Below are 57524 nucleotides of genomic sequence, written 5' to 3' on the forward strand. Positions count from 1 at the left end.
TGTGCGTTCCTTGTTCAGATCATGGACATATATTGAAAAATAAGCAAGGGAAGCATTAATTAACAACCCTTATCCAGGTTGGTCAATATCTCCAACATGATTACTGTGCTTAATTCCCAATATTAATTAGCTGATAGCCTGATGCTGACATATATCAAGTTAAATATGATAATGTTACGGTTCAATATATAATTGAGATTTGGAAAAAGAAAAAAGTGCTTAAAGAATGTCTTTTGTTGCATTCTCATTCAGGCAACAGGTTTTAAATTCTGTACAAAAAAGAAAATGCCATCTGTACAAATTTGCCTCATCTAATCTATCTCAGTCTCCGTTAGCATGAATTACAGCTCATTCAAGTGAGCGGTAACGTTTAGGAATTCCTCTTCTTTGCATGGTATTGTTAGACCACCCATTGGATGATCGTATCCGAATTCTTCTTCTGCTTGACTGAGTAATTCTTGAAATGAAGGTTTGTTCAAGTATGATACTGGAATTGTGAACCGTCTCATCTTATCTCCAACATAGACTGCAGCATAGCCTTTTGGTACGTCAACCCTCTTGGAGGCTGCTTGGGTTGTATAAAACGAAGTCCGCCTAACAATACCTGCTATGCGAAAACCCATTATTTTCTGTTGCTCCACACAACAAGTATTATACTGATATCAAAGAAGTCGTATGCGGAAGAAATTTTTGAGTTCTGATACTTCAGGAATGGGATGACTTGTGTTGCTTGGAAACCCAAGAAATTGTGTATATATAATGTCTAGGACCTCTGCAATCCAATTTCACAGTGGGCCATGATGGGGTCTATTGAGGGAGAAAGGATCACATGGTATTGTCTCAGAGGTCTCTTTCAAGGAATAGGAAGTTCAATAGGAGTGCATACGTACCTCACCTTCTGAGTTAGTGGCCACCAAATTACCCACCTGACAACCTAATGTTTGTTCAGGCATCGTGGTATGGCTAATCCAATGGTGGATATGCTTAAGACATCTCACATGCTTCTTCAAATCATTGTAAGCTGACAATTATTTTGATAAATATATCTACCATGTGACCGATAGCAACCAGTAAACCTTAAGCCGACCAAATTGACAGCTCTGAATAAGTTTTTTGGAGGTAAGAAGAAAACCAATACTGAATACATGATCATAAAGTACTATGAACCACATTTTTTATGTACGAAATATTCTCACCGACAGCAGGCTACAATTAATTTCCACACATTAAGTTTATTGTCTCTGCCCCCCTTAATTAGTAATTGTCAACATGATCCACTTTGATTTTTTTTTCTTCATATGTGGTTTCTAAAAAGTTGGGAAATCTGTTAGCCTTCACTCGATAAGCTGGGATAGTATTATCTTAATTCTTGGGAAAGTCCTCAAGACAACACCATATGCCCTTGTCTCTAAGTTGGTCCCATTTATCTTTTCTCATAGCTCTCCTTCACCAATAATTCATACAGCCGATGCTTTCTTACATATGCTTTTCTATATATATATTCATGGCAGCAAGCATTTAGCACCAACACAAATCATTCACATCCCAAAGCATTCAAAATTCTCAACACTTTTCTTAAGAAATTCTCTTTTCAAATCAATACAACAATGGGTTTTCGTTTACCTGGTATCAGAAAGGCATCAAATGCGGTGGATGCGCCAAAAGGCTATCTTGCAGTCTATGTCGGGGAGAAAATGAAGCGGTTTGTGATTCCCGTATCATACATGAACCAACCTTCATTCCAGGACTTGTTGAATCAAGCGGAGGAAAAGTTTGGATATGATCATCCCATGGGTGGCCTCACAATTCCTTGCAGTGAAGAGGTCTTCCAACGTATAACATGTTGCTTGAATTGACAATAAATCTCACACTGTAGGAGACTAACATAGATTAGTGAAGACATTTGGTACAATAGGCGTCTTCTCACCTTGTAAAAATCTCCGTTTCTTGAGCAGGAGGGGGGAAGGACCATTAGAATGACAGATTCATATTTCATGGAGCATGTCTCAGTGTGTTTAAGCAACACGCTGTATCATTGTAGTGACTACCAATACATTTTTTTATAGAGAATTGGTTTCTCACTCAGGATGTCTGCCTTTCTACTTTTCTCTTCTTTCTGTTTAGGATTTTACACCTTTAATTAGCTTGTATTTTATAACTCATCAGTCATAACCATGACTCATTTTTCATTGCAAAGTAATTGATTGATAAATGATAACAAGTACAGTGTACAATGTTGTGTTCACGCAGGAGATACAGTGGTATACGCGACCTATATCAGGAATCAATGCTTAAAAAGATACGTATAATTGTATCCAGATTTAAGATTATGCACTAGGGTAAGATGCTTGCACAGCTATGCCACACAGTGCTTCCTCAGAATCCACACCCCTTTGTATCCTAATGTAACCTTCTTCACCCCACTCGGTTCCCCACGAGTTCTTAACCAACCAATATTCAGTCCCATCATCACTAACACCATACCCCACGGCAGTGACACCGTGATCCAACTCAGTTCCACAGGAACCAGTGAAGACACCACTCTTGTAAAACTGAAAGTCAGAGCCACTGGCATCAATAGCTTCGGAAACCGGGTTATTGGCCACAGCTTTTTGAAGTATGTGCCTTCTCATTGTTGGCAGGGACATCCTCATACCCAGTAATTAATAGTAGCAGCATTCTTGGCTGCTTCATTTGCATTGCACTTTCCATCAACACCCTTATATAGGGGTAATTGGCTTCAGTGTTGAGTCCATGATTTTGGATGATGAATTTGAAAGTATCATCCATAAGACCACCCTGACAATCTTGGTCCACACCCTTTGTGTCACAATCAACAAGTTCTTGTTCTGATGACAATAAGATCAATTTTCCAGCTCACAGCGCATGAATTCCTTCAGTTGCTGCAACAGCGGAAAGCGCCCAAAAACATCCTACAATACAAGGTAAATTAGTGGTTAGATGACCATTCAAGTTAATTTGATTTGTGAAACAAATTATCAAGAACTTACCACATTGACCTTGGTCCTTGATGGGTGTAACTGCTCCCTTTTGCCTACAATCCACTGTGGATGGTGTTGCGGTCACGTTTTCAAACTTAAAAGTAGTTATTCTTATGATTGAGGAGCACATATGCCCCTTGAATCTATTTCTGGGTGCAAATTGATTAATGCCTCGCTTGTAAGGTTTATTGGCGGCATTGTTGCAGGCTTCAATGTAATTTACATTTTCCTTAAAATCTTTTCGGAGGATCCTTATACACCTTGCCGTAACGAGTCATCCGTTGCTCATGCCTCTCATACATGGATGCATCTTGGAGAGTGCGACATGTGACTTGAAAAGCCAAGAATGCCATGCAGAGAAGCATTGCAAATGCAATATGGTAGAAATGATTTTTGGCAACCATGCTAGTGTAGTGTGTGTGACAATTAAGGAACATGTTGAAATTGCTAAAAATTTCTAGAATATTCTTAAATATAATATGTATGAAAATGGTAGAATATCCTAGAACTATAGTGTGTATGAATATGGTAGAACAATCTAGAACTATAATGTGTATGAATATGGTAGAACAATCTAGAACTATAAGTGTATGTATAAGATAGAAGAATCTAGAACTATCATGATACTAATCTATCATGAAAACTCTAGAAAGACCTAAAGTAATGTAGAAACATTCACCACCATTGAGAGGTTGGTGACTTGTGTCTATAAATAGGCAATTGGTATGTTGTAATTGATAATCCATGAAATCAATGAAATAGCCTTCTTTCTAAAACAATTCTCTAAAACTATCAACTATCATCTAATCAACTACCAACAGTGGTATCAGAGCTACGTTCGGTCATACATTGGGCGTAGTTATATTACCTACCTACCATTCCAAAATCCTCCCAACTACTTCAAAAATTTCCTTTGTACTATTAACCCACTCCAATAATATATTTTTTTCTAAGCTATGGATAACACTACTCAATCGTTAACTATTTCTGTCCCTATCTTCAATGGTGAAAATTATGATTTCTGGCGTGTTAAAATGGAAACATATTTTTCATCTCAAGATTTATGGGACATGGTAGAAGAAGGCTTCACCGTTCCCACGGATACTTCAGCTCTTAATGCAACTCAAGAAAAAGAGTTGAAGAAAAATAAACAAAAAAATTCAAAGGCGTTGTTCACCTTGCAACAAGCGGTGACTGATCCAATTCTCCCAAGAATTATGGGAGCTAAGACTGCCAAAGAAGCGTGGAACACATTGCAAGAGGAGTTTCAAGGAAGTGTTAAGGTACGTGCCGTTAAACTTCAATCTCTAAGAAGAGATTTTGAACTATTGAAGATGAAGGAGTCTGAGACAGTTAAAGATTACTATTCTAAAGTTAAAGAAATAGTTAATCAAATGAGAGCTTTTGGGGAAGATATTCTTGACAAGAAAATTGTTGAGAAAATTCTAATTACTATGCCCCAAAAGATTGACCCAATCGTGACAACGATTGAGGAAACCAAAGATCTGTCCACTCTATCAAAGATAGAACTTGTGGGCTCTCTTGAAGCATATGAGCAAAGACTGTATAGGCATATAGAAGATACACTTGAAAATGCCTTCCAGTCAAAGTTTAAATTTCAGCCCCAAAACAAAGAAAATGGAGGAAAGAAAAATTATGGAGAAACTTTCAGAAGAAGAGAAGGTTCTAGGAATTTCCTTAAGAACAAAACAGATAAAAATTCTCCATGCAATATATGCAAAAGGAAAGGCCACGCAGAGAAAAATTGTTGGTTCCGTAATATGCCACAATGCAACCATTGCAAGAAGTTCGGGCACGTAGAGAAAAATTGTCGCAACAAAAATAGGCATCAAGCCAATATCGCAGAGGAGCATGATCAAGAACAATCTATGTTCTATGCCACTCAAGACTCAATAAAAGAAAAGGGAGGAAGCTGGTACTTGGATAGTGGATGTAGCAATCACATGGCCAAGGATGAGACTATTTTCAAAAGCATTGATGAGTTTGTCAAAGTCAAAGTTCGACTGGGAAACGGAAGTGTGGTTGAATCAAAAGGCAAAGGCACTGTCATGGTGGATACAGATAAAGGTTCGCGACTCATCCATGATGTCTTACTAGTTCCCAGCCTAAAAGAAAATCTTCTAAGCATTGGCCAAATGATGGAGAGAGGCTACACACTTCACTTTGAAGGAGATGTATGCAAAATCTTAGACAACAAAAATAAAAGGTCTGAGATAGCCCAAGTAAAGATGAATAAGAGCAATAGAAGCTTCCCTCTAAATTTAAAATATGCAACAAACATTGCCATGAAGGTACAAGTTGATGATTCATGACTATGGCATCGAAGATTTGGCCACTTCAACACACATGCCTTGAAGTTGTTACATGAGAAGAACATGATGAGAGATCTTCCAAGCATAAAGGAGAACAATGAAGTGTGTGAAGGATGTCTTCTTGGTAAGCAACACCGATTTCCTTTCTCAACAAGCGGAGCATGGAGAGAGAAAGATCTATTGGAGCTGATACATACGGACGTCTGTGGACCAATGAGGACGCCATCACATGACAACAACAGGTACTTCATACTCTTCATTGATGACTTCTCTAGAATGACATGGGTATATTTTCTAAAATAAAAATCAGAAGTCTTTGGAGTATTCAAAAAGTTCAAGGCCCTTGCTGAAAATCGAAGTGGAAAACGGATAAAAGTACTAAGAAGTGATTGCGGCAAAAAGTACACCTCTCGCGAGTTTAAAAGATTTTGTGAGGATGAAGGCATTGAGCGACAACTTACAGTCTCATATTCTCCTCAACAAAATGGAGTGTCCGAGAGAAAGAATCGCACAGTTATGGAAATAGCTAGATCGATGCTCAAGGAGAAGGGACTACCTAACAAATTCTGGGCTGAAGCAGTCTACACTGCTGTTTAGATACTCAACAGATGTCCAACTAAGTCTGTAAAAGACAAGACTCCAATTGAAGCTTGGAACGGGAAGAAGCCATCAGCAAAGCACCTAAGGGTCTTTGGATCTATATGCTACATTCATATTCCAGACGTGAAGAGGCACAAGCTTGAAGACAAGACTATACGAGGTATCTTCCTTGGGTATAGCAATATCTCTAAGGGCTACCGTGTCTACTACTTGCAAACTAAGAAACTCGTCATCAGTTGAGATGTTGAAGTTGATGAGTACGCTTCTTGGAATTGGGATGAAGAAAAAGTGGAGAAGAACGTTCTTATACCCGCTCAACTACCTCAAGAAGAAGCTGAGGAAGAAGACCTAGGTGAACCACCTTCACCTCCACCACAACAACAAGATCAAGAACTATCATCACCAGAGTCTACTCCAAGACGAGTAAGATCTTTGGTGGACATATATGAAACCTGTAACTTGGCCATACTTGAACCTGGAAGCTTTAAAGAAGCGTCAAAGCAAGAAGTATGGGTCAAGGCAATGGAAGAAGAGATACAGATGATCGAGAAAAACAACACATGGGGGTTAGTAAATCATCCCCATGGAAAAGATATCATTGGGGTTAAGTGGGTCTAAAGACAAAGTTCAACCCTAATGGCACCATACAGAAATACAGGGCGAGGCTAGTAGCTAAGGGTTACTCACAGCAACCCGGAATTGACTACAATGAGACATTTGCACTAGTAGCTCGTCTTGATACCAAAAGAGCTCTAATAGCTCTTGCGTCACAAAAAGGATGGAGTATCCATCAACTAGATGTCAAATCCGCCTTCCTTAATGGCGTACTTGAAGAAGAGATCTATGTGGAGCAGCCATAAGGATTCGTGTCTGAAGGCAAAGAAAGCAAAGTGTTAAGACTAAGAAAAAGCACTCTACGGTTTGAAGCAAGCACCTCGAGCATGGTATAGCAGAATCGACCAGTATTTCATGGATCGAGGATTCAGGAGGAGCAAGAGTGAGCCTACACTTTACATCAAGTCTCAAGGTCAGTACACTCTTTTACTCTCTCTATATGTAGATGATCTTATCTACACGGGAAACAATACTAAGATGATGATGGAGTTTAAAGAAGACATGACGAAGACCTTTGAGATGACCGACCTTGGTTTGATGAGTTACTTCCTCGGCATAGAGATAAGTCAGAGAAATGAAGGGATATTCATCTCGCAAAAGTAATACACAGAAGGCTTACTTAAGAAATTCAAGATGTATGGTTGCAAACCTGTTGCTACTCCACTCATAACAAATGAGAAACTACAGAAGAATGATGGAGCACCAGAAGCTGATGCATCCAAATACCGAAGTCTAATTGGAAGCCTCCTATATTTGACAGCTACAAGGCTTGACATAATGTATGCCACAAGTCTTCTATCAAGATTCATGCAAAGCCCAAGTCAAATACACTTTGGAGCAGGAAAAAGAATTTTGAGGTATCTACAAGGAACAAAAGAGTTCGGTATATGGTATACTACCAAAACCAACTCAAAATTACTTGGCTACACCGATAATGATTGGGCAGGTTCGGCAGATGACATGAAGAGTACCTCTAGCTATGCTTTCTCACTAGGATCGGGAATGTTCTCTTGGTGTTCGGGAATGTTTCTCCCCAACATACACTGCAAGATAGCCCTTTGGAACTTGTACAGATTTTGAAGCTGCTTGGCTAGCCGTGAATGATGCCCGTCGAACAGCAAGTAAACGGAAACACATTCTATTTTGCTTGATTGAAGGAAGAAGAACAATCTCTAATTTGAAAAGAATGATCCAAAATGTCGAAGCTTGAGAAATGCAATGGCTTGTGTTATTTGTGTTAACTGAAGACCAAGAATTGTGTATATATATAGTTTGTAAGATTCTTTGGAAACCCAATTCCCAGAGAAAATGACTGTCAATGGATGCAGGGCATACGCATGAGATATCACACGGTGTTGTCTTCGGTCCAACTATGAAGGATAAGTTGTGAAGACTTGTGTAACCCCACCTTATCAAACATTAAGTGGCCAGCATAAAGCCTCCACATGTAACAAAATCTCGATATGGTTTAACAAATAACACATAGTATCATTGTCAAATTTAAGTTGTTGATATGTATCGGCATGATCAGACTATCAGCTATACATTAATTGCCATAATTCTGTTGGAGATACAGGGCAACCTTGATAAGGTTGTTAATTACTAAACTGACCTATTGTATTTCAATATGTGTCCATGATCTGAACAAGAAATCCACAACACTTTTTTGTCTTCAAACAGTTTTCGCCACTTGTTGCCACATTTTTCTATAACATGTGCTTCTTTATTTCTCTCTTTAAGCACCACGATTTAATTATATATCTTCGGTTGAATTATTACTCCCTCCCACTCTATCATCACTGCAAAATCATTATCGTTGTCCAAAGGTTCATCAACTCTTTCATTTTCCTAAACAAGCAGCCATGGAGTTGTTACTACTATGGTATTGCCATGGAATTATTACTACGTACCATGGTATTGCCCCAAATTTCACAGCAATAACAGAACAGATCGCCAACTTTTGGTGGACATAAAATAAGAACTCCGATCCACACAGTCTCGAACTATTCTTCTTGCATGGTATGGTCATATATAGTTTCATTTTATCTGGTAGACCGAAGTTATGGAAAAAGCATTGGTTCCTCCACTTCTCCCTATATAGGGTTAGTGAAAATGGGCCATACCATTCGTGAATATCATACAATAGAAAGTTTTTGTCACGAGAGTAGGCCATGTCTATTCAAGGAAGAAAATAAACCTCGGTGTTAGTCCAATTGTATTTTGCACCTGCTTCGGCAGGGAAGGTACCTCGTGTGCTTCGGACCTTGCAGCTCAAAATTATAATTTCATAAAAATAATTATTATTAGAATACATTTTAACTTTTTCTGCCAAATTATTTTAACTATCCTTGGTCCGAGGGAAAATACTTCTGCTATACCCTTCTTGGAAATCATTTGTGTACCATTACTGATTTGAAATTTATCAACTTCTAACAGAATATTGATACCTGGCTCATACAGAGAGAAGGGAAGATTGAAACAAATAAACATAAAGTATAGAGATCGAAGCTGCTTGAGTTCCTGAATTCATTGTAATTAATCAAAAGAATAAAATATTATGTTTGTATTTCCTCTCTCTTGAGAAAGGGGGATCTGTACACTTAGAGAAGACGCCTATTATACAAAATTTCTCCTCTAATCTATGTCAGTCTCCTATACTGTGAGATTTCTGCTCAATTCAAGCAAGAAGTTATACGTTGGAAGACATCTTCACTGCAAGGAATTGTGAGGCCACCCATGGGATGATCATATCCAAACTCTTCCTCAGCTTGACTCAACAAGTCCTGAAATGAAGGTTGGTTCAAGTATGATACGGGAATCACAAACCGCTTCAATTTCTCTCCGACATAGACTGCAAGATAGCCTTTAGGTGCGTCCACTGCTTTTGATGCCTTTGTGATGCCAGGTAAACGAAAACCCATTGTTGTATTGATGTGAGAAGAGAATGGTTAAAGAGAAGTGTTGAGAATTTTGAATTTCAAACACTTTATGATGTGAATGATTTGTGTTGGTCCTCAATGCCTGCGGCCATGAATATTTATATAGACATAAGGATATGCATGGAAGCATTAGTTGGGCACTTAAATTATTGGTGATGCGGGGACATCAGATAGGAGTCATGGGACCAAATGAGAGACATGGCATATGGGGTGTTGTCTTAGAGAACTTTCTTAAGAATCAACGTAACAAGTGATTGTAGATAACATGAGTCCCACCTTCATTTGATCTTGTTGACAGAAGCTTATTCAGCGTGATGGGGGCCAGAAATTTCATTTATGCAAATTTCATGCAGTACTGCTACTTAGAATTTGACGTTCAGAAAAATAATGTGGTTCAGGATGCCTGGTGATATGATCATGCACTCAGTGTTAGTTGTCATCTTATCAACACAGTTTCAGAGCTATCAACTCCGATACGACAGCTCCATATGCCCTTGTTTTTTCCAAAAGTTGTTTTGACGTGTGTAACACCACCTTATCAAACAATGGCAAACATAAAGCCTCCACTTGTAACCAAATGAGACGTGCCTAAGTGTATCCTCGCATATTTTAGTGCATTAATCGGTATTCCATACTTTTGCAGGCATGCTTTGGACATGTTTTCTTCATGTTATGCAGGAGTACAACTGGAAGGTATTTTCTGACTGATGAATTATAAGGCAACACACATAGATTGCGAGAGATCATAGGCCATTATATTTCTGAGGTTTGACATTATACATTTGTTTTATTTCAAGCGGATTCACACCAGAAAATTAGATATTATTATCTTAACTACTATAACATGCAACGTTAATTCTTGATAAAGTCCTCCAAGGCAACACCATATGCCCCTGTCTCCTGTCGGTCCCATCACTTATCTCATTGCCTTCCCCCCACAATAATTCATGTAGCCAACTGTTTGTTACAAATTCTTTCATCTATATATATTCATGGTTGCAAGGTTTTACCACAACAAAAATCGTTGACATCCTAAAGGATTCACAGTTCAAAAATTCCATCTTCAATTTACAAGTCTTTTTGGACACTCTTTCCCTAATTTCAACACATACAACAATGGGTTTTCGTTTGCCTGGTATCAGAAAGGCATCAGTTTCTGCAAAGCAAGCATCTTCGAAAGCTGTGGATGTGGAAAAGGGCTACCTTGCAGTCTATGTCGGAGAGAAAATGAGGCGGTTTGTGATCCCCATATCTTACTTGAACAAACCCTCATTCCAGGACTTGTTAAGTCAGGCTGAGGAAGAGTTTGGATATCATCATCCCAACGGTGGCCTCACAATTCCTTGCAGTGAAGATGTCTTCCAACATATAACTTCTTTCTTGAATTAATAAATGTCAATTTAGGAGGCTGCATAGATTAGCGAAGAAATTTTGTACAATAGGCGTCTTCTCAACTTGTAAAGATCTTCCTTTTTTGAGAAAGAGGGAAAACAAAGATTATAGAATGACAAAAGTCAGTATTTCGTTATTTTTTTTGGTGTAATGACAATGAATTCAACTACTCAAAGCAACTCCTCTGTGTTTTCTGTTATCTTTTTACAATGTTCACTTCACCCTGTATGATCAAGGTTGGTTTCTGTAAAAAAAAAAAATACTTTAATTTGTTCCGATAAATTTTACAACGGAAATATAACACATAATTCCTACCAAGGGTAGAGCAAAAATATTTTTACCAAGGACCATGAGAAAGATAAATTTATTTGGGAAAAGTAAAAATATATTTCATTTAAATTTTGGTGCAAAGGCAGGTGTAAAATAACAATGGGCTTAACCTCCACCCACATGTTTGGTGAGAACATTTCTTATTTTAAGTAGTAATCACATTGAAAGTTAGTAAACAGTCACATAACCCCTCAAAACATCGTGTGTTCATGCTTTGATCAGACACTTTAAATTTGATATGACGCTTTAAAGTGCAAGGCCAAAAGGTGATGTTTGGATTAGGGTGGGAATGAAGAGATAAGAGAAAATTGTGTATTCTTCACACGGAATTCATGTCTTTTACACTCTACTTGAATTTTACAATTATCTTCTATTTTCCTCCTCTAAATCAAACACATCCGAAGTATCTTAGAAGTGTAAACAAGACCGTTAAACGACTTGTAAAAAAATGATCATTTTGAATTGAGATTATCTCCGGTAATTCAGAGATAACTTCTTACTAGCTATTCGCTCCATGCTTGGAACCCTAGGTTCTTATCAAAGATTAACAATATTTGTGGTGAATCCTCTTCAACCTATCAATCCTTTTGGGATTGTGGTTTTGTTCTTCCATTCTCCTCTTAATACAATTTTTTTTCTTTTCAATTTCTTGAATATCATCTATCCTAAACGAGAACATGTATGCACATGCCTCTTTCAAGTAGTCATGTCATCACTAAATAACTTTTAATCATAATCATCAATACGGTGTGATTATATGACCAAGATTTGTAGCTCCCATATTCTTATAGTATTGACCGATAGATTATTATATTGATTGACCATTGCAACTACTAAATCTACTGATTCCTTAACCGATATATCAACACTTTAATTTCATTCGAAATTCTGTCATGCTTTAATGAAAATGAAAATCGTTATAGGTGTTATATCAAAAGGCCAGCTGGTATAAATTATTTGGAACCACGGGCCACGATAAGTCGAAGAGAAACAATGAGCTGAGTTGAGATGGTACTTCAATTTATACAGCTCACAGTTTAAAATATACCATATATATACATGCCTCGTGTGGCACTATTATTTGATATATAATTGATATATCTCAATAAAAAGGTGTACGATTGGGGTCTTGAATTTTAATATTATGTGTTATTATAGAAAGTAAAAATCATTTAATCCCAACCCGAATTATTAAATTCATGTTCCTAGCTCTTAGTTTCTACCAAAATACTATTATCGCTTTTCCTTGCTGTGAAGCATGTGGGCTGTTATATATATAACAGTCATGATTTTTTTTTTCCAGCATGAGAAACCTCTTAATAGTGCCTATATATCGTTCTAATAGCTAGCAGAAGGAAGTGAACATTAATGTAACTGATAAAAAGAAATGCATAGCAATTGGATTTGTTGTCATTACTCAAAAATTGGTAATCTTTACAAGTTGAGAAGATGCCTATAGTGTAAAATGTCTACTAATCTATGTGAGTCTCCCACAGTGAGATTTGTGGTCTCAATTCAAGTGAGAAGTTATATGTTGGAAAACATCTTCACTGCAAGGAATTGTGAGGCCACCCAAGGGATGATCATATCCAAACTCTTCCTCAGCTTGATACAAAAGATCTTGGAATGAAGGCTGATTCAAGTATGATACGGGAACCACAAACCGCTTTTGTTTCTCCCCAACATACACTGCAAGATAGCCCTTTGGAACTTGTACAAATTTTGAAGCTGCTTGACTAGCCGTGATTGATGCCCGTCGAACAGCAGGTAAACGAAAACCAATTCTATTTTGCTTGATTGAAGGAAGAAGAACAATCTCTAATTTGAAAAGAATGATCCAAAATGTCGAAGCTTAAGGAATGCAATGGCTTGTGCTATTTGTGTTGACTGAAGACCAAGAATTGTATATATATATAGTTTGTAAGATTCTGTGGAAACCCAATTCCCAGAGAAAGTGACTGTCAATAGATGGAGGGCATACGCATGAGATATCACATGGTGTTGTCTTCGGTCCAACTATGAAGGATAAGTTGTGAAAACTTGCGTAACCCCACCTTATCATACATTAATTGGCCAGCATAAAGCCTCCACATGTAACCAAATGAGACGTGCCTCAGTGAAACGTAACGTCTATTCAAGCATTGATTGGTATTCCATATTTTTGTAAACATGCTCTGGGCATGTTCTGGAAGGTAATTTCTGGCTGATGAATTATAAGGCAGCGGATAGCGAGAGGTCATATATCATTTTAATTATTTCTGATGCCTGACATCTATTTTATTTCACGCGAGAAAGTCCTCCAAGGCAGTCCATATGCCCTTGTCTCCCTGTCTGTCCCATCCAATCAGTCTTGTCTTATAGTCCTCCCACCTCAGTGATTCATGCAGCCAACGATTCCTCTCCAATTATTTCTTCTATATATGTTCATGGATGCAAGCATTTAGGACAACAGAAGTTATTCACATCCTAAAGCATTAGAAGTTCAAAAACTTGCATCTTATTCACAATATTCTCTTCCCAAGTCTCAACTCATACAACAACAATGGGTTTTCGCTTACCTGGCATCAGGAAGACATCAATTGCTGCAAACCAAGCATCTTCCAAATCTGTGGAGGTGCCAAAGGGCTACCTTGTAGTCTATGTTGGAGACAAAATGAAGCGGTTTGTTGAATCAAGCTGAGGAAGAATTCGGGTATGACCATCCAATGGGCGGTCTCACAATACCATGCAAGGAGGATGAGTTCCTAACCGTCACCTCTCACTTGAATGACCTGTAAATCATGCTAATCGATACACGGATAGATTAGATGAGGCAAATTTGTACAGAAGAGGCATTTTCTTTTATTGTTAGGGATTTCTATTTTCTACAGAAGTTGAAACCTGTTTCCCGAATGAGAATTAATGCAGCACAGGACACGTATTGTTTAATCACTTTTTGCCTTTGCCAAATCTTGATATGGTTTAACAGATAACACACAGTATCATTGTCAAATTTAAGTTATTGATATGTATCAGCATGATCAGACTATCGGCTTCTAAATATTAGGCATTAATTGCCGTAATTCTGTTGGAGATACAGGGCAACCTTGATAAGGTTGTTAATTACTAAACTGACCTATTGTATTTCAATATTTGTCCATGATCTGAACAAGAAATCCACAACACTTTTTTGTCCTGAAACAGTTTTCGCCACTTGTTGCCACATTCTTCTATAACACGTGCTTCTTTTAGTTCCCTCTTTAAGCACCACAATGTAATTATATATCTTCGGTTGAATTATTACTCCCTCCCACTCTATCATCACTGCAAAATCATTATCGTTGTCCAAAGGTTCATCAACTCTTTCATTATCCTAAACAAGCAGCCATGGAGTTGTTACTACAATGGTATTGCCATGGAATTATTACTACGTACCATGGTATTGCCCCAAATATCACAGAAATAACAGAACATATCGCCAACTTTTGGTGGACATAAAATAAGAACTCCGATCCACACAGTTTCGAACTATTCTTCTTGCATGGTATGGTCATATATAGTTTCATTTTATCTGGTAGACCGAAGTTATGGAAAAAGCATTGGTTCCTCCTCTTCTCCCTATATAGGGTTAGTGAAAATGCGCCATACCGTTCGTGAATATCATACAAGAGAAAGTTTTTTTGTCACGAGAGTCGGCCATGTCTATTCAAGGAAGAAAATAAACCTCGGTGTTACGTCCAATTGTATTTTGCACCTGCTTCGGCAGGGAAGGTACGTCGTGTGCTTCGGACCTTGCAGCTCAAAATTTTAATTTGATAAAAATAATTATTATTAGAATACATTTTAACTTTTTCTGCCAAATTATTTTAACTATCCATTGTCCGAGGGAAAATACTTCTGCTATACACTTCCTGGAAATCATTTGTGAACCATTACTGATTTGAAATTTATCAACTTCTAACATAATATTGATACCTGGCTCATACAGAGAGAAGGGAAGATTGAAACAAATAAACATAAAGTATAGAGATCGAAGCTGCTTGAGTTGCTGAATTCATTGCAATTAATCAATAGAATAACATATTATGTTTGTATTTCCTCTCTCTTGAGAAAGGGGGATCTGTACACTTAGAGAAGACGCCTATTATACAAAATGTCTCCTCTAATCTATGTCAGTCTCCTATACTGTGAGATTTCTGCTCAATTCAAGCAAGAAGTTATACGTTGGAAGACATCTTCACTGCAAGGAATTGTGAGGCCACCCATGGGATGATCATATCCAAACTCTTCCTCAGCTTGACTCAACAAGTCCTGGAATGAAGGTTGGTTCAAGTATGATACGGGAATCACAAACCGCTTCAATTTCTCTCCGACATAGAATGCAAGATAGCCTTTTGGTGCGTCCGCCGCTTTTGATGCCTTTCTGATGCCAGTTAAACGAAAACCCATTGTTGTAAGAATCAACGTAACAAGTGATTGTAGATAACATGAGTCCCACCTTCATTTGATCTTGTTGACAGAAGCTTCTTCAGCGTGGTGGGGGCCAGAAATTTCATTTATGGAAATTTCATGCAGTACTGCTACTTAGAATTTGACGTACAGCAAAATAATGTGGTTCAGGATGCCTGGTGATATGATCATGCACTCAGTGTTAGTTGTAATCTTATCTACACTGTTACAAATTCTTTCATCTATAAATATTCATGGTTGCAAGGTTTTAGCACAACAAAAATCATTGACATCCTAAAGCATTCGTAGTTCAAAAATTTCATCTTCAATTTACAAGTCTTTTTGGACACTCTGTCCCTAATTTCAACACATACAACAATGGGTTTTCGTTTGCCTGGTATCAGAAAGGCATCATTTTCTGCAAACCAAGCATCTTCGAAAGCCGTGGATGTGGAAAAGGGCTACCTTGCAGTCTATGTCGGAGAGAAAATGAGGCGGTTTGTGATCCCGATATCTTACTTGAACAAACCCTCGCTCCAGGACTTGTTAAGTCAGGCTGAGGAAGAGTTTGGATATCATCATCCCAACGGTGGCCTCACAATTCCTTGCAGTGAAGATGTCTTTCAACATATAACTTCTTTATTGAATTAATAAATGTCAATTTTGGAGGCTGCATAGATTAGCGAAGACATTTTGTACAATAGGCGTCTTCTCAACTTGTAAAGATTTCCCTTTTTGAGAAAGAGGGAAAAGAAAGATTATAGAATGACAAAAGTCAGTATTTCATTATTTTTTTTGGTGTAATGACAATGAATTCAACTACTCAAAGCAACTCCTCTGTGTTTTCTGTTATTTTTTTACAATGTTCACTTCACCCTGTATGATCAAGGTTAGTTTCTGTAAAAATTAAAAAAATATAATTTAATTTGTTCCGATAAATTTTACAACGGAAATATAACACATGATTCCTAGAAGGGTAGAGCAAAAATAATTTTACCTAGGACCATATATGACAAAGATAAATTAATTTGGGAAAAGTCAAAATATATTTCATTAAAGTTTTGGTGCCAAGACAGGTGTAAAATAACAATGGGCTTAACATCGAGGGTTACAATTATGACGGACAAACAATAATATCATAATTACAGCATCCCAAAATACTTTATGCAGCTTGACTTTGAAATCGGTGATCCAAATTCTCAATTTAAATTTAACAAACAGAAATAAGTTGGAAAGGGAAAAATTATTGGCCATGCATAATAGACTGCTGTTTACTATTCATTAAAATTGAATGGATTAGAGTTCCTATTTTGGGGCAATATCACAGTACTGACAATCCATGCTTTCCTGCCCAAGTAACAACTAATAATCAATCTTGTTTAGGAAAATAGAAGAATGAATGACCCTTGGAAAATGATAATGCTTTTGGGGTGATGATAGAACGGAAGGGAGTACTAAATTAACTCAAGATACACAATTACTTTGTGTTGCTTAAACCAGGAACTGAATGAGCCACATATTAAATAGAAAATAAAGCAACAGGCTAGCGGCAAAAACTGTTTCAGGAAAACTAATGCGTTGTGCGTTCCTTGTTCAGATCATGGACATATATTGAAAAATAAGCAAGGGAAGCATTAATTAACAACCCTTATCCAGGTTGGTCAATATCTCCAACATGATTACTGTGCTTAATTCCCAATATTAATTAGCTGATAGCCTGATGCTGACATATAACAAGTTAAATATGATAATGTTACGGTTCAATATATAATTGAGATTTGGAAAAAGAAAAAAGTGCTTAAAGAATGTCTTTTGTTGCATTCTCATTCAGGCAACAGGTTTTAAATTCTGTACAAAAAAGAAAATGCCATCTGTACAAATTTGCCTCATCTAATCTATCTCAGTCTCCGTTAGCATGAATTACAGCTCATTCAAGTGAGCGGTAACGTTTAGGAACTCCTCTTCTTTGCATGGTATTGTTAGACCACCCATTGGATGATCGTATCCGAATTCTTCTTCTGCTTGACTGAGTAATTCTTGAAATGAAGGTTCGTTCAAGTATGATACTGGAATTGTGAACCGTCTCATCTTATCTCCAACATAGACTGCAGCATAGCCTTTTGGTACGTCAACCCTCTTGGAGGCTGCTTGGGTTGTATAAAACGAAGTCCGCCTAACAATACCTGCTATGCGAAAACCCATTATTTTCTGTTGCTCCACACAACAAGTATTATACTGATATCAAAGAAGTCGTATGCGGAAGAAATTTTTGAGTTCTGATACTTCAGGAATGGGATGACTTGTGTTGCTTGGAAACCCAAGAAATTGTGTATATATAATGTCTAGGACCTCTGCAATCCAATTGCACAGTGGGCCATGATGGGGTCTATTGAGGTCTCTTTCAAGGAATAGGAAGTTCAATAGGAGTGCATACGTACCTCACCTTCTGAGTTAGTGGCCACCAAATTACCCACCTGACAACCTAATGTTTGTTCAGGCATCGTGGTATGGCTAATCCAATGGTGGATATGCTTAAGACATCTCACATGCTTCTTCAAATCATTGTAAGCTGACAATTATTTTGATAAATATATCTACCATGTGACCGATAGCAACCAGTAAACCTTAAGCCGACCAGATTGACAGCTCTGAATAAGTTTTTTGGAGGTAAGAAGAAAACCAATACTGAATACATGATCATAAAGTACTATGAACCACATTTTTTATGTACGAAATATTCTCACCGACAGCAGGCTACAATTAATTTCCACACATTAAGTTTATTGTCTCTGCCCCCCTTAATTAGTAATTGTCAACATGATCCACTTTGATTTTTTTTTCTTCATATGTGGTTTCTAAAAAGTTGGGAAATCTGTTAGCCTTCACTCGATAAGCTGGGATAGTATTATCTTAATTCTTGGGAAAGTCCTCAAGACAGCACCATATGCCCTTGTCTCTAAGTTGGTCCCATTTATCTTATCTCGTAGCTCTCCTTCACCAATAATTCATACAGCCGATGTTTTCTTACATATGCTTTTCTATATATATATTCATGGCAGCAAGCATTTAGCACCAACACAAATCATTCACATCCCAAGGCATTCAAAATTCTCAACACTTTTCTTAAGAAATTCTCTTCTCAAATCAATACAACAATGGGTTTTCGTTTACCTGGTATCAGAAAGGCATCAAATGCGGTGGATGCGCCAAAAGGCTATCTTGCAGTCTATGTCGGGGAGAAAATGAAGCGGTTTGTGATTCCCGTATCATACATGAACCAACCTTCATTCCAGGACTTGTTGAATCAAGCGGAGGAAGAGTTTTGATATGATCATCCCATGGGTGGCCTCACAATTCCTTGCAGTGAAGAGGTCTTCCAACGTATAACATGTTGCTTGAATTGACAATAAATCTCACACTGTAGGAGACTAACATAGATTAGTGAAGACATTTGGTACAATAGGCGTCTTCTCACCTTGTAAAAATCTCCGTTTCTTGAGCAGGAGGGGAGAAGGACCATTAGAATGACAGATTCATATTTCATGGAGCATGTCTCTGTGTGTTTAAGCAACACGCTGTATCATTGTAGTGACTACCAATACATATTTTTATAGAGAATTGGTTTCTCACTCAGGATGTCTGCCTTTCTACTTTTCTCTTCTTTCTGTTTAGGATTTTACACCTTTAATTAGCTTGTATTTTATAACTCATCAGTCATAACCATGACTCATTTTTCATTGCAAAGTAATTGATTGATAAATGATAACAAGTACAGTGTACAATGTTGTGTTCACGCAGGAGATACAGTGGTATACGCGACCTATATCAGGAATCAATGCTTAAAAAGATACGTATAATTGTATCTAGATTTAAGATTATGCACTAGGGTAAGATGCTTGCACAGCTATGCCACACAGTGCTTCCTCAGAATCCACACCCCTTTGCATCCTAATGTAACCTTCTTCACCCCACTCGGTTCCCCGCGAGTTCTTAACCAACCAATATTCAGTCCCATCATCACTAACACCATACCACACGGCAGTGACACCGTGATCCAACTCAGTTCCACAGGAACCAGTGAAGACACCACTCTTGTAAAACTGAAAGTCAGAGCCACTGGCATCAATAGCTACGGAAACCGGGTTATTGGCCACAGCTTTTTGAAGTATGTGCCTTCTCATTGTTGGCAGGGACATCCTCATACCCAGTAATTAATAGTAGCAGCATTCTTGTCTGCTTCATATGCATTGCACTTTCCATCAACACCCTTATATAGGGGTAATTGGCTTCAGTGTTGAGTCCATGATTTTGGATGATGAATTTGAAAGCATCATCCATAAGACCACCCTGACAATCTTGGTCCACACCCTTTGTGTCACAATCAACAAGTTCTTGTTCTGATGACAATAAGATCAATTTTCCAGCTCACAGCGCATGAATTCCTTCAGTTGCTGCAACAGCGGAAAGCGCCCAAAAACATCCTACAATACAAGGTAAATTAGTGGTTAGATGACCATTCAAGTTAATTTGATTTGTGAAACAAATTATCAAGAACTTACCACATTGACCTTGGTCCTTGATGGGTGTAACTGCTACCTTTTGCCTACAATCCACTGTGGATGGTGTTGCGGTCACGTTTTCAAACTTAAAAGTAGTTATTCTTATGATTGAGGAGCACATATGCCCCTTGAATCTATTTTTGGGTGCAAATTGATTAATGTCTCGCTTGTAAGGTTTATCGGCGGCATTGTTGCAGGCTTCAATGTAATTTACATTTTCCTTAAAAACTATCCGGAGGATCCTTATCCACCTTGCTGTAGCGAGTCATCCGTTGCCCATGCCTCTCATACATGGATGCATCTTGGAGAGTGCGACATGTGACTTGAAAAGCCAAGAATGCCATGCAGAGAAGCATTGCAAATGCAATATGGTAGAAATGATTTTTGGCAACCATGCTAGCGTAGTGTGTGTGACAATTAAGGAACAATTATATTACTTGAAGTTTTTGAGTGAAATGTGAGAAAGATGTGTTGTGCCGGTACCCAAGATTATTTGTGGTTTTTATATATAGTAAAAGTTAACGTTGAATGGTAAATTCATCTTCTTGTTTTTCAACTCAAATCTGAAAGATCCTTTCTCTAAATGTTGCAATGAGAAATTTTTGAATGTGACTCTTGTATTGAATGCATATGCAGGTGTAGTTACTACGGACAAATTATTTGTCACGCATAACGTAGAGGCAGTCATTGGCATACAGTATCATAGTAGTTTTCAAAACCATGCCTTGTGTGTATTTGAAATCTTGGAATTATAAAAATTCAAGTTTCAATTTTTTTGTTTCCTATGCGTGCATATATTGCTAAAACATAACTGAATAAAATATGATGCATTCTTCTGGTGTCCTAAAACTAAGATTCAACACGACAATAAATGGAACTTGTTATTGTTCGTTGTTCTAGTATTTTTCTTGTGTAGCAAAGAAAACGGACTTTTAAGCGGATAACTATTCAAATAATAATTATGTCTATTAAAACCTTACTCGGAATAAGTTACAACTAGACAAAGACCTGTGCGATGCACAGGTTTTTAAATAATTTAAAAAATATTTAAATAAATAATTTGATTGATAAATAAAAATTAAAAATATAATTATTAATGATATTTTATATCATTGACAGTTAAATGAGTTTAAAAAAATTATCTATAAATTAAGATAATTTGATTTATCCATATATTTTAGGAAATATTTTAAAATTAGAGTATGATCACTCTACTAAAGTTGAGTAACATGAAGATAAAAGTAAATGTTATGCATAAATATTATAAGCGTAATATAAGAATAAAGTGAAATTGACATAATAAAGCACATAATGTTAAAACACATAATGTGAAATATATATAATGAAAGGAAAATAGTCAATCATAATCTTAAAACACATAAATATTATGCTAATAAAACTCCCAAAATTGTTTGTTTAAATAAACCTTTTGTATTTATTTCCTTTTGCTGGCGACCTGTTGTTGAATTTTGTTTTCTTTGTTGTGCTTCTTTTTAAACATTGAAGTGAGATTGGCTCATCAGAGGATGTTAAAACAGTTTGTTTATTCGTCTTTCTTCTTAGTGGACTTTTTGAGATTGAATAAATTTCATTTGATGATGAAGATGCATCTTTTGACTTCTTGCATGCTTGTAGCTTGGAGCTTTTGCTTATGACATATTTTTTTTCCACATTTTTCTTTAATGAACTTTCTTCTTCTTTTGATGATGAAGATGTATCTCTTGACTTAGATAGTTTTAGCTTTGGTCTTTGAGTTGTGTCATCTTCTTTATTTGCCTTTTTTCTTAAATGAGTTTGTGAGATTTCATAAACTTCCTCATCAGATGATAAAGATGTACCTTTTGACTTGTTGGAAGAGGCAAAGCTGTGTTGCTACATTTGGACCAATTATTAGAATTTATGAAATTAAGAAGGTGAAATGAAATATGGAGATAAATAAATTAACAAAAATATATAATGACTTTATTTGTTAAAATTAACGTATTTTAATCCAAGACAAAGGCGACATTACAGGTTTGTTATTACATTAGCTAAAATTACATTTTTGATGATCTGCAGTGTTTATACTCACCTTTATTATCATTCAAGTCAATCTCGCCATGGGATAGAAAGTATAGGGATCGATCATACTGTAGATCACCTTATGCATCAAGAAGCCGCAACAGAAGTAGGAGTTATAGCATAAGCAATAGTTACAGTACGAGCTTGAGCCAAAGTCCAGGCTACTCTAGGTGATTAACTTGATAACCATGGTGGTGGATGCGCTGGAAAATGCTTTAGTTTTCATATATGTATTTTGTTAGAACAAAAACAAAAAGAAAGGAGAAGGAGCATGGATACTAAGTTGCATACAACATGATCAAATATGGTCTAATGTTATGATAGCATTAATACTAATTATAAACAAAGTGACTGCTACACACTTTCGAGCATGGTCGTGAAATTTAAGCACCAGGTTAGCAACCCAATTTCGAGCATTCTCACCGTTTGGAATTTCGAGCATTGTAGTCTTTTCCTTTCCCGCAGAAACCCAGAGTTGTCTCGATAAAACTACGATTCCAGTTTCGTTAACCGTTGGATTGTTGTGAAATTTGGGTATGTTGTTCACGATCCAATTCCACACACCTCCACCGTTGGGATTTGCAAAGAAATGTCTGTGGAGAGAGAAATATGCATCGCACGAAGTAGTACAAAATGGAGGCTTCAATCCCTTCTCTTTCTCTCTAACGTTTGGGAACTCTATCAGAGCAATCAGCGGAAAAATTGAAGAATCTCAGAAAATTGCTAGAGATGCCACTATCGCTGTCAGAAGACACATGAGCCCGCTTAGAGGTAAGGGATGAGTTATTCACAATTGTGGATTAGTGAAAACATGTGTAGGGATCCTTAGAGGACTAAATTGATGTTTTATTTTGGGATATTTATTAAATTTCAATTTTTTCTTTATGATTATAAATAAAATATTGATGTTCTGATGAGAATTGCTTGATAAATTGCGCTCTTGATATTTGTATATTTTGACCTATGATTTTGATATAATTGTGTAATATTATTTGAGGGATTTTCGTCCCCAGGTTGTGATAGTCTTTTGTATAAATTGTTATATTGAGGATATGAAATGATGATTCAAATTGTGAGTATGTGGTGAATTGAACATGTGATGAATGATAGAATACATGTATATTGAAATATGTATTGTGTTGTGAGCTATGAATTGTGTAATCACACAACTGTAAGACCCTTTAAGGGCGACGAGTTTTGCGCGACGAGTATTATGATGGGATTCATTATGGGAACCCAACGAGTTTAATCACAAGCGTGACGAGTTAAAATGATTTTAAAAATAATTGAGTAGTTGTGTATATTGCATAGTTCACAGGTAAAGTGAATATGATTCATGAGGTATGATAACATGCTATTTTGAGGTTATACCATTTTTATTGAGATCGAGTGTATGTGATAAAATGAGTATGCACGTGATTGAGATGTTGTGTGCATTGAGTTGTAAACTCTGGATTGTACAATCACACGACTATAAGATTCTTTAAGGGCGACGAATTAATGCTAACACCCTTTAAGGGTGACGAGTTAATGCTAAGTCCTTTTAAGGGCGACGAGTTAATGCTAAGTCCCTTTAAGGGCAACGAGTTAATGCTAAGACCCTTTAAGGGCAACGAGTTAATGCTAAGACCCTTAAAGGGCGACGAGTTAAAAATATTTGAGAATAATTGAGGATTCGTGTGTTTTGTAAAGTTCATAGATAGAGTCTATGTGCTAAAATGTTTTCTGGGTTGGACCTGAATCAGGAGGGAGAGGCCCTAACGGACTCTTCGGAGTGTAGGCCTTGGGGGTCACCCGGTTTGAGTGTTCTTTAAGCCTATGTTGATCCCATATGGTTGGAGCATTCTTACAAAACATTGTGACCCTGACTGGTCTCCCTGTGATATTACCTAGTGAGAGTGACTTGACTTGCTAGTGTGTGGTTTGTCTTGTCATTTACATCTAGGCACCCGACGAGGTTTTTCACTGACATGGTACCACATTGCATATAGGATTGAGTCTTAGTGTATCTGCTGCATAATGCTTGTGTATTGTTCTATATTGATTGATTTGATGATATTGTGTTTTGACTATTGAGTATGCGAATGTTGTGAAAACGAATGAGACGTGTGGTGAAATAACGTGAGTTATGCTCAAGTAAATGGTACTTTGTTATATAATATTTATACCTATATGTTGTTTTATTTTTCTTTATTAGTTAGGAATGTGATAACTCACTCCCTGTGTGTTGTTTGTGTTTGGATCCTGTGATTATCTTGAACCTTGTGTTCGAGGGAGCACATGGCTAGGTGAAGTAATTTAAGGAACCTTGTGCTGAAGGACGTCGGGACACAATGCTCTGATGGGATGTGACATTAGGATATAGGTTCTATATTAATTGTATGAAGCTTAGACGACCTTGTTTGAGTAGAGATAACTTTATTATTTATTTGGACAAGTTTGAATATGATGTAGAAGAAAGTGAATGTGAGTCTTTTACCCCTTTGAAACGCTTTTATTTAAAAATGTTTTTAAAATACTTTTAATTAGTATTTGAATTTTTATTCCTTTATTAGTATATATGTGAGGGGTAGAAGGTGTCACAGTTTTCATATATGTATTTTGTTAGAACAAAAACAAAAAGAAAAGAGAAGGAGCATGGATACTAAGTTGCATACAACATGATCAAACATGGTCTAATGTTATGATAGCATTAATACTAATTATAAACAAAGTGACTGCTACACACTCTCGTTACATACTAATCAATTATAGTACATGCTTGAGTCCAAAGTAAATTATAGACAAGGTTACGAAATAATCATAAATTCACCTTTGACATAGCATATATTCCTAAAGTTAAAAAATAATCATAAATTCACGTTTGACATAGAATAGTGGAAGACCAATAGGCCAAAGTTGCGAGATTTCATAAACTTCCTCATCAGATGATAAAGATGTACCTTTTGACTTGGTGGAAGAGACAAAGTTGTATTGCTACATTTGAACCTATTATTAGAATTTATGAAATTAAAAAGGAGAAATGAAATATGGAGATAAATAAATTAACAAAAATATATAATGACTTTATTTGTTAAAATTAACGTATTTTAATCCAAGACAAAGGCGACATTACAGGTTTGTTATTACATTAGCTAAAATCTCATTTTTGATAATCTAGAGTGTTTATACTCACCTTTATTATCATTCAAGTCAATCTCGCCATGGGATAGAAAGTATAGGGATCGATCATACTTTAGATCACCTTATGCATCAAGAAGCCACAACAGAAGTAGGAGTTATAGCATAAGCATGAGTTGTAGCATAAGCAAGAGTTATAGTAGGAGCTTGAGCCAAAGTCCAGGTTACTCTAGGTGATTAACTTGATAACCATGGTGGTGGATGCGCTGGAAAATGCTTTAGTTTTCATATATGTATTTTTTTAGAACAAAAACAAAAAGAAAAGGGAAGGAGCATGGATACTAAGTTGCATACAACATAATCAAACATGGTCTAATGTTATGATAGCAATAATACTAATTATAAACAAAGTGACTGTTACACACTTTCGTTACATACTAATCAATTATAGTACATGCTTGAGTCCAACATAAATTATAGACAAGGTTACAAAATAATCATAAATTCACCTTTAACATAGCATATATTGCTAAAGTTACAAAATAATCATCAATTCACGTTTCACATAGAGTAGTGGAAGACCAATAGGCCAAACCAACAGCTGAATATCAGCCACTCATGAAGTATCATATCCCAAAATATTAAAATTAAATCATATTAGCAAGCACACCCATGATATTGTATATTCATTTAAAAGTAACATTTATGCAAGTTGTGTCATGCTAATCATGGTTAGGTTGTCATGGTAAAATATAATATAATGCACATTACCTTGCTATGAAAATAGGAGATAAAAAATTGACACTCAGCTACTCAGTATAGTTGAATAATTTATTTGTATTGCTCAATGAAAGAATAATTTAGAGCTGTATTAAAAAAAATATGGAGATAAATAAATTAACAAAAATATATAATGACTTAATTTTTTAAAATTAGCGTATTTTAAGTTTATGGGTGATACACGTTCAAATGTTGATCTGATGGCTTTGAGTTATACATCTAACTCTTATGCTTATTTTTCTCCAGGACAATGTTCTCTTGCTGTCAACCAAGGACTAACAATATATTTTAAAATGTCTACATGTATCCCTAAAGTGAGGCAATGTGATTATTTAAACAAAGGAACATTCCGAAGACACAAATTCATTAACCTTATTAATTAAGCCTAACAAAAGTTCACATTCACTTAAAATTATATAGAACACTAATAGTTAAACTTTCACAGAAGTGTGTGTGTGTGTGTGTGCACGTGTCTGTGCATTTGGTTCTTGGCTCATAAAATGTCAATATTAAAGAAGGGGAAAGAAATCAAACACTTATGTCTATTAGATTTGAATTTAAATACGAATGACTAATTTGAATTTGAATTTCAATTTAATACAAAAAACAATTTGCATATGAAGAAATAAAAATTGTTTACATACCATCATTTGGATGCACCTCTCTGCTAATCACCTTCTTCTTTCCAAGTTATATTGTTCTTTTGCGGTGTCTACCCTCTTTTCATATTTTTGCATCTATCTTTTGAAAAATTTGTAGCAGAATTATTTTTTACAACAGGAAAATCTATGCATCAGAAAAATAAATAAATCACACAAGTGAAAAATAAAAATCAACAAAACTCAGTATCAAAAGTCTTGCCTGTTTGTAGGTCCAAAACTTTGAAGTATGCGATTATGGAGAGACTCTCACTATACAATGCAGTATGCGATTGGGGGAGTGCCCTGTGATTCGATCTTTCATGTGAAGATGCTTGCAGCTCCCCAAATTCGTTTGACCGAGTTTTCATCGAGTGTCGCACTATTCAGAGAGTCTGACCGAGGTTTCATGGAGTGTCATGTGATTTGGTGTTTGATGCGAAGAGGCTCGCACAACCCCAAATTTGTCTGATTGAGGTTTCGTCAGTTGCCATACGTGATTCGAGGTCCTGCAATTCGGTCTTTGATATGAATATGGTTCACGAAATACTACTGCTATAACATCATCATCATAATCGCGAACGTAGAATCTCTAATATTGACGAAAATCTAAAGAAAGCTAAATGCGAATGAGTGAAGCGATCAAATCTCAAATAGTTCTTATGCGCCAAAGATCTAGGAGAGGATGAAGTTGTATGTGCAAAACCTTGAGATGAAGAGCAGGTACGTAGAAGGGAATGCAGAAGATCGGGGCATTTGGAGACGAGTATCACTTAATTGAAATGTATTGTATAGGATTTTGGAATATTGTAAGTATCACTCAATAGAAGAAAGCTCTTCTTCTTCCACATCATCATTTTCGCTGACGTGGCATATGAAATAGCTCCGCTTTTATATATTATAAATAGATAGTTTAACTTAACATTTTTTTATTATGATCAATTTTTAATATTTTTAATTATAAGTATATATCAGCATTAATATAATAATTAGTTACATTATGGTAACGTGTATTTTGTGTCTATTTATGATCCATATATGTCTAATAAAATATATTCTTGTAACTTAGTAAGAATTAATTTTTCGATACATTTCTATTTTCACAGGAGTTTATAAAAATAACTAAAAATAAAAACTTAAAACTTCGTTGTATTTTTCTTTTAGTTTTAACATTCAAATATGATCTTTTAAGTCTAAGTTATAGTTATAATTTCTCACGATAAAAAGAGTTATATGTGAGTGTGAGTGAGTTGTTTTGTGAACATGTTTGTCTCTGTCAAACATGATAAATTGACACTAGAAGTCAAATTTTACACTGATATCTATACCACATACTGAAATACAATTTTAACAAATACTTTTCTAAACTTAAATATAAAAAGAAAATTGTGATGTATGACAGACGTAAATATAAATAAATATAATTACTTTAGTCTATTTAATAATACAATTCTTAAAACAACTTCATTTAATAGCGATTTTATTTTTAATTATTCATTTTTATTTATGATATCAAATTTCAATAATGAAGGACATTTTAGAAAGAATAAAAAGCATTTGAATTGAGATTAATAAAATTAAATAATGTTAACTAACTTTTTATTAATTAGTATGAAATTAGTTCAGAGTGAGTATAACCATTGAATCATTTAGTATGTTTTTTTTTACCAATTCTAGGAAAATATATTAAATGCAAGAAATTGATACACAGTGTGAATTGATTCTGTCCATCTATCAATAGATAACATCCACCCACATGTTTGGAGAGAACATTTCTTATTTTAAGTAGTAATCACATTGAAAGTTAGTAAACAGTCACATAACCCCTCAAAACATCGTGTGTTCATGCTTTGATCACGACACTTTAAATTTGATATGACGCTTTAAAGTGCAAGGCCAAGAGGTGATGTTTGGATTAGGGTGGGAATGAAGAGATAAAAGAAAATTGTGTATTCTTCACACGGAATTCATGTCTTTTACGCTCTACTTGAATTTTACAATTATCTTCTATTTTCCTCCTCTAAATCAAACACATCCGAAGTAACTTAGAAGTGTAAACAAGACCGTTAAACAACTTGTAAAAAAATGATCATTTTGAATTGAGATTATCCCTGGTAATTCAGAGATAACTTCTTACTAGTTATTCGCTCCAAGCTTGGAACCCTAGATTCTTATCAAAGAATGACAATATTTGTGGTGAATCCTCTTCAACCTATCAATCCTTTTGGGATTGTGGTTTTGTTCTTCCATTCTCCTCTTAATACAATTTTTTTCTTTTCAATTTCTTGAATATCATCTATCCTAAACGAGAACATGTATGCACATGCCTCTTTCAAGTAGTCATGTCATCACTAAATAACTTTTAATCATAATCATCAATACGGTGTGATTATATGACCAAGATTTGTAGCTCCCATATTCTTAAAGTATTGACCGATAGATTATTATATTGATTGACCATTGCAACTAATAAATCTACTGATTCCTTAACCGATATATCAGCACTTTAATTTCATTCGAAATTCTATCATGCTTTAATGAAAATGAAAATCGTTATAGGTGTTATATCAAAAGGCCAGCTGGTATAAATTATTTGGAACCACGGGCCACGAGAAGTCGAAGAGAAACAATGAGCTGAGTTGAGATGGTACTTCAATTTATACAGCTCACAGTTTAAAATATACCATATATATACATGCCTCATGTGGCACTATTATTTGATATATAATTGAAATATCTCAATAAAATGGTGTACGATTGGGGTCTTGAATTTTAATATTATGTGTTATTATAGAAAGTAAAAATCATTTAATCCCAACCCGAATTATTAAATTCATGTTCCTAGCTCTTAGTTCCTACCAAAATACTATTATAGCTTTTCCTTGCTGTGAAGCATGTGGGCTGTTATATATATAACAGTCATGATTTTTGTTTTTTTCAGCATGAGAAACCTCTTAATAGTGCCTATATATCGTTCTAATACCTTTCAGAAGGAAGTAATCATTAATGTAACTGATAAAAAGAAATGCAGAGAAATTGGATTTGTTGTCATTACTCAAAAATTGGTAATCTTTACAAGTTGAGAAGATGCCTATTGTGTAAAATGTCTACTAATCTATGTGAGTCTCCCACAGTGAGATTTGTGGTCTCAATTCAAGTGAGAAGTTATATGTTGGAAAACATCTTCACTGCAAGGAATTGTGAGGCCACCCAAGGGATGATCATATCCAAACTCTTCCTCAGCTTGATACAAAAGATCTTGGAATGAAGGCTGATTCAAGTATGATACGGGAACCACAAACCGCTTTTGTTTCTCCCCAACATACACTGCAAGATAGCCCTTTGGAACTTGTACAGATTTTGAAGCTGCTTGGCTAGCTGTGAATGATGCCCGTCGAACAGCAGGTAAACGGAAACCCATTCTATTTTGCTTGATTGAAGGAAGAAGAACAATCTCTAATTTGAAAAGAATGATCCAAAATGTCGAAGCTTGAGGAATGCAATGGCTTGTGTAATTTGTGTTGACTGAAGACCAAGAATTGTGTATATATATAGTTTGTAAGATTCTGTGGAAACCCAATTCCCAGAGAAAGTGACTGTCAATGGATGGAGGGCATACGCATGAGATATCACATGGTGTTGTCTTCGGTCCAACTATGAAGGATAAGTTGTGAAGACTTGCGTAACCCCACCTTATCATATATTAATTGGCCAGCATTAAGCCTCCACATGTAACCAAATGAGACGTGCCTCAGTGAAACGTAACGTCTATTCAAGCATTATTTGGTATTCCATATTTTTGTAAACATGCTCTGGGCATGTTCTGGAAGGTAATTTCTGGCTGATGAATTATAAGGCAGCGGATAGCGAGAGGTCATATATCATTTTAATTATTTCTGATGCCTGACATCTATTTTATTTCACGCGAGAAAGTCCTCCAAGGCAGTCCATATGCCCTTGTCTCCCTGTCTGTCCCATCCAATCAGTCTTGTCTTATAGTCCTCCCACCTCAGTGATTCATGCAGCCAACGATTCCTCTCCAATTATTTCTTCTATATATGTTCATGGATGCAAGCATTTAGGACAACAGAAGTGATTCACATCCTAAAGCATTTGATGTTCAAAAGCTTGCATCTTATTCACAATATTCTCTTCCCAAGTCTCAACTCATACAACAACAATGGGTTTTCGCTTACCTGGCATCAGGAAGACATCAATTGCTGCAAACCAAGCATCTTCCAAATCTGTGGAGGTGCCAAAGGGCTACCTTGTTGTCTATGTTGGAGACAAAATGAGGCGGTTTGTGATCCCCGTATCATACTTGAACCAACCATCCTTTCAAGATTTGTTGAATCAAGCTGAGGAAGAATTCGGGTATGACCATCCAATGGGCGGTCTAACAATACCATGCAAGGAGGATGAGTTCCTAACCGTCACCTCTCACTTGAATGACCTGTAAATCATGCTAATGGATACACGGATAGATTAGATGAGGCAAATTTGTACAGAAGAGGCATTTTCTTTTATTGTTAGGGATTTCTATTTTCTACAGAAGTCTAAACCTGTTTCCTGAATGAGAATTAATGCAGCACAGGACACGTATTGTTTAATCACTTTTTGCCTTTGCCAAATCTTGATATGGTTTAACAGATAACACACAGTATCATTGTCAAATTTAAGTTATTGATATGTATCAGCATGATCAGACTATCGGCTTATAAATATTAGGCATTAATTGCCGTAATTCTGTTGGAGATACAGGGCAACCTTGATAAGGTTGTTAATTACTAAACTGACCTATTGTATTTCAATATTTGTCCATGACCTGAACAAGAAATGCACAACACTTTTTTGTCCTGAAACAGTTTTCGCCACTTGTTGCCACATTCTTCTATAACATGTGCTTCTTTTAGTTCCCTCTTTAAGCACCACAATGTAATTATATATCTTCGGTTGAATTATTACTCCCTCCCACTCTATCATCACTGCAAAATCATTATCGTTGTCCAAAGGTTCATCAACTCTTTCATTTTCCTAAACAAGCAGCCATGGAGTTGTTACTACTATGGTATTGCCATGGAATTATTACTACGTACCATGGTATTGCCCCAAATATCACAGAAATAACAGAACAGATCGCCAACTTTTGGTGGACATAAAGTAAGAACTCCGATCCACACAGTTTCGAACTATTCTTCTTGCACGGTATGGTCATATATAATTTCATTTTATCTGGTAGACCGAAGTTATGTAAAAAGCATTGGTTCCTCCACTTCTCCCTATATAGGGTTAGTGAAAATGGGCCATACCGTTCGTGAATATCATACAAGAGAAAGTTTTTGTCACCAGAGTCGGCCATGTCTATTCAAGGAAGAAAATAAACCTCGGTGTTACGTCCAATTGTATTTTGCACCTGCTTCGGCAGGGAAGGTACCTCGTGTGCTTCGGACCTTGCAGCTCAAAATTTTAATTTGATAAAAATAATTATTATTAGAATACATTTTAACTTTTTCTGCCAAATTATTTTAACTATCCTTGGTCCGAGGGAAAATACTTCTGCTATACCGTTCCTGGAAATCATTTTTGTACCATTACTGATTTGAAATTTATCAACTTCTAACAGAATATTGATACCTGGCTCATACAGAGAGAAGGGAAGATTGAAACAAATAAACATAAAGTATAGAGATCGAAGCTGCTTGAGTTGCTCTATTCATTGCAATTAATCAATAGAATAACATATTATGTTTGTATTTCCTCTCTCTTGAGAAAGGGGGATCTGTACACTTAGAGAACACGCCTATTATACAAAATGTCTCCTCTAATCTATGTCAGTCTCCTATACTGTGACATTTCTGCTCAATTCAAGCAAGAAGTTATACATTGGAAGACATCTTCACTGCAAGGAATTGTGAGGCCACCCATGGGATGATCATATCCAAACTCTTCCTCAGCTTGACTCAACAAGTCCTGGAATGAAGGTTGGTTCAAGTATGATACGGGAATCACAAACCGCTTCAATTTCTCTCCGACATAGACTGCAAGATAGCCTTTTGGTGCGTCCGCCGCTTTTGATGCCTTTCTGATGCCAGGTAAACGAAATCCCATTGTTGTATTGATCTGAGAAGAGAATGGTTGAAGAGAAGTGTTGAGAATTTTGAATTTCAAACACTTTATGATGTGAATGATTTGTGTTGGTCCTCAATGCTTGCGGCCATGAATATTTATATAGACATAAGGATATGCATGGAACCATTAGTTGGGCACTTAAATTTTTGGTGATGCAGGGACATCAGATAGGAGTCATGGGACCAAATGAGAGACATGGCATATGGGGTGTTGTCTTAGAGGACTTTCTTAAGAATCAACGTAACAAGTGATTGTAGATAACATGAGTCCCACCTTCATTTGATCTTGTTGACAGAAGCTTATTCAGCGTGGTGGGGGCCAGAAATTTCATTTATGCAAATTTCATGCAGTACTGCTACTTAGAATTTGACGTACAGCAAAACAATGTGGTTCAGGATGCCTGGTGATACGATCATGCACTCAGTGTTAGTTGTCATCTTATCTACACTGTTTCAGAGCTATCAATTCCGATAGGACAGCTCCATATGCCCTTGTTTTTTCCAAAAGTTGTTTTGACGTGTGTAACACCACCTTATCAAACAATGGCCAACATAAAGCCTCCACTTGTAACCAAATGAGACGTGCCTAAGTGTATCCTCACATTTTTAGTGCATTATTCGGTATTCCATACTTTTGCAGGCATGCTTTGGACATGTTTTCTTCATGTTATGCTGGAGTACAACTGGAAGGTATTTTCTGACTGATGAATTATAAGGCAACACAGATAGATAGCAAGAGATCATAGACCATTATATTTCTGAGGTTTGACATTATACATCTGTTTTATTTCAAGCGGATTCACACCAGAAAATTAGATAGGATTATCTTAGCTACTATAACATGCAACGTTAATTCTTGATAAAGTCCTCCAAGGCAACACCATATGCCCCTGTCTCCTGTCGGTCCCATCACTTATCTCATTGCCTTCCCCCCACAATAATTCATGTAGCCAACTGTTTGTTACAAATTCTTTCATCTATATATATTCATGGTTGCAAGGTTTTAGCACAACCAAAATCATTGACATCCTAAAGCATTCGTAGTTCAAAAATTCCATCTTCAATTTACAAGTCTTTTTGGACACTCTGTCCCTAATTTCAACACATACAACAATGGGTTTTCGTTTGCCTGGTATCAGAAAGGCATCATTTTCTGCAAACCAAGCATCTTCGAAAGCCGTGGATGTGGAAAAGGGCTACCTTGCAGTCTATGTCGGAGAGAAAATGAGGCGGTTTGTGATCCCCGTATCTTACTTGAACAAACCCTCATTCCAGGACTTGTTAAGTCAGGCTGAGGAAGAGTTTGGATATCATCATCCCAACGGTGGCCTCACAATTCCTTGCAGTGAAGATGTCTTCCAACATATAACTTCTTTCTTGAATTAATAAATGTCAATTTTTTTTGGAGGCTGCATAGATTAGCGAAGACATTTTGTACAATAGGCGTCTTCTCAACTTGTAAAGATCTCCCTTTTCGAGAAAGAGGGAAAAGAAAGATTATAGAATGACAAAAGTCAGTATTTCATTATGTTTTTGGTGTAATGACAATGAATTCAACTACTCAAAGCAACTCCTCTGTGTTTTCTGTTATTTTTTTACAATGTTCACTTCACCCTGTATGATCAAGGTTGGTTTCTGTAAAAAAAAAAAAAAAATACTTTAATTTGTTCCGTTAAATTTTACAACGGAAATATAACACATGATTCCTAGCAAGGGTAGAGCAAAAATAATTTTACCTAGGACCATATATGAGAAAGATAAATTAATTTGGGAAAAGTCAAAATATATTTCATTAAAATTTTGGTGCCAAGGCAGGTGTAAAATAACAATGGGCTTAACATCGAGGGTTGCAATTATGACGGACAAACAATAATATCATAATTATAGCATCCCAAAATACTTTATGCAGCTTGACATTGAAATCGGTGATCCAAATTCTCAATTTAAATTTAACAAACAGAAATAAGTTGGAAAGGGAAAAATTATTGGCCATGCATAATAGACTGCTGTTTACTATTCATTAAAATTGAATGGATTAGAGTTCCTATTTTGGGGCAATATCACAGTACTGACAATCCATGCTTTCCTGCCCAAGTAACAACTAATAATCAATCTTGTTTAGGAAAATAGAAGAATGAATGACCCTTGGAAAATGATAATGCTTTTGGGGTGATGATAGAACGGAAGGGAGTACTAAATTAACTCAAGATACACAATTACTTTGTGTTGCTTAAACCAGGAACTGAATGAGCCACATATTAAATAGAAAATAAAGCAACAGGCTAGCGGCAAAAACTGTTTCAGGAAAACTAATGCGTTGTGCGTTCCTTGTTCAGATCACGGACATATATTGAAAAATAAGCAAGGGAAGCATTAATTAACAGCCCTTATCCAGGTTGGTCAATATCTCCAACATGATTACTGTGCTTAATTCCCAATATTAATTAGCTGATAGCCTATTGCTGACATATATCAAGTTAAATATGATAATGTTACGGTTCAATATATAATTGAGATTTGGAAAAAGAAAAAAGTGCTTAAAGAATGTCTTTTGTTGCATTCTCATTCAGGCAACAGGTTTTAAATTCTGTACAAAAAAGAAAATGCCATCTGTACAAATTTGCCTCATCTAATCTATCTCAGTCTCCGTTAGCATGAATTACAGCTCATTCAAGTGAGCGGTAACGTTTAGGAACTCCTCTTCCTTGCATGGTATTGTTAGACCACCCATTGGATGATCGTATCCGAATTCTTCTTCTGCTTGACTGAGTAATTCTTGAAATGAAGGTTCGTTCAAGTATGATACTGGAATTGTGAACCGTCTCATCTTATCTCCAACATAGACTGCAGCATAGCCTTTTGGTACGTCCACCCTCTTGGAGGCTGCTTGGGTTGTATAAAACGAAGTCCGCCTAACAATACCTGCTATGCGAAAACCCATTATTTTCTGTTGCTCCACACAACAAGTATTATACTGATATCAAAGAAGTCGTATGCGGAAGAAATTTTTGAGTTCTGATACTTCAGGAATGGGATGACTTGTGTTGCTTGGAAACCCTAGAAATTGTGTATATATAATGTCTAGGACCTCTGCAATCCAATTGCACAGATGGCCATGATGGGGTCTACTGAGGGAGAAAGGATCACATGGTATTGTCTCAGAGGTCTCTTTCAAGGAATAGGAAGTTCAATAGGAGTGCATGCGTACCTCACCTTCTGAGTTAGTGGCCACCAAATTACCCACCTGACAACCTAATGTTTGTTCAGGCATCGTGGTATGGCTAATCCAATGGTGGATATGCTTAAGACATCTCACATGCTTCTTCAAATGATTGTAAGCTGACAATTATTTTGATAAATATATCTACCATGTGACCGATAGCAACCAGTAAACCTTAAGCCGACCAGATTGACAGCTCTGAATAAGTTTTTGGAAGTAAGAAGAAAACCAATACTGAATACATGATCATAAAGTACTATGAACCACATTTTTTATGTACGAAATATTCTCACCGACAGCAGCCTACAATTTATTTCCACACATTAAGTTTATTGTCTCTGCCCCCTTTAATTAGTAATTGTCAACATGATCCACTTTGATTTTTTTTTCTTCGTATGTGGTTTCTAAAATGTTGGGAAATCTGTTAGCCTTCACTCGATAAGCAGGGATAGTATTATCTTAATTCTTGAGAAAGTCCTCAAGACAACACCATATGCCCTTGTCTCTAAGTTGGTCCCATTTATCTTATCTCATAGCTCTCCTTCACCAATAATTCATACAGCCGATGTTTTCTTACATATGCTTTTCTATATATATATTCATGGCAGCAAGCATTTAGCACCAACACAAATCATTCACATCCCAAAGCATTCAAAATTCTCAACACTTTTCTTAAGAAATTCTCTTCTCAAATCAATACAACAATGGGTTTTCGTTTACCTGGTATCAGAAAGGCATCAAATGCGGTGGATGCGCCAAAAGGCTATCTTGCAGTCTATGTCGGGGAGAAAATGAAGCGGTTTGTGATTCCCGTATCATACATGAACCAACCTTCAATCCAGGACTTGTTGACTCAAGGTGAGGAAGAGTTTGGATATGATCATCCCATGGGTGGCCTCACAATTCCTTGCAGTGAAGAGGTCTTCCAACGTATAACATGTTGCTTGAATTGACAATAAATCTCACACTGTAGGAGACTAACATAGATTAGTGAAGACATTTGGTACAATAGGCGTCTTCTCACCTTGTAAAAATCTTCGTTTCTTGAGCAGGAAGGGGGAAGGACCATTAGAATGACAGATTCATATTTCATGGAGCATGTCTCTGTGTGTTTAAGCAACACGCTGTATCATTGTAGTGACTACCAATACATATTTTTATAGAGAATTGGTTTCTCACTCAGGATCTCTGCCTTTCTACTTTTCTCTTCTTTCTGTTTAGGATTTTACACCTTTAATTAGCTTGTATTTTATAACTCATCAGTCATAACCATGACTCATTTTTCATTGCAAAGTAATTGATTGATAAATGATAACAAGTACAGTGTACAATGTTGTGTTCACGCAGGAGATACAGTGGTATACGCGACCTATATCAGGAATCAATGCTTAAAAAGATACGTATAATTGTATCTAGATTTAAGATTATGCACTAGGGTAAGATGCTTGCACAGCTATGCCACACAGTGCTTCCTCAGAATCCACACCCCTTTGCATCCTAATGTAACCTTCTTCACCCCACTCGGTTCCCCGCGAGTTCTTAACCAACCAATATTCAGTCCCATCATCACTAACACCATACCCCACGGCAGTGACACCGTGATCCAACTCAGTTCCACAGGAACCAGTGAAGACACCACTCTTGTAAAACTGAAAGTCAGAGCCACTGGCATCGATAGCTACGGAAACTGGGTTATTGGCCACAGCTTTTTGAAGTATGTGCCTTCTCATTGTTGGCAGGGACATCATCATACCCAGTAATTAATAGTAGCAGCATTCTTGTCTGCTTCATTTGCATTGCACTTTCCATCAACACCCTTATATAGGGGTAATTGGCTTCAGTGTTGAGTCCATGATTTTGGATGATGAATTTGAAAGCATCATCCGTAAGACCACCCTCACAACCTTGGTCCACACCCTTTGTGTCACAATCAACAAGTTCTGGTTCTCATGACAATAAGATCAATTTTCCAGCTCACAGCGCATGAATTCCTTCAGTTGCTGCAACAGCGGAAAGCGCCCAAAAACATCCTACAATACAAGGTAAATTAGTGGTTAGATGACCATTCAAGTTAATTTGATTTGTGAAACAAATTATCAAGAACTTACCACATTGACCTTGGTCCTTGACGGTGTAACTGCTCCCTTTTGCCTACAATCCACTGTGGATGGTGTTGCAGTCACGTTTTCAAACTTAAAAGTAGTTATTCTTATGATTGAGGAGCACATATGCCCCTTGAATCTATTTCTGGGTGCAAATTGATTAATGCCTCACTTGTAAGGTTTATCGGCGGCATTGTTGCAGGCTTCAATGTAATTTACATTTCCTTAAAAACTTTCCGGAGGATCCTTATACACCTTGCTGTAACGAGTCATCCGTTGCTCATGCCTCTCATACATGGATGCATCTTGGAGAGTGCGACATGTGACTTGAAAAGCCAAGAGTGCCATGCAGAGAAGCATTGCAAATGCAATATGGTAGAAATGATTTTTGGCAACCATGCTAGCGTAGTGTGTGTGACAATTAAGGAACAATTATATTACTTGAAGTTTTTGAGTGAAATGTGAGAAAGATGTGTTGTGCCGGTACCCAAGATTATTTGTGGTTTTTATATATAGTAAAAGTTAACGTTGAATGGTAAATTCATCTTCTTGTTTTTCAACTCAAATCTGAAAGATCCTTACTCTAAATGTTGCAATGAGAAATTTTTGAATGTGACTCTTGTACTGAATGCATATGCAGGTGTAGTTACTACGGACAAATTATTTGTCACGCATAACGTAGAGGCACTCATTGGCATACAGTATCATAGTAGTTTTCAAAACCATGCCATGTGTGTATTTGAAATCTTGGAATTATAAAAATTCAAGTTTCAATTTTTTTGTTTCCTATGCGTGCATATATTGCTAAAACATAACTGAATAAAAAATGTTGCATTCTTCTGGCGTCCCAAAACTAAGTTTCAACACGACAATAAATGGAACTTGTTATTGTTCGTTGTTCTAGTATTTTTCTTGTGTAGCAAAGAAAACAGACTTTTAAGCGGATAACTATTCAAATAATAATTATATCTATTACAACCTTACTCGGAATAAGTTACAACTAGACATAGATCCGTGCGATGCACAGGTTTGTAAATAATTAAAAAAATATTTAAATAAATAATTTGATTGATAAGTAAAAATTAAAAATATAATTATTAATGATATTTTATATCATTGACAGTTAAATGAGTTTAAAAAAATTATCTATAAATTATGATAATTTGATTTATCCATATATTTATAAGGAAATATTTTAAAATTGGAGTATGACCACTCAACTAAAATTGAGTAACGTGAAGGTAAAAGTAAGTGTTATGCATAAATATTATAAGAGTAATATAAGAATAAAGTTAAATGGACATAATAAAGCACATAATGTTAAAACACATAATGTGAAATATATATAATGAAAGGAAAATAGTCAATCATAATCTTAAAACACATAAATATTATGCTAATAAAACTCCCAAAATTGTTTGTTTAAATAAACTTTTTGTATTTATTTCCTTTTGTTGGCGACCTGTTGTTGAATTTTGTTTTCTTTGTTATGGTTCTTTTTAAACTTTGAAGTGAGATTGGCACATCAGGGGATGTTAGAACAGTTTGTTTATTCGTCTTTCTCCTTAATGGACTTTTTGAGATTGAATAAATTTCATTTGATTATGAAGATGCATCTTTTGACTTCTTGCATGCTTGTAGCTTGGAGCTTTTGCTTATGACAGATTTTTTTTCCACATTTTTCTTTAATGAACTTTCTTCTTCTTTTGATGATGAAGATGTATCTTTTGACTTGGATAGTTTTACCTTTGGTCTTTGAGTTGTGCCATCTTCTTTATTTGCCTTTTTTCTTAAATGAGTTTGTTAGATTTCATAAACTTCCTCATCAGATGATAAAGATGTACCTTTTGACTTGTTGGAAGAGGCAAAGCTGTGTTGCTACATTTGGACCTAATATTAGAATTTATGAAATTAAGAAGGTGAAATGAAATATGGAGATGAATAAATTAACAAAAATATATAATGACTTTATTTGTTAAAGTTAACGTATTTTAATCAAAGACAAAGGCGACATTACAGGTTTGTTATTACATTAGCTAAAATTTCATTTTTGATGATCTACAGTGTTTATACTCACCTTTATTATCATTCAAGTCAATCTCGCCATGGGATAAAAAGTATAGGGATCGATCATACTGTAGATCACCTTATGCATCAAGAAGCCGCAACAGAAGTAGGTGTTATAGCTTAAGCAATAGTAACAGTAGGAGCTTGAGCCAAAGTCCAGGCTACTCTAGGTGATTAACTTGATAACCATGGTGGTGGATGCGCTGGAAAATGGTTTAGTTTTCATATATGTATTTTGTTAGAACAAAAACAAAAAGAAAGGAGAAGGAGCATGGATACTAAGTTACATACAACATGATCAAACATGGTCTAATGTTATGATAGCATTAATACTAATTATAAATAAAGTGACTGCTTCACACTTTCGAGCATGGTCGTGAAATTTAAGCACCAGGTTAGCAACCCAATTTCGAGCATTCTCACCATTGGGAATTTCCGTATCATGTCTGAGCTGAGAGAGATACCCTTTGCATTGTAGTCTTTTCCTTTCCCGCAGAAACCCAGAGTTGTCTCGATAAAACTACGATTCCGGTTTCGTTAACCATTGGATTGTTGTGAAATTTTGATATGTTGTTTGCGATCCAAGTCCACACACCTCCACTGTTGGGATTTGCAAAGAATTGTCTGTGGAGGGAGAAATATGCATCGCACGAAGCATTACAAAATGGAGGCTTCAATCCCTTCTCTTTCTCTCTAACGTTTGGGAACTCTATCAGAGCAATCAGAGGAAAAATTGAGGAATCTCAGAAAATTGCTAGAGATGCCGCTATCACTGTCGGAAGACACGTGCTCCCGCTTAGAGGTAAGGGATGAGTTATTCACAATTGGGAGTTAGTGAGAACATGTGTAGGGATCCTTAGAGGATTAAATTAGGGTTTTATTTTGGGATATTTTTTAAATTTCAATTTTTCCTTTATGATTATAAATAAAATATTGATGTTTTGATGAGAATTGCTTGATAAATTGTGCTCTTGATATTTGTATATTTTGACCTATGATTTTGATATAATTGTGTAGTATTATTTGAGGGGTTTTCGTCCCCAGGTTGTGATAGTCTTTTGTATAAATTGTTATATTGAGGATATGAAATGATGATTCAAATTGTGAGTATGTGGTGAATTGAACATGTGATGAATGATAGAATACATGTATATTGAGATATGTATTATGTTGTTGATCCCATATGGTTGGAGCATTCTTGCAAAACATTGTGACCCTGACTGGTCTCCCTATGATATTACCTAGTGAGAGTGACTTGACTTGGTAGTGTGTGGTTTGTCTTGTCATGTACTTCTAGGCGCCCGACGAGGTTTTTCATTGACATGGTACCACATTGCATATAGGATTGAGTCTTAGTGTATCTGCTGCATAACGCTTGTGTATTGTTCTATATTGATTGATTTGATGATATTGTGTTTTGACTATTGAGTATGCGAATGTTGTGAAAACGAATGAGACGTGTGGTGAAATAACGTGAGTTATGCTCAAGTAAATGGTATTTTGTTATACGATATTTATACATATATGTTGTTTTATTTTTCTCTATTAGTTAGGAATGTGATAACTCACTCCCTGTGTGTTGTTTGTGTTTGGATCCTGTGATTATCTTGAACCTTGTGTTCGGGGGAGCAGATGGCTAGGTGAAGTGATTTAAGGAACCTTGTGCTGAAGGACGTCGGGACACAATGCTCTGATGGGATGTGACATTAGGATATAGGTTCTATATTAATTGTATGAAGCTTAGACGGCCTTGTTTGAACTGAGATGACTTTATTATTTATTTGGACAAGTTTGAATATGATGTAGAAGAAAGTGAATGTGAGCCTTTTACCCCTTTGAAAGGCTTGTATTTAAAAATGTTTTAAAAATACTTTTAATTAGTATTTGAATTTTTATTCCTTTATTAGTATATATGTGAGGGGTAGAGGGTGTCACAGTTTTCATATATGTATTTTGTTAGAACAAAAACAAAAAGAAAAGAGAAGGAGCATGGATACTAAGTTGCATACAACATGATCAAACAAGGTCTAATGTTATGATAGCATTAATACTAATTATAAACAAAGTGACTGCGACACACTTTCGTTACATACTAATCAATTATAGTACATGCTTCAGTCCAAAGTAAATTATAGACAAGGTTACGAAATAATCATAAATTCACCTTTGACATAGCATATATTCCTAAAGTTACAAAATAATCATAAATTCACGTTTGACATAGAATAGTGGAAGACCAATAGGCCAAAGTTGTGAGATTTCATAAACATCCTCATTAGATGAGTTTCTGAGATTTCATAAACTTCCTCGTCAGATGATAAAGATGTACCTTTTGACTTGGTGGAAGAGGCAAAGTTGTGTTGCTACATTTGGACCTATTATTAGAATTTATGAAATTAAAAAGGTGAAATGAAATATGGAGATAAATAAATTAACAAAAATATATAATGACTTTATTTGTTAAAATTAACGTATTTTAATCCAAGACAAAGGCGACATTACAGGTTTGTTATTACATTAGCTAAAATCTCATTTTTGATAATCTAGAGTGTTTATACTCACCTTTATTATCATTCAAGTCAATCTCGCCATGGGATAGAAAGTATAGGGATCGATCATACTTTAGATCACCTTATGCATCAAGAAACCACAACAGAAGTAGGACTTATAGCATAAGCACGAGTTGTAGCATAAGCAAGAGTTATAGTAGGAGCTTGAGCCAAAGTCTAGGTCACTCTAGGTGATTAACTTGATAACCATGATGGTGGATGCGCTGGAAAATGCTTTAATTTTCATATATGTATTTTGTTAGAACAAAAACAAAAAGAAAAGAGAAGGAGCATGGATACTAAGTTGCATAAAACATGATCAAACATGGTCTAATGTTATGATAGCATTAAGACTAATTATAAACAAAGTGACTGCTACACACTTTTGTTACATACTAATCAATTATAGTACACGCTTGAGTCCAACGTAAATTATAGACAAGGTTACAAAATAATCATAAATTCACTTTTAACATAGCATATATTGCTAAAGTTACAAAATAATCATCAATTCACGTTTGACATAGAGTAGTGGAAGACCAATTAATAGGCCAAACCAACAGCTGAATATCAGCCACTCATGAAGTATCATATCCCAAAATATTAAAATTAAATCATATTAGCAAGCACACCCATGATATTGTATATTCATTTAAAAGTAACATTTATGCAAGTTGTGTCATGCTAATCATGGTTAGGTTGTCATGGTAAAATATAATATAATGCACATTACCTTGCTATGAAAATAGGAGATAAAAAAATTGACACTCAACTACTCAGTATAGTTGAATAATTTATTTGTATTGCTCAATGGAAGAATAATTTAGAGCTGTATTAACGAAAATATGAAGATAAATAAATTAACAAAAATATATAATGACTTTATTTGTTAAAATTAGCGTATTTTAAGTTTATGGGTGATACATGTCCAAATGTTGATCTGATGGCTTTGAGTTATACATCTAATTCTTATGCTTATTTTTCTCCAGGACCATGTTCTCTTGCTGTCAACCAAGGACTAACAATATATTTTAAAATGTCTACATGTATCCCTAAAGTGAGGCAATGTGATTATTTAAACAAAGAAACATTCCGAAGACACAAATTCATCAACCTTATTAATTAAGCCTAACAAAAGTTCAAATTCACTTAAAATTATATAGAACACTAATAGTTCAACTTTCACACAAGTGTGTGTGTGTGTGTGCATGTGTCTGTGCATTTGGTTCTTGACTCATAAAATGTCAATATTATAGAAGGGGAAAGAAATCAAACACTTATGTCTATTAGATTTGAATTTAAATTCCAATGACTAATTTGAATTTGAATTTCAATTTAATACAAAAAACAATTTGCATATGAAGAAATAAAAATTGTTTAAATACCATCATTTGGATGCACCTCTCTGCTAATCTCCTTCTTCTTTCCAAGTTATATTATGCTTTTGTGGTGTCTACCCTCTTTTCATATTTTTGCATCTATCTTTTGAATATTTTTTAGCAGAATTATTTTTTACAACAGGAAAATCTGCGCATCAGAAAAATAAATAAATCGCCCAAGTGAAAAAAAAAATCAGCAAAACTCAGTATCAAAAGTCTTGCCTGTTTGTAGGTCCAAAACTTTGAAGTATACGATTATGGAGATACTCTCACTATACAATGCAGTATGCGATTGGGGGAGTGTCCTGCGATACGATCTTTCATGTGAAGATGCTTGCAACTCCCCAAATTCGTTTGACTGAGTTTTCATCGAGTGTCGCACTATTCAGAGGGTCTGACCGAGGTTTCATGGAGTGTCGTGCGATTTGGGGTTTAATGCAAAGAGGCTCGCACAACCCCAAATTCATCTGATTGAGGTTTCGTCGGTTGCCATATGTGATTCGAGGTCCTGCAATTCGGTCTTTGATATGAATATGGTTCACGAAATACTACAGCTATAACATCATCATCATAATCGCGAACGTAGAATCTCTAATATTGACGAAAATCGAAAGAAAGCTAAACGCGAATGAGTGAAGCGATCAAATCTCAAATAGTTCTTATGCGCCAAAGATCTGGAAGCGGATGAAGTTGTATGTGAAAAACCTTGAGATGAAGAGCAGGTACGTAGAAGGGAATGCAGAAGACCGGGGCATTTGGAGACGAGTATCACTCAATTAAAATGTTTTGTATAGGATTTTGGAATATTGTAAGTATCACTCAATAGAAGAAAGCTCTTCTTCTTCCACATCATCATTTTCGCTGACGTGGCATATGAAATAGCTCCGCTTTTATATATTATAAACAGATAGTTTAATTTAACATTTTTTTTATTATGATCAATTTTTAATATTTTTAATTATAAGTATATACCAGCATTAATTTAATAATTAGTTACATTATGGTAACGTGTATTTTGTGTCTATTTATGATCCATATATGTCTAATAAAATATATTCTTGTAACTTAGTAAGAATTAATTTTTCATTTCTATTTTCACAGGAGTTTATAAAAATAACCATATAAAAACTTAAAACTTCGTTGTATTTTTCTTTTAGTTTTAACATTCAAATATGATCTTTTAAGTCTAAGTTATAGTTATAATTTCTCACGATAAAAAAGAGTTATCATTTGATATGTGAGTGTGAGTGAGTTGTTTTGTGGACATGTTTGTCTCTGTCAAACATGATAAATTGACACTAGAAGTCAAATTTTACGCTGATATCTATACCACATACTGAAATACAATTTTAACAAATACTTTTCTAAACTTAACTATAAAAAGAAAATTGTGATTATGACAGACGTAAATATAAATAAATATAATTACTTTAGTCTATTTAATAATACAATTCTTAAAAAAACTTCATTTAATAGCGATTTTATTTTTAATAACTCATTTTTATTTATGATATCAAATTTCAATAATGAAGGACATTTTAGAAAGAATAAAAAGCATTTGAATTGAGATTAATAAAATTAAATAATGTTAACTAACTTTTTATTAATTAGTATGAAATTAGTTCGGAGTGAGTATAACCATTGAATCATTTAGTATGTTTTTTTTTTTTACCAATTCTAGGAAAATATATTAAATGCAAGAAATTGATACACAGTGTGAATTGATTCTGTCCATCTATCAATAGATAACATCCACCCACATGTTTGGTGAGAACATTTCTTATTTTAAGTAGTAATCACATTGAAAGTTAGTAAACAGTCACATAACCCCTCAAAACATCGTGTGTTCATGCTTTGATCACGACACTTTAAATTTGATATGACGCTTTAAAGTGCAAGGCCAAGAGGTGATGTTTGGATTAGGGTGGGAATGAAGAGATAAGAGAAAATTGTGTATTCTTCACACGGAATTCATGTCTTTTACACTCTACTTGAATTTTACAATTATCTTCTATTTTCCTCCTCTAAATCAAACACATCCAAAGTATCTTAGAAGTGTAAACAAGACCGTTAAACGACTTGTAAAAAAATGATCATTTTGAATTGAGATTATCTCTGGTAATTCAGAGATAATTTCTTACTAGCTATTCGCTCCATGCTTGAAACCCTAGGTTCTTATCAAAGAATGACAATATTTGTGGTGAATCCTCTTCAACCTATCAATCCTTTTGGAATTGTGGTTTTGTTCTTCCATTCTCCTCTTAATACAATTTTTTTCTTTTCAATTTCTTGAATATCATCTATCCTAAACGAGAACATGTATGCACATGCCTCTTTCAAGTAGTCATGTCATCACTAAATAACTTTTAATCATAATCATCAATACGGTGTGATTATATGACCAAGATTTGTAGCTCCCATATTCTTAAAGTATTGACCGATAGATTATTATATTGATTGACCATTGCAACTACTAAATCTACTGATTCCTTAACCGATATACCAACACTTTAATTTCATTCGAAATTCTATCATGCTTTAATGAAAATGAAAATCGTTATAGGTGTTATATCAATGAGCTGAGTTGAGATGGTACTTCAATTTATACAGCTCACAGTTTAAAATATACCATATATATACATGCCTCATGTGGCACTATTATTTGATATATAATTGATACATCTCAATAAAAAGGTGTACGATTGGGGTCTTGAATTTTAATATTATGTGTTATTATAGAAAGTAAAAATCATTTAATCCCAACCCGAATTATCAAATTCATGTTCCAAGCTCTTAGTTCCTACCAAAATACTATTATAGCTTTTCCTTGCTGTGAAGCATGTGGGCTGTTATATATATAACAGTCATGATTATTTTTTTTCAGCATGAGAAACCTCTTAATAGTGCCTATATATCGTTGTAATAGCTAGCAGAAGGAAGTGAACATTAATGTAACTGATAAAAAGAAATGCATAGAAATTGGATTTGTTGTCATTACTCAAAAATTGGTAATCTTTACAAGTTGAGAAGATGCCTATAGTGTAAAATGTCTACTAATCTATGTGAGTCTCCCACAGTGAGATTTGTGGTCTCAATTCAAGTGAGAAGTTATATGTTGGAAAACATCTTCACTGCAAGGAATTGTGAGGCCACCCAAGGGATGATCATATCCAAACTCTTCCTCAGCTTGATACAAAAGATCTTGGAATGAAGGCTGATTCAAGTATGATACGGGAACCACAAACCGCTTTTGTTTCTCCCCAACATACACTGCAAGATAGCCCTTTGGAACTTGTACAGATTTTGAAGCTGCTTGGCTAGCCGTGAACGATGCCCGTCGAACAGCAGGTAAACGGAAACCCATTCTATTTTGCTTGATTGAAGGAAGAAGAACAATCTCTAATTTGAAAAGAATGATCCAAAATGTCGAAGCTTGAGGAATGCAATGGCTTGTGTTATTTGTGTTGACTGAAGACCAAGAATTGTGTATATATATAGTTTGTAAGATTCTGTGGAAACCCAATTCCCAGAGAAAGTGACTGTCAATGGATGGAGGGCATACGCATGAGATATCACAAGGTGTTGTCTTCGGTCCAACTATGAAGGATAAGTTGTGAAGACTTGCGTAACCCCACCTTATCATACATTAATTGGCCAGCATAAAGCCTCCACATGTAACCAAATGAGACGTGCCTCAGTGAAACGTAACGTCTATTCAAGCATTATTTGGTATTCCATATTTTTGTAAACATGCTCTGGGCATGTTCTGGAAGGTAATTTCTGGCTGATGAATTATAAGGCAGCGGATAGCGAGAGGTCATATATCATTTTAATTATTTCTGATGCCTGACATCTATTTTATTTCACGCGAGAAAGTCCTCCAAGGCAGTCCATATGCCCTTGTCTCCCTGTCTGTCCCATCCAATCAGTCTTGTCTTATAGTCCTCCCACCTCAGTGATTCATGCAGCCAATGATTCCTCTCCAATTATTTCTTCTATATATGTTCATGGATGCAAGCATTTAGGACAACAGAAGTGATTCACATCCTAAAGCATTTGAAGTTCAAAAACTTGCATCTTATTCACAATATTCTCTTCCCAAGTCTCAACTCATACAACAACAATGGGTTTTCGCTTACCTGGCATCAGGAAGACATCAATTGCTGCAAACCAAGCATCTTCCAAATCTGTGGAGGTGCCAAAGGGCTACCTTGTAGTCTATGTTGGAGACAAAATGAGGCGGTTTCTTATCCCCGTATCATACTTGAACCAACCATCCTTTCAAGATTTGTTGAATCAAGCTGAGGAAGAATTCGGGTATGACCATCCAATGGGCGGTCTCACAATACCATGCAAGGAGGATGAGTTCCTAACCGTCACCTCTCACTTGAATGACCTGTAAATCATGCTAATGGATACACGGATAGATTAGATGAGGCAAATTTGTACAGAAGAGGCATTTTCTTTTATTGTTAGGGATTTCTATTTTCTACTGAAGTTGAAACCTGTTTCCTTAATGAGAATTAATGCAGCACAGGACACGTATTGTTTAATCACTTTTTGCCTTTGCCAAATCTTGATATGGTTTAACAGATAACACACAGTATCATTGTCAAATTTAAGTTATTGATATGTATCAGCATGATCAGACTATCGGCTTATAAATATTAGGCATTAATTGCCGTAATTCTGTTGGAGATACAGGGCAACCTTGATAAGGTTGTTAATTACTAAACTGACCTATTGTATTTCAATATTTGTCCATGACCTGAACAAGAAATGCACAACACTTTTTTGTCCTGAAACAGTTTTCGCCACTTGTTGCCACATTCTTCTATAACATGTGCTTCTTTTAGTTCCCTCTTTAAGCACCACAATGTAATTATATATCTTCGGTTGAATTATTACTCCCTCCCACTCTATCATCACTGCAAAATCATTATCGTTGTCCAAAGGTTCATCAACTCTTTCATTTTCCTAAACAAGCAGCCATGGAGTTGTTACTACTATGGTATTGCCATGGAATTATTACTACGTACCATGGTATTGCCCCAAATATCACAGAAATAACAGAACAGATCGCCAACTTTTGGTGGACATAAAGTAAGAACTCCGATCCACACAGTTTCGAACTATTCTTCTTGCACGGTATGGTCATATATAATTTCATTTTATCTGGTAGACCGAAGTTATGTAAAAAGCATTGGTTCCTCCACTTCTCCCTATATAGGGTTAGTGAAAATGGGCCATACCGTTCGTGAATATCATACAAGAGAAAGTTTTTGTCACCAGAGTCGGCCATGTCTATTCAAGGAAGAAAATAAACCTCGGTGTTACGTCCAATTGTATTTTGCACCTGCTTCGGCAGGGAAGGTACCTCGTGTGCTTCGGACCTTGCAGCTCAAAATTTTAATTTGATAAAAATAATTATTATTAGAATACATTTTAACTTTTTCTGCCAAATTATTTTAACTATCCTTGGTCCGAGGGAAAATACTTCTGCTATACCCTTCCTGGAAATCATTTTTGTACCATTACTGATTTGAAATTTATCAACTTCTAACAGAATATTGATACCTGGCTCATACAGAGAGAAGGGAAGATTGAAACAAATAAACATAAAGTATAGAGATCGAAGCTGCTTGAGTTGCTCAATTCATTGCAATTAATCAATAGAATAACATATTATGTTTGTATTTCCTCTCTCTTGAGAAAGGGGGATCTGTACACTTAGAGAACACGCCTATTATACAAAATGTCTCCTCTAATCTACGTCAGTCTCCTATACTGTGACATTTCTGCTCAATTCAAGCAAGAAGTTATACATTGGAAGACATCTTCACTGCAAGGAATTGTGAGGCCACCCATGGGATGATCATATCCAAACTCTTCCTCAGCTTGACTCAACAAGTCCTGGAATGAAGGTTGGTTCAAGTATGATACGGGAATCACAAACCGCTTCAATTTCTCTCCGACATAGACTGCAAGATAGCCTTTTGGTGCGTCCGCCGCTTTTGATGCCTTTCTGATGCCAGGTAAACGAAATCCCATTGTTGTATTGATCTGAGAAGAGAATGGTTGAAGAGAAGTGTTGAGAATTTTGAATTTCAAACACTTTATGATGTGAATGATTTGTGTTGGTCCTCAATGCTTGCGGCCATGAATATTTATATAGACATAAGGATATGCATGGAACCATTAGTTGGGCACTTAAATTATTGGTGATGCAGGGACATCAGATAGGAGTCATGGGACCAAATGAGAGACATGGCATATGGGGTGTTGTCTTAGAGGACTTTCTTAAGAATCAACGTAACAAGTGATTGTAGATAACATGAGTCCCACCTTCATTTGATCTTGTTGACAGAAGCTTATTCAGCGTGGTGGGGGCCAGAAATTTCATTTATGCAAATTTCATGCAGTACTGCTACTTAGAATTTGACGTACAGCAAAACAATGTGGTTCAGGATGCCTGGTGATACGATCATGCACTCAGTGTTAGTTGTCATCTTATCTACACTGTTTCAGAGCTATCAATTCCGATAGGACAGCTCCATATGCCCTTGTTTTTTCCAAAACTTGTTTTGACGTGTGTAACACCACCTTATCAAACAATGGCCAACATAAAGCCTCCACTTGTAACCAAATGAGACGTGCCTAAGTGTATCCTCACATTTTTTAGTGCATTATTCGGTATTCCATACTTTTGCAGGCATGCTTTGGACATGTTTTCTTCATGTTATGCTGGAGTACAACTGGAAGGTATTTTCTGACTGATGAATTATAAGGCAACACAGATAGATAGCAAGAGATCATAGACCATTATATTTCTGAGGTTTGACATCATACATCTGTTTTATTTCAAGTGGATTCACACCAGAAAATTAGATAGGATTATCTTAGCTACTATAACATGCAACGTTAATTCTTGATAAAGTCCTCCAAGGCAACACCATATGCCCCTGTCTCCTGTCGGTCCCATCACTTATCTCATTGCCTTCCCCCCACAATAATTCATGTAGCCAACTGTTTGTTACAAATTCTTTCATCTATATATATTCATGGTTGCAAGGTTTTAGCACAACCAAAATCATTGACATCCTAAAGCATTCGTAGTTCAAAAATTCCATCTTCAATTTACAAGTCTTTTTGGACACTCTGTCCCTAATTTCAACACATACAACAATGGGTTTTCGTTTGCCTGGTATCAGAAAGGCATCATTTTCTGCAAACCAAGCATCTTCAAAAGCCGTGGATGTGGAAAAGGGCTACCTTGCAGTCTATGTCGGAGAGAAAATGAGGCGGTTTGTGATCCCCGTATCTTACTTGAACAAACCCTCATTCCAGGACTTGTTAAGTCAGGCTGAGGAAGAGTTTGGATATCATCATCCCAACGGTGGCCTCACAATTCCTTGCAGTGAAGATGTCTTCCAACATATAACTTCTTTCTTGAATTAATAAATGTCAATTTTTTTTGGAGGCTGCATAGATTAGCGAAGACATTTTGTACAATAGGCGTCTTCTCAACTTGTAAAGATCTCCCTTTTCGAGAAAGAGGGAAAAGAAAGATTATAGAATGACAAAAGTCAGTATTTCATTATTTTTTTTGGTGTAATGACAATGAATTCAACTACTCAAAGCAACTCCTCTGTGTTTTCTGTTATTTTTTTACAATGTTCACTTCACCCTGTATGATCAAGGTTGGTTTCTGTAAAAAAAAAAAAAATACTTTAATTTGTTCCGATAAATTTTACAACGGAAATATAACACATGATTCCTAGCAAGGGTAGAGCAAAAATAATTTTACCTAGGACCATATATGAGAAAGATAAATTAATTTGGGAAAAGTCAAAATATATTTCATTAAAATTTTGGTGCCAAGGCAGGTGTAAAATAACAATGGGCTTAACATCGAGGGTTGCAATTATGACGGACAAACAATAATATCATAATTATAGCATCCCAAAATACTTTATGCAGCTTGACTTTGAAATCGGTGATCCAAATTCTCAATTTAAATTTAACAAACAGAAATAAGTTGGAAAGGGAAAAATTATTGGCCATGCATAATAGACTGCTGTTTACTATTCATTAAAATTGAATGGATTAGAGTTCCTATTTTGGGGCAATATCACAGTACTGACAATCCATGCTTTCCTGCCCAAGTAACAACTAATAATCAATCTTGTTTAGGAAAATAGAAGAATGAATGACCCTTGGAAAATGATAATGCTTTTGGGGTGATGATAGAACGGAAGGGAGTACTAAATTAACTCAAGATACACAATTACTTTGTGTTGCTTAAACCAGGAACTGAATGAGCCACATATTAAATAGAAAATAAAGCAACAGGCTAGCGGCAAAAACTGTTTCAGGAAAACTAATGCGTTGTGCGTTCCTTGTTCAGATCACGGACATATATTGAAAAATAAGCAAGGGAAGCATTAATTAACAGCCCTTATCCAGGTTGGTCAATATCTCCAACATGATTACTGTGCTTAATTCCCAATATTAATTAGCTGATAGCCTATTGCTGACATATATCAAGTTAAATATGATAATGTTACGGTTCAATATATAATTGAGATTTGGAAAAAGAAAAAAGTGCTTAAAGAATGTCTTTTGTTGCATTCTCATTCAGGCAACAGGTTTTAAATTCTGTACAAAAAAGAAAATGCCATCTGTACAAATTTGCCTCATCTAATCTATCTCAATCTCCGTTAGCATGAATTACAGCTCATTCAAGTGAGCGGTAACGTTTAGGAACTCCTCTTCCTTGCATGGTATTGTTAGACCACCCATTGGATGATCGTATCCGAATTCTTCTTCTGCTTGACTGAGTAATTCTTGAAATGAAGGTTCGTTCAAGTATGATACTGGAATTGTGAACCGTCTCATCTTATCTCCAACATAGACTGCAGCATAGCCTTTTGGTACGTCCACCCTCTTGGAGGCTGCTTGGGTTGTATAAAACGAAGTCCGCCTAACAATACCTGCTATGCGAAAACCCATTATTTTCTGTTGCTCCACACAACAAGTATTATACTGATATCAAAGAAGTCGTATGCGGAAGAAATTTTTGAGTTCTGATACTTCAGGAATGGGATGACTTGTGTTGCTTGGAAACCCTAGAAATTGTGTATATATAATGTCTAGGACCTCTGCAATCCAATTGCACAGTGGGCCATGATGGGGTCTACTGAGGGAGAAAGGATCACATGGTATTGTCTCAGAGGTCTCTTTCAAGGAATAGGAAGTTCAATAGGAGTGCATACGTACCTCACCTTCTGAGTTAGTGGCCACCAAATTACCCACCTGACAACCTAATGTTTGTTCAGGCATCGTGGTATGGCTAATCCAATGGTGGATATGCTTAAGACATCTCACATGCTTCTTCAAATGATTGTAAGCTGACAATTATTTTGATAAATATATCTACCATGTGACCGATAGCAACCAGTAAACCTTAAGCCGACCAGATTGACAGCTCTGAATAAGTTTTTGGAAGTAAGAAGAAAACCAATACTGAATACATGATCATAAAGTACTATGAACCACATTTTTTATGTACGAAATATTCTCACCGACAGCAGCCTACAATTTATTTCCACACATTAAGTTTATTGTCTCTGCCCCCTTTAATTAGTAATTGTCAACATGATCCACTTTGATTTTTTTTTCTTCGTATGTGGTTTCTAAAATGTTGGGAAATCTGTTAGCCTTCACTCGATAAGCAGGGATAGTATTATCTTAATTCTTGAGAAAGTCCTCAAGACAACACCATATGCCCTTGTCTCTAAGTTGGTCCCATTTATCTTATCTCATAGCTCTCCTTCACCAATAATTCATACAGCCGATGTTTTCTTACATATGCTTTTCTATATATATATTCATGGCAGCAAGCATTTAGCACCAACACAAATCATTCACATCCCAAAGCATTCAAAATTCTCAACACTTTTCTTAAGAAATTCTCTTCTCAAATCAATACAACAATGGGTTTTCGTTTACCTGGTATCAGAAAGGCATCAAATGCGGTGGATGCGCCAAAAGGCTATCTTGCAGTCTATGTCGGGGAGAAAATGAAGCGGTTTGTGATTCCCGTATCATACATGAACCAACCTTCATTCCAGGACTTGTTGACTCAAGCTGAGGAAGAGTTTGGATATGATCATCCCATGGGTGGCCTCACAATTCCTTGCAGTGAAGAGGTCTTCCAACGTATAACATGTTGCTTGAATTGACAATAAATCTCACACTGTAGGAGACTAACATAGATTAGTGAAGACATTTGGTACAATAGGCGTCTTCTCACCTTGTAAAAATCTCCGTTTCTTGAGCAGGAAGGGGGAAGGACCATTAGAATGACAGATTCATATTTCATGGAGCATGTCTCTGTGTGTTTAAGCAACACGCTGTATCATTGTAGTGACTACCAATACATATTTTTATAGAGAATTGGTTTCTCACTCAGGATCTCTGCCTTTCTACTTTTCTCTTCTTTCTGTTTAGGATTTTACACCTTTAATTAGCTTGTATTTTATAACTCATCAGTCATAACCATGACTCATTTTTCATTGCAAAGTAATTGATTGATAAATGATAACAAGTACAGTGTACAATGTTGTGTTCACGCAGGAGATACAGTGGTATACGCGACCTATATCAGGAATCAATGCTTAAAAAGATACGTATAATTGTATCTAGATTTAAGATTATGCACTAGGGTAAGATGCTTGCACAGCTATGCCACACAGTGCTTCCTCAGAATCCACACCCCTTTGCATCCTAATGTAACCTTCTTCACCCCACTCGGTTCCCCGCGAGTTCTTAACCAACCAATATTCAGTCCCATCATCACTAACACCATACCCCACGGCAGTGACACCGTGATCCAACTCAGTTCCACAGGAACCAGTGAAGACACCACTCTTGTAAAACTGAAAGTCAGAGCCACTGGCATCGATAGCTACGGAAACTGGGTTATTGGCCACAGCTTTTTGAAGTATGTGCCTTCTCATTGTTGGCAGGGACATCATCATACCCAGTAATTAATAGTAGCAGCATTCTTGTCTGCTTCATTTGCATTGCACTTTCCATCAACACCCTTATATAGGGGTAATTGGCTTCAGTGTTGAGTCCATGATTTTGGATGATGAATTTGAAAGCATCATCCGTAAGACCACCCTCACAACCTTGGTCCACACCCTTTGTGTCACAATCAACAAGTTCTGGTTCTCATGACAATAAGATCAATTTTCCAGCTCACAGCGCATGAATTCCTTCAGTTGCTGCAACAGCGGAAAGCGCCCAAAAACATCCTACAATACAAGGTAAATTAGTGGTTAGATGACCATTCAAGTTAATTTGATTTGTGAAACAAATTATCAAGAACTTACCACATTGACCTTGGTCCTTGACGGTGTAACTGCTCCCTTCTGCCTACAATCCACTGTGGATGGTGTTGCAGTCACGTTTTCAAACTTAAAAGTAGTTATGCTTATGATTGAGGAGCACATATGCCCCTTGAATCTATTTCTGGGTGCAAATTGATTAATGCCTCACTTGTAAGGTTTATCGGCGGCATTGTTGCAGGCTTCAATGTAATTTACATTTCCTTAAAAACTTTCCGGAGGATCCTTATACACCTTGCTGTAACGAGTCATCCGTTGCTCATGCCTCTCATACATGGATGCATCTTGGAGAGTGCGACATGTGACTTGAAAAGCCAAGAATGCCATGCAGAGAAGCATTGCAAATGCAATATGGTAGAAATGATTTTTGGCAACCATGCTAGCGTAGTGTGTGTGACAATTAAGGAACAATTATATTACTTGAAGTTTTTGAGTGAAATGTGAGAAAGATGTGTTGTGCCGGTACCCAAGATTATTTGTGGTTTTTATATATAGTAAAAGTTAACGTTGAATGGTAAATTCATCTTCTTGTTTTTCAACTCAAATCTGAAAGATCCTTACTCTAAATGTTGCAATGAGAAATTTTTGAATGTGACTCTTGTACTGAATGCATATGCAGGTGTAGTTACTACGGACAAATTATTTGTCACGCATAACGTAGAGGCACTCATTGGCATACAGTATCATAGTAGTTTTCAAAACCATGCCATGTGTGTATTTGAAATCTTGGAATTATAAAAATTCAAGTTTCAATTTTTTTGTTTCCTATGCGTGCATATATTGCTAAAACATAACTGAATAAAAAATGTTGCATTCTTCTGGCGTCCCAAAACTAAGTTTCAACACGACAATAAATGGAACTTGTTATTGTTCGTTGTTCTAGTATTTTTCTTGTGTAGCAAAGAAAACGGACTTTTAAGCGGATAACTATTCAAATAATAATTATATCTATTACAACCTTACTCGGAATAAGTTACAACTAGACATAGATCCGTGCGATGCACAGGTTTGTAAATAATTTAAAAAATATTTAAATAAATAATTTGATTGATAAATAAAAATTAAAAATATAATTATTAATGATATTTTATATCATTGACAGTTAAATGAGTTAAAAAAAATTATCTATAAATTATGATAATTTGATTTATCCATATATTTATAAGGAAATATTTTAAAATTGGAGTATGACCACTCAACTAAAATTGAGTAACGTGAAGGTAAAAGTAAGTGTTATGCATAAATATTATAAGAGTAATATAAGAATAAAGTTAAATGGACATAATAAAGCACATAATGTTAAAACACATAATGTGAAATATATATAATGAAAGGAAAATAGTCAATCATAATCTTAAAACACATAAATATTATGCTAATAAAACTCCCAAAATTGTTTGTTTAAATAAACTTTTGTATTTATTTTCTTTTACTAGCGACCTGTTGTTGAATTTTGTTTTCTTTGTTATGCTTCTTTTTAAACTTTGAGATTGAATAAATTTCATTTGATTATGAAGATGCATCTTTTGATTTCTTGCATGCTTGTAGCTTGGAGCTTTTGCTGATGACATATTTTTTTTCCACATTTTTCTTTAATGAACTTTCTTCTTCTTTTGATGATGAAGATGTATCTTTTGACTTGGATAGTTTTAGCTTTGGTCTTTGAGTTGTGCCATTTCTTTATTTGCCTTTTTTCTTAAATGAGTTTGTGAGATTTCATAAACTTCCTCATCAGATGATAAAGATGTACATTTTGACTTGTTGGAAGAGGCCAGTTGTGTTGCTACATTTGGACCTAATATTAGAATTTATGAAATTAGAAGGTGAAATGAAATATGGAGATGAATAAATAAAAAATATATAATGAC

At 35.8% G+C, this 57524-nt stretch overlaps 10 protein-coding genes and 5 pseudogenes across 10 annotated transcripts; 5 read left to right on the forward strand and 10 right to left on the reverse strand.

The window, feature by feature from the left end:
• Positions 1 to 341: 341 nt before the first annotated feature.
• Positions 342 to 953, reverse strand: LOC114416338 (auxin-induced protein 10A5-like). The gene is made up of 2 exons (XM_028381205.1): positions 891 to 953; positions 342 to 629 (listed from the first exon to the last, which is right to left on the reverse strand). Exons 1-2 carry the CDS (start codon positions 951 to 953, stop codon positions 342 to 344), a joined length of 351 nt encoding a protein of 116 aa, XP_028237006.1.
• A 1229-nt stretch (positions 954 to 2182) lies between these two features.
• Positions 2183 to 3406, reverse strand: LOC114417122 (annotated as a pseudogene).
• A 5552-nt stretch (positions 3407 to 8958) lies between these two features.
• Positions 8959 to 9554, reverse strand: LOC114417120 (auxin-induced protein 15A-like). The gene has a single exon (XM_028382228.1). The coding sequence runs from the start codon at positions 9469 to 9471 to the stop codon at positions 9223 to 9225; it is 249 nt and encodes an 82-aa protein (XP_028238029.1). The 5' UTR covers positions 9472 to 9554; the 3' UTR covers positions 8959 to 9222.
• Positions 9555 to 10518: 964 nt separating this feature from the next.
• LOC114417115 (auxin-induced protein 6B-like) lies at positions 10519 to 11017 on the forward strand. The gene has a single exon (XM_028382223.1). It carries the CDS (start codon positions 10606 to 10608, stop codon positions 10876 to 10878), a length of 273 nt encoding a protein of 90 aa, XP_028238024.1. The 5' UTR covers positions 10519 to 10605; the 3' UTR covers positions 10879 to 11017.
• Positions 11018 to 13650: 2633 nt separating this feature from the next.
• On the forward strand, positions 13651 to 14384 carry LOC114417121 (annotated as a pseudogene).
• An 830-nt stretch (positions 14385 to 15214) lies between these two features.
• On the reverse strand, positions 15215 to 15649 carry LOC114417118 (auxin-induced protein 15A-like). Its single transcript, XM_028382225.1, has one exon. It carries the CDS (start codon positions 15637 to 15639, stop codon positions 15391 to 15393), a length of 249 nt encoding a protein of 82 aa, XP_028238026.1. The 5' UTR covers positions 15640 to 15649; the 3' UTR covers positions 15215 to 15390.
• A 1743-nt stretch (positions 15650 to 17392) lies between these two features.
• LOC114417123 (auxin-induced protein 10A5) lies at positions 17393 to 17934 on the reverse strand. Its single transcript, XM_028382229.1, has one exon. It carries the CDS (start codon positions 17839 to 17841, stop codon positions 17560 to 17562), a length of 282 nt encoding a protein of 93 aa, XP_028238030.1. The 5' UTR covers positions 17842 to 17934; the 3' UTR covers positions 17393 to 17559.
• Positions 17935 to 19369: 1435 nt separating this feature from the next.
• Positions 19370 to 20593, reverse strand: LOC114417125 (annotated as a pseudogene).
• Positions 20594 to 30889: 10296 nt separating this feature from the next.
• On the forward strand, positions 30890 to 31551 carry LOC114417124 (auxin-induced protein X10A-like). Its single transcript, XM_028382230.1, has one exon. The coding sequence runs from the start codon at positions 30978 to 30980 to the stop codon at positions 31254 to 31256; it is 279 nt and encodes a 92-aa protein (XP_028238031.1). The 5' UTR covers positions 30890 to 30977; the 3' UTR covers positions 31257 to 31551.
• Positions 31552 to 35417: 3866 nt separating this feature from the next.
• Positions 35418 to 35980, reverse strand: LOC114414236 (auxin-induced protein 10A5). The gene has a single exon (XM_028378539.1). The coding sequence runs from the start codon at positions 35864 to 35866 to the stop codon at positions 35585 to 35587; it is 282 nt and encodes a 93-aa protein (XP_028234340.1). The 5' UTR covers positions 35867 to 35980; the 3' UTR covers positions 35418 to 35584.
• A 1444-nt stretch (positions 35981 to 37424) lies between these two features.
• On the reverse strand, positions 37425 to 38646 carry LOC114417126 (annotated as a pseudogene).
• Positions 38647 to 48255: 9609 nt separating this feature from the next.
• Positions 48256 to 48798, forward strand: LOC114417129 (auxin-induced protein X10A). The gene has a single exon (XM_028382232.1). It carries the CDS (start codon positions 48366 to 48368, stop codon positions 48642 to 48644), a length of 279 nt encoding a protein of 92 aa, XP_028238033.1. The 5' UTR covers positions 48256 to 48365; the 3' UTR covers positions 48645 to 48798.
• Positions 48799 to 51139: 2341 nt separating this feature from the next.
• Positions 51140 to 51886, forward strand: LOC114417130 (auxin-induced protein 6B). Its single transcript, XM_028382233.1, has one exon. It carries the CDS (start codon positions 51428 to 51430, stop codon positions 51698 to 51700), a length of 273 nt encoding a protein of 90 aa, XP_028238034.1. The 5' UTR covers positions 51140 to 51427; the 3' UTR covers positions 51701 to 51886.
• Positions 51887 to 52805: 919 nt separating this feature from the next.
• Positions 52806 to 53368, reverse strand: LOC114417128 (auxin-induced protein 10A5). Its single transcript, XM_028382231.1, has one exon. The coding sequence runs from the start codon at positions 53252 to 53254 to the stop codon at positions 52973 to 52975; it is 282 nt and encodes a 93-aa protein (XP_028238032.1). The 5' UTR covers positions 53255 to 53368; the 3' UTR covers positions 52806 to 52972.
• A 1444-nt stretch (positions 53369 to 54812) lies between these two features.
• Positions 54813 to 56034, reverse strand: LOC114417131 (annotated as a pseudogene).
• Positions 56035 to 57524: the final 1490 nt, after the last annotated feature.

The sequence above is a fragment of the Glycine soja genome, chromosome 6, assembly GCF_004193775.1.
Source record: "Glycine soja cultivar W05 chromosome 6, ASM419377v2, whole genome shotgun sequence".
NCBI lineage: Eukaryota > Viridiplantae > Streptophyta > Magnoliopsida > Fabales > Fabaceae > Glycine > Glycine soja.

Excerpts from the sequence above, each read along its gene's own strand:
- LOC114417130 (XM_028382233.1), top strand. The coding sequence starts at position 51,428 with ATGGGTTTTCGTTTGCCTGGTATCAGAAAGGCATCATTTTCTGCAAAC.
- LOC114417115 (XM_028382223.1), top strand. The coding sequence starts at position 10,606 with ATGGGTTTTCGTTTGCCTGGTATCAGAAAGGCATCAGTTTCTGCAAAG.
- LOC114416338 (XM_028381205.1), bottom strand. The coding sequence starts at position 953 with ATGCCTGAACAAACATTAGGTTGTCAGGTGGGTAATTTGGTGGCCACT. Across the intron at positions 630-890 it reads CCACTAACTCAGAAGGTGAG|AAAATAATGGGTTTTCGCAT; the intron begins GTACGTATGCAC and ends GTGGAGCAACAG.
- LOC114417118 (XM_028382225.1), bottom strand. The coding sequence starts at position 15,639 with ATGGGTTTTCGTTTAACTGGCATCAGAAAGGCATCAAAAGCGGCGGAC.
- LOC114417129 (XM_028382232.1), top strand. The coding sequence starts at position 48,366 with ATGGGTTTTCGCTTACCTGGCATCAGGAAGACATCAATTGCTGCAAAC.
- LOC114414236 (XM_028378539.1), bottom strand. The coding sequence starts at position 35,866 with ATGGGTTTTCGCATAGCAGGTATTGTTAGGCGGACTTCGTTTTATACA.
- LOC114417128 (XM_028382231.1), bottom strand. The coding sequence starts at position 53,254 with ATGGGTTTTCGCATAGCAGGTATTGTTAGGCGGACTTCGTTTTATACA.
- LOC114417124 (XM_028382230.1), top strand. The coding sequence starts at position 30,978 with ATGGGTTTTCGCTTACCTGGCATCAGGAAGACATCAATTGCTGCAAAC.
- LOC114417123 (XM_028382229.1), bottom strand. The coding sequence starts at position 17,841 with ATGGGTTTTCGCATAGCAGGTATTGTTAGGCGGACTTCGTTTTATACA.
- LOC114417120 (XM_028382228.1), bottom strand. The coding sequence starts at position 9,471 with ATGGGTTTTCGTTTACCTGGCATCACAAAGGCATCAAAAGCAGTGGAC.